General features: G+C 38.1%; 8 protein-coding genes, 1 long non-coding RNA gene and 2 pseudogenes across 24 annotated transcripts; 8 read left to right on the top strand and 3 right to left on the bottom strand.

The window, feature by feature from the left end:
- The first annotated feature begins 2,811 nt into the window (after positions 1-2,811).
- LOC104707074 (uncharacterized) lies at positions 2,812-7,627 on the top strand. Of its 2 annotated transcripts, XM_010423350.3 has the most exons (6): positions 2,812-2,965; positions 3,136-3,167; positions 3,324-5,764; positions 6,018-6,593; positions 6,726-6,886; positions 6,978-7,627. In XM_010423350.3, exons 3-6 carry the CDS (start codon positions 3,358-3,360, stop codon positions 7,410-7,412), a joined length of 3,579 nt encoding a protein of 1,192 aa, XP_010421652.1. In that variant the 5' UTR covers positions 2,812-2,965; positions 3,136-3,167; positions 3,324-3,357; the 3' UTR covers positions 7,413-7,627. The 2 variants fall into 2 exon arrangements, with proteins under 2 accessions (XP_010421652.1, XP_010421651.1); XM_010423349.3 differs by having other exon boundaries at positions 2,907-3,167.
- A 457-nt stretch (positions 7,628-8,084) lies between these two features.
- LOC104707073 (FRIGIDA-like protein 5) lies at positions 8,085-11,963 on the top strand. The gene is made up of 6 exons (XM_010423348.3): positions 8,085-9,250; positions 9,334-9,515; positions 9,639-9,933; positions 10,140-10,730; positions 10,907-11,085; positions 11,173-11,963. Exons 1-6 carry the CDS (start codon positions 8,218-8,220, stop codon positions 11,743-11,745), a joined length of 2,853 nt encoding a protein of 950 aa, XP_010421650.1. The 5' UTR covers positions 8,085-8,217; the 3' UTR covers positions 11,746-11,963.
- A 617-nt stretch (positions 11,964-12,580) lies between these two features.
- On the top strand, positions 12,581-13,504 carry LOC147939950 (uncharacterized). Its single transcript, XR_015564118.1, has 2 exons — positions 12,581-12,752; positions 12,937-13,504. It is a non-coding gene; the product is annotated as an uncharacterized LOC147939950 (long non-coding RNA).
- A 5,966-nt stretch (positions 13,505-19,470) lies between these two features.
- On the top strand, positions 19,471-22,595 carry LOC104709476 (uncharacterized; annotated as a pseudogene).
- A 2,821-nt stretch (positions 22,596-25,416) lies between these two features.
- On the top strand, positions 25,417-29,564 carry LOC104707072 (pentatricopeptide repeat-containing protein At5g27270). Of its 2 annotated transcripts, none has more exons than XM_087462647.1 (8): positions 25,417-26,097; positions 26,191-27,595; positions 27,691-28,002; positions 28,261-28,365; positions 28,447-28,534; positions 28,619-28,740; positions 28,875-28,939; positions 29,033-29,564. In XM_087462647.1, exons 1-8 carry the CDS (start codon positions 25,555-25,557, stop codon positions 29,513-29,515), a joined length of 3,123 nt encoding a protein of 1,040 aa, XP_087318773.1. In that variant the 5' UTR covers positions 25,417-25,554; the 3' UTR covers positions 29,516-29,564. The 2 variants fall into 2 exon arrangements, with proteins under 2 accessions (XP_087318773.1, XP_087318774.1); XM_087462648.1 differs by having other exon boundaries at positions 25,423-26,097; positions 26,174-27,595.
- Positions 29,565-29,901: 337 nt separating this feature from the next.
- Positions 29,902-30,390, top strand: LOC109125925 (uncharacterized protein At1g43920, Chloroplastic pseudogene; annotated as a pseudogene).
- A 68-nt stretch (positions 30,391-30,458) lies between these two features.
- Positions 30,459-33,621, bottom strand: LOC147939949 (uncharacterized). Its single transcript, XM_087463464.1, has 3 exons — positions 32,080-33,621; positions 31,024-32,001; positions 30,459-30,937 (listed from the first exon to the last, which is right to left on the bottom strand). Exon 1 carries the CDS (start codon positions 33,510-33,512, stop codon positions 32,103-32,105), a length of 1,410 nt encoding a protein of 469 aa, XP_087319590.1. The 5' UTR covers positions 33,513-33,621; the 3' UTR covers positions 30,459-30,937; positions 31,024-32,001; positions 32,080-32,102.
- A 293-nt stretch (positions 33,622-33,914) lies between these two features.
- Positions 33,915-35,088, top strand: LOC104707070 (uncharacterized). Of its 2 annotated transcripts, none has more exons than XM_010423343.3 (3): positions 33,915-34,221; positions 34,302-34,393; positions 34,490-35,088. In XM_010423343.3, the coding sequence occupies exons 1-3, from the start codon at positions 34,062-34,064 to the stop codon at positions 34,940-34,942; spliced, it is 705 nt and encodes a 234-aa protein (XP_010421645.1). In that variant the 5' UTR covers positions 33,915-34,061; the 3' UTR covers positions 34,943-35,088. The 2 variants fall into 2 exon arrangements, with proteins under 2 accessions (XP_010421645.1, XP_010421646.1); XM_010423344.3 differs by having other exon boundaries at positions 33,931-34,188.
- An 843-nt stretch (positions 35,089-35,931) lies between these two features.
- LOC104707069 (uncharacterized) lies at positions 35,932-38,369 on the bottom strand. Of its 13 annotated transcripts, none has more exons than XM_087461779.1 (8): positions 38,243-38,369; positions 37,755-37,891; positions 37,114-37,332; positions 36,936-37,022; positions 36,650-36,796; positions 36,516-36,542; positions 36,329-36,424; positions 35,932-36,223 (listed from the first exon to the last, which is right to left on the bottom strand). In XM_087461779.1, the coding sequence occupies exons 3-8, from the start codon at positions 37,135-37,137 to the stop codon at positions 36,023-36,025; spliced, it is 582 nt and encodes a 193-aa protein (XP_087317905.1). In that variant the 5' UTR covers positions 37,138-37,332; positions 37,755-37,891; positions 38,243-38,369; the 3' UTR covers positions 35,932-36,022. The 13 variants fall into 13 exon arrangements, with proteins under 13 accessions (XP_087317905.1, XP_087317898.1, XP_087317907.1 ...); XM_087461772.1 differs by having other exon boundaries at positions 37,759-37,891; positions 38,243-38,330; XM_087461781.1 differs by having other exon boundaries at positions 36,329-36,413; positions 37,759-37,891; positions 38,243-38,330.
- Positions 38,370-39,704: 1,335 nt separating this feature from the next.
- LOC104709475 (gibberellin receptor GID1C-like) lies at positions 39,705-42,302 on the top strand. Its single transcript, XM_010426085.2, has 2 exons — positions 39,705-40,144; positions 40,783-42,302. Exons 1-2 carry the CDS (start codon positions 40,106-40,108, stop codon positions 41,779-41,781), a joined length of 1,038 nt encoding a protein of 345 aa, XP_010424387.2. The 5' UTR covers positions 39,705-40,105; the 3' UTR covers positions 41,782-42,302.
- Positions 42,303-42,827: 525 nt separating this feature from the next.
- LOC104707068 (uncharacterized) lies at positions 42,828-45,260 on the bottom strand. The gene has a single exon (XM_087463364.1). The coding sequence runs from the start codon at positions 44,992-44,994 to the stop codon at positions 43,105-43,107; it is 1,890 nt and encodes a 629-aa protein (XP_087319490.1). The 5' UTR covers positions 44,995-45,260; the 3' UTR covers positions 42,828-43,104.
- Between the last annotated feature and the right edge of the window lie 6,323 nt (positions 45,261-51,583).

The following is a 51,583-nucleotide window of genomic DNA, read 5'->3' as shown; positions in this document are numbered from 1 at the left end:
ACAATCGCGAGTCTGGTTTTCTTGAAGACATACATCGCATGTTTTATTCAAACTAGCTACTGAAACAAAATGATTAACAAAAGGAAGCATTCCCACAAATTGTGCAGACGGATGCCCCATCCGGTTATGCCACATCTCCAATGTGTTATCTTCTCTTGTTGTGACAGACGCGGCGACCTCCGTACCACACAAGAGAAATGTTCCTCCAAACCTTTTACCAGCTCCAATCACCATCCTCGAAGGTCAGTCCTGAAGAATTAGAAAATTGTTAGCCGTTTGAATAACACACTTGTTTTCATCCATTAATTGTCCCAAAGATATCAAATCCGACTGAACCCCTCCACAAAATAGACTGACTTGAACAACAAATTAGAACCAATGTGGATAGATCCTTCTTTACGTGAAACTTTTTCTCTCCCATCAGCCAAGATTATCAAAACAGGAGACATATCTCTTACATCAACTAAGCTATCAAACCTTCCAGTTAAATGGTGAGAAGCACCTATGTCCATTATCCAAGTAGGAAAAAGAGACTTACCCGAAGCTTTCTCCACATGAGTATCCTTTCTATTGTTCCCGGCATTGAGAATGGTCTTGAGAGTGCTCCATTGTTGATCGGTTAATCCAGTCACTCCATCCCGATCCTTGTCAGTGATCACAAGGTTCACTTGCTCACGACCCAGTTGTTCCACATTTGGAACACTCACTCTGTTGGCATAGACTTGGCCTCGACCTCTGCCTCCACCAGAGGTTGCTCCACCACGACCCCTACCTTGCAATGAACGACCCTTAGGCCTGTTTGTCACCCCACCAATCAGGATAGCTAATCACTGCGTAACAATTCTCCGCAGTGTGACCAAACCGATTGCAAAGCTTGCAAGTACCAGATTTTTCCTTCTCATCGATTATGAACTTTGGCTTTGTGTGAACCGCAAATGACACCACCTCGGTTTTTCTTCACCACTCAACCTCAGATCCTCCTCTTGTCTAACAATGTTGTAGACCTCTTCCAGAGGCTGGACAGGAACACGTGCCACAAGGCTTGAATGAACCACTTGAAAGTGATCATCAAGGCCACATAGAAACTGATGCACCTTGTCTTCATCCTGATCAGCCTCTTGTGTCGTACCAAGATCACATGTACACTGGCCACATTTGCAAACGCGTATAGGACGTATAGGACGATAGGCAGCAAAACTGTCCCATATGCGAGTCAGTTTCCCATAGTAAGCCTCGATTGCAAGCCTTCTCTGTTTGCAACAAGCTAACTCCGATTTGATTTGCTGGATTCTAGACCCATTCATCACAACAAAACGTTTCTTCAAATAATCCCAGAGATCTTTTGCAACATCTCTGTGGGATATGGTTGATCTCAGCATTGGATCAATACTCATTTTGATCCAAGACACGATCAAGGCTTGGATTGTCCACCAATCCTCCAAGTCAGTGGATCCTTCTGCAGGACGAGCAATGGATCCATCCAAAAAAACAAACTTCTTGAGAGACGTCAACGCCGTCTTCATGCCGCAAGCCCATTCATCATAATTAGTTCCCTTTAGAAGAGGATGAGAGATCACCGCTCCTGGAGTGTCAGCTGAGGTTAGATCATAAGGTGAGATGGTTCTTCTCACCTCCACAGTTGTCGTAGCAGTCGCAATTGGCATTGGATTCATAGCCATAATATCAATCAAGAACGAAATTCCAAAAAAAATTAGTGTTAGGCTCTGATACCATAAAGAAGATACAGAAGCCAAAGAAGTTCGTATATTGATCAAACTGATGAGCGAGTACATATTTAGTAAGAGTGCTAAACCGAACACTGAAATCTAGGAGAATCTATCTAGGTGCAACAACAAAGATACGTATAAGAAAGATACGAATATACTTTACCAACCATAATCTACACTAAACTCCAATACAAACTGAGGAATTAAACCTCAAAATCAAATATAAAGGATTGAAATTTGAAATTCCAGATAATTAAAACCGAAAACTCTAATCAAAAGCGTCCGATAAACATTCCACAGAACATGTAGATGTCGGAGAGGAGCTACAGATAGGAGCTTCCAGCAGAACCGATCAAAAGAAAGCCTCCAAAACTGAATGTCCGAGAAGGGAGCTATATCGAGCTCACACAACCACAACAACGACGAAAATGAAAACGGCAAAACAACAAGGAAAGAGCACATAACCTAACCCATCACAGCCACTTCAAAGAACCAGAAGAATCGAGAAAGCGAAGGTTCAAAGGAATACCTTGAAATTCGATTGGGGAAAACGCCAAAGAGGATACTACCGCCTTTGCCGGATGCAGATCTGAAAACGCACCACCACACCTAGGACCCTAATCTCAACACCATCGAATCCCAGAAAAAACCTAAAAACAAAAATCAATTAAACTAACTAAGACTCCCCTCACAGTGTCGTGGTGGCCGCCGGAGAGAAAGGAACCACTCCACAATTTTTTTTGAAACCAGAAGAAGAGGAGAGAAGAGAGAGTTAAGGAAAACGAAATCAGATTTTTTATAAAAAAAAAGAAAAAAAAACTTGAAAGCTAAAAGTTAAAATATATATGTGATATTTTCACAACATTGACCTAATTTTGATTTGACAATCAGAAAGACAAGCATGTTATCCCATATGGCCATATGGGCTATATGACATGTTAGACGTAAAGTTACTAGTATTTTTTTTTTGTTTGTTTTTGGTTTTAGCTTTTTAAAATTTTGACGGCAAAAAAACTAGTAATTAATACTATTAAATAATGGTTAGAAACGTTTACAGGCAGTTAGGTTTATTGAAATTCGAACCGAACCAAATATAAGCAAAAATTATCTCTGTTTTTAAAACCACACTTTTGCGAGTAATTAATAAATAAAGAGATGAATTAAGTCTCTTTCACAAAACGGCGAAAATAAGGAAGACACACAGTTGAAGCACTCGTTCGTACACACACACACAAAAGGTCTCTCTTTTTCCCTTCTCTTCTCTTCTCTTCTCTTTCTCTTTAGGGTTTGATTCTTTGATTCTTCCTTCAGTGCCTCTCATTTGCTTCTCCGAATCGCGACTTACACTCCTTCGTTATCTTCTGTTCGTTTTCAAAACCCTAATTCTCTTACATTGTTCTCTGTTCAGTCGCTGGTTCCTGTACGGACACGTCGCCAAAGGTACGGTCTTGTTTTTGTTACTGTTTTTGCTCTGTCTCTGCTTTTAGTTACTCTCTGGCTCGGAATCTGCCCTAAAGGTGAGAGCTTTATCGAGATTGAAGGTGATTTTGTGTTTTTTTTTTTTTTTCTCTTGTGGGTTTTTTTATTTATTATAAGGATTTCTTCCGTGGAGTTGAAGAAATTGAAAGGAATGGAGGAAGTGAAGTTGGAGGACGAGATAAAGCTTTGTGATCTGAAAAAAGAGAATTTTCGTAAAACGATGGAGAAGATTAAGTCTCAAGCCTCGGATGTACTTATCTTGAATCTTCAGTGGTGTGATTTGGAGGATCATTTGAAATCAGCGGGGGATAAGGTAGAGAAGAGGTTTAGGGAGTTGGTGTCCAAGGAGGTTGAGTTTGAGACTCGAAGTTTTGCTCTTGAAGAAAGGGTTAAAGTGGTTGAAGCGGCGGAAGCTGAGATGGGTGACTTGGAGATGAAAGCTAATGGCTTTAGGAGTGAAATTGAAGAGAAAAAAGAGGAATTGGCTTCTCTTAGGAAGTCGCTGGAAGAGTGTAACGTTGAGCACAGGTCAAAGACAGGTCAACTTAATGAGTTGGTGGACTTGTTGAGAAAGACTCAGGTTGATCTTGATTTGCAGGGGGAACAGTTAAGTGGGATGGTGACTGATCTTGAGAGATATCGTGTTGAGGTAAACGCAGAGAAGGAGCATTTGTGTAGGACTGAGAATGACAGGAGAGAATTGGAAGTGGAGTTAGAGAGGAAGAGGAAAGCTCTCACATTGGTTATGGATAAAATTGATGAATGTGATAAGCTGTTTGAGACTCGGTCTTCGGAACTAATAAAGACTCAGGGTGAGGTTGAGTTAAAAGCGGAACAATTACAACAGATGAATGTTGATCTTGAGAGATATCGTGTTGAGGTCAGCGCAGAGAAAGAGTGTTTGGCTAGGACTCAAACTAACAGGAAATCACTAGAAGAGGAAATAGAGGGAAAGAATAAAGATCTCAAATTGGTTGTGGATGAAATTACTAAATGTGAGAAGCTGTTTGAGTTTAGGACCTCAGAGATGATAAAGACTCAGGGGGAGGTTGAATCGAAATGGAAACAATTAGAACAGATGAATATTGATCTTCAGGGGCACCGTGACGAGACCAGCGCAGAGATGGAACATCTTGTTACAAGTCAAACTCGCAATAGAGAGTTGGAGGAGGAAATAGAGAGAAAGAAAAAGGATCTTACAGCGGTTGTCGATAAAATTGGAGAGTATGCGAAGCAGCTTGAGTCGTTGGAAGAGCGACTAGCTTCTCAGCAGAAGCTGTTTGAGACACGGTCTCTGGAACTTGTTTCTAAAAAGAAAGAGTTGGATGGACTGAGTCTAGACCTTGACCTGGCCAACTCACTAAATAACGAGATGAAAGAGATCTGTCAACAGGTTAAATCAAAGGGTAAGGAGTTGGAGAAGATTGAAAGGCTGATTCAGGAACGGACTGGTCACAATGAATCAATCAAAATGCTGCTCGAGGAACACAGTGAAGAACTTGCTTCTAAAGAGAAGAGACACAATGAGGTAACTGAGGAGATTCGTAAAATATCTTTACAGATTGTCTCTAAAGAGAAAACTATCCAGCAACTCTCTCTGAAACAACATTTAAAACAGAAAAAACTGGATTCGACTGAAAAACATCTAGAAAAATCCACTGCAGAATTTGTTTCGAAGGAAAAGGAACTTTGCGCTGTGAAAGATACATACAGGGAGTGTCTCCAAAACTGGGAAATAAAAGAGAAGGAGTTAAAGTCGTTACAAGAAGAGGCTAAAAAGATTCAAGACAGCTTGAAAAGCTTTCAATCTAAAGAGGCAGAGCAAGTCAAATTAAAAGCATCATTGATAGAGCGTGAAAAAAAACTTGGAATGAAGGAGAAGCAAGTTCGTGTTCGCTCAGAAAAGGTTGAATTGAAAGAGAAAAAACTTGATGCTAGGGAGGAAATGATTGATAAAAAAGATGAGAAACTGAAATCCACAGAACAGAAGTTGGCTAAATGCGTTAAGGATTATGAGGTGGAAGCAAAGAAATTGGCCAGCTTTTGTCAGCAAAACAACCCTGATCAACGAGTTGACTTGGTACGTGAGGCTGGTATACGTGACGAGAAAAGTTTGCAGTTAGTCTTACATGGGCATCTGAAGAAATTTCGTCAGCTTCACCTTGATGTTTTGTGTGCTCTAAAAGCCTCTTCTGACCCGGCAAAGCTTGTGTTAGTCACAATACAAGAGCTTCATGAAAGGATGGCAATAACAAAGCTTGAACCAGATAGTGTTAGAAGGAGTAGCATTTGTTTGCTGGAATGCTTAATGGATATGTCACCAGAACCCAAGACTGATGTACAGGGAGAAGCTATCAAATCAGCCACTGAATGGAAGAACACAACACTGGTCAAGGCAGATCCAGTGGCGGTTTTGGGTTTTCTGCACTTTCTAGCTGCATTTAGTTTGGCATACTCTTTTGATGCTGACAAAGTCCAAAATCTGTTTGATGCCGCCTTTCTTCGCCAGTATGCTCCGAGTCTGTGTGAGGCTCTTGGAGTATCATCTCTAGCACCTAGTAAGTTTTCTGAATAAAAAGATTTACTTATTCCCTCGTCTCTTTCTCTTCAAGTAGCATATAGATTTTTTTATGATAATTTTTTGTTCTGCTATTAAATGTATTCTTTAAACCCGGATCCCACATCGTCTAGATATCTACAAGCAAAATACTACTAAAACTTTAGACCGTTAAGAAATAACAGTTAAGTCCTATTATGTAGTCTTGTGATGCTTATTGAAGTTTTTCTTTTTTCTTTTTTCTTTTTGCGCAGTCAACACTCTACTATCTTCATTGGATGATAAACCTGAACAGCACCCTGAAGCACCTGTCCGAAATAGTAGTGATTCTCCCCACCCGGATCTCCAAGAAAACATAGCATCATCTGATTTGGGTAATGAAGATGCTCTTTGGGACCCTGAGGTCTCAGCTTCTTTTTCGCCGAATGAGGTCTTTAATGGACTTCAAGTTATGACAGATCCGGCTGGGTATGTTCTAAATTTGGTGGACGATGAACTCATGGGTGCTCAACAGAGAGGGGAGTTGAGTTTAAAAGAGCCTATAGTTAAGCATTTGGTTTCCCTTTTGGATGAGCTGCCACGTGTTGTAAGATCTAGCAAACATCTACTGTCAGATGCATTACAAGTGGCAAATCGATGGAGCAGGATGATGGGAAATAGTGCTCAGATGTCAACGCTTGAAGCTTGGGGTTTTCTGCAACTCATTGTGGCGTATAACTTGGTGCATAGAACAGATCGAGATAGTACGTTACGATTTGCCATGTGCGTTACTCATTTCAAACAGGCTCCAAAACTCTTTGAATCTCTTGGTCTTCGTTATGCCATCTCAGGTAAGTTTTACTACTGCAACACATTGTTGTCTATGTTTTTTTTTTTTTAACAGTTTCTTCCTTGCATTAGTGATACTCAAAAAGATTGATGAAGTATGTTTGACTCTTTCTTTTTTTTTTTTATCGTTGCAGACTTGGTCAGACAACTCCTTGACGAACGCCAATATTTTCTGGCAACCCGGTATGTATTTTATTTCAACCTGAAGTGCAGCTTTTCTCTCCTAGTGTTCTTGAAAGAAGAGATCACCAATCTTAGACGCTCTCCCAAGGATAAGAGAAGATTTGACTCACAGGTTAAAGCTTGCTTCTGATTTATGTCTTCCCAAACTGTGTATTCTATTGTCATTATTGGTTTTTATATAAATGTTCTATGCTGGCTTCTAGGCTGAAGACAGAGATGGTGCAAAACTGAGAGAGATAATTGAACTCATTGAAGAGTTCCAGCTGGAAATCGATCTTCCTGTGGACCTTATAGTCAAATTCATGGTTCCGCGGGGAATTCAAAGTCAGAATGAATATGCGGTCTCATCATTTGCCCCAATTCAACCTCCGCAGCTTCATATGCAGGCTTCACACACAGTGATTAAAAGCTCATATATCACCACTCATGGCTCGAACCCAACCTATCCTACCAGCCGTAGTGGATCACCAAATCAACAGGTCCTAGACTTGGAAACATATCAAGCGGGTAGTTCAAGTGTGTACCATGGTCAATCTTCACACCAGACTGGTTTTAAACGCCCAAGGATGGATCCTGCGGTTTCTAGACCTGTGATTAGACCTTGCTTCAGTCCCTCAAGCTATGGCAGCAGATTCTAAGTCTAAGTCTGAAGCTAGTGCTTAGAAAAGTAAAATACCAAGGTATAGTTTGGTATTTTGGTCCAGATTGGTTTGTGGTTAATAGCTCTTATTTTGGTCCAGATTGATTGTATTATGGTCTGTAAAGTCTAATGTAGAAAAAAACAAGAATATGCAGAGGGAACATCCTCATGTGTGGGGATGCTTTTATTCGTCAAGACCTCTTTACATATAAATTCTCTGGTGCAAAATCATATTCGTGCGCTATAGTGATAAACCGATAATTATAACTTTGTTAGTTTACTAGTTAAAGACCAGTTAGTTGAATAGAGTAGGTTGCATTAGGTGGTAACTACGTTTGAGGTTGGTTTACCGTTTTCGAATCAGTAACTCTTAGAAACATTTGTGAAACTACATTCTTGCAGTTTGAAGAATATAATTCACTCAAATTTATTAAAATGATGGTTCAAATCTCTAACTGATGCTTACATACAACAATTAAAAAAAAAAAAAAAAACAATTGGTGACAAAATAATAAAATACTACTAGATAAACTTTTCTTTGGTCAAAATACAAAAAAAAAAATTCATTTAAGGCGGTGAGGTGTATTTTTCCAATTATATATTCCCATAATTTTTTCCTATTTTTTTTTAATTAAAAAAGGTATGAAAATAAAGGAAAAAACAAATTACCCTAAAACGAAATATTTGTCATTATCAACAACATTCAGGCGCCGAGAGAGAACAGTTAAAGGAGAAAGTGAAGAATTCAAAGTTCTTGGTGAACTTATTTAGGGTTTTTGTGTGTGGGGGTGTGTGTTTAGTTAATGAGTAGTAGCTTGATGGAGAAGGTAACGAGTGGTTTAGTGCTTGTTGATTTAAGCAAGCGTAACCTCCGCAAAACCCTAGAATCTCTGCAAGATGGTGCTCATTCGGTTCTTCTGCTTACGATTCAATGGAAAGAGATCGAGTCCTATTTCGATTCCACGAGAAGCGTCCTCGAGGAGCGAGCCAAAGAGCTAGACTTGCTTCAGGAATCGATAAAGGTCCGAGCTCTGGAACTGGAGACAAAGGAGAAGGAGCTCTGTTCGAAACAGAGCGATTTCGAGAAGAAGGAGAAGGAGTTAGATTTGGAAAAGAAGGCTGAGGTTGAGAAGAAGAAGGGAGAAGTTGAACAGTTGGAGAAGTTTACGACGAGAATGGAATCGGTGGAGAGGTTTTCTGATGAGAAGTTGATGGAACTCGATCTGAGAGCTAAAGAGCTTGAATTGAAGGTGAAGCAAGTGAAGGAACAGACAGAACAGAGTATGGCCAGAGATAAGTTGAGAGGTGAGTTTGAGCCATTGGTTTCGTTGTTGGCTAAGAACATGGGCTCAAGTGTGACCATGCCCACAAAGTGTTCGGCTTTATACCTCAATGACGATGCGGATGATTTGGTTAAGAAAAACACATCCTTGGCGAGAATGGTTCCGTATTTGGATCCGGCCAAGTTTGTTTTGGATGCTATAGAAGGGACTTTTAAGGAATACTTGAATAAAGATTTAGGAGAAGCTGGTGATAGATTTGATAGTGTAGTTAAGAGTTGCATTGGTCTGTTAGATACGTTGATAAAGATGAATCTGAAAGTGACAACGAAGGTGAAAGAGGAAGCGACTCAACTTGGGGTTGCCTGGATTGCCAAGTCTAAAACCAATCAGAACAATAACTCGCTGATTTTAGGTTGCTTGTTGTTTCTGGCTGCTTATAGTTTGGCCTCTCTGACTACTCATGAGGTGCTCTTAACACTTTTAGAGCGGTTCCTTTCGTATGATCTAGCCCCGAAACTGTTTCGGCTTATGGGGTTAGAAAATAAAGTTTCTGGTAAGGCCTGCTTTTTGTTTTTAGATTTGATTAACAGTAGTTGTTGTCCAAGAATTTGTAACTTCATGTGAATTTCTCTGTAGGTGCGGTTGAAACTCTAAAGAAAAAGGACGATTATCTCGCAACACTGAAATTTATCTGTGAATTCCGGTTACACAAGCTTTGTCCAGAAGGACGACCAGGAGAACTTTTGCTTGACTTCTTGATTTCCTCAGATAAAGCTGCCCGAATGATTGCTGGGAATGGAAATTCAGTGGAGGCGCAGGTAAGCTAACCCCTCTCTTTGTACTCTATTCAATCTGGCTTATGATGTGTGTTCTATTCAATCTAGCTTATGATGTGTTTTCATGTCTGATGTAAGTTGATTAAGCTTGTTGACATGTTTTAGAAAGCAAGGAGGGAGAAGAAAAGAGCTGATGCAGTCATGGCCCTTAAGTACATCAAAGAGGTCAAAGCCGAGTCTATGTTTCCTACTAAAATCCTTAACAAGCTTGTTGTACTGAAGAATGATGAATCAGTTCAGAAAGCAACGGAACCAGTTCACAAAAGTTATGAAAAAAGACAGAATATAACCAAAGCTGTAGGGAATTCTGATGCTCACTCGATTATTCCGTATGAGCATAACAATGAAGCTAAACGTCAAAGATTAACTGAACCAATAGCTCCTTCTCAAAATTCAACAGGTATCTTGATTCATGTCCTTGCTCTTGTATTAGCAGCTAGACCTTACTTATCTGTGCCATTTGTTTTCACTAACTTTCGCTCACGTAGCACTAAGTTCTTTTGTGGGGACTTGAGACATAAATTCGATCAGAACATTGTTCTTTTGTTTGAGATATGTAATCGACACATTAAATTGACATTTTTCTTATTCCTTTAAATCATCCAGTGAAGCAGGTCGAGGTTGTGTCCATTCCTTCTGGGAATCAGATTAAAGAACCCGGAGTAAATCATCAGCCAGACACCATAGCAACTCACCCGTCAAGTACTGAAACCAAGCCCAACATCCTCCCTGCTTTCACTAAAGCAGACATGTTAAGGGAGCTAGTAAAAAAGCAACCTCCAAAGGAGAATGAGGATCTCTCCAATGCTCTCAAATGCACACCAGATCCAGCTAAGCTTTTTCTTGACACATCCATGGCTCTGTGTCCAACAAACGCAGAAGGGGGATACGAGTTCAAGCTGCTGGTTACTTCAGCTAGCTGCTCCTTATTGTTGAATCAGCTGAAGAAGCTCCTGCCTCAAATTGGACATCCTGTGAAAGGCGATGCGAAAAAACTTGCCGTTCACTGGAAAGATAAGATTTTGAAGAGCAAAATGGATGAATTGGAAGTCATTTGTTTCCTACAGTTTCTGGGTATCTTTGGAATTGTGTCAGAGTTCAAGGCTGATGACCTTTTAGGCCTACTAGACAATTCTTATTGGAAAACTGTATCTCCTGATCTTTGCCAGTTTCTCGGGTTGGACAACGCCATTCCAGGTGATTCCCTTTTCTACGCTCTCCCGCTTTTACGAACCGCTAGGCCTATAGATTAAATTACTGAAATATAGATGTCTTCTATTGAAAATGTTTGAACTCTATGAACTTGTTTAATCGGTTTACCCTATGCCAGTTTACTGTGTAGACAGCTTGTTCATATGGTTTTTTTTCGACAGGTTTCATTCAAAATCTCTTAAAAAGCGGGCATCGTATCAAGGCAATCGACTACATATACTCATTTGGTATGGTCCATAGATTCCAACCTGTTTCCGCTATTATAAACGACGCCTTGAGGATAACAAAGGAGTCTGCAGAGAAGTCGTATAAAGACGCCAAGAACGAATCTGCAACGCAGGTAAAATTCAGCCGTTTCTTTTGTTCTTAACTTCTCACAATAAAATCTTAAACGAGATTTTTGTAACACAAAACAAACATATTACAGGTTGCAGCCATAGACAGACAGATCAGAACACTTAGAGCAGCCATTAAATGCATATCGTGTCACAAACTCGAATCAGAGTTCAAACGGGAGAACCTCGAGGAACAAATCAAGTCGCTTCTGAAGCTTAGAAGAAACACATCTAATGGATCTGTATCCGAATCCGCATCCAAACCCAATCCGACAATCCAACAATCCCAGACAGAAAGACCACAAAATGTAGCAGAGGTTGCTTCTGTCACTAGCAACACACCAATGGAACCTTCAAGGGAAGCTGCTTCCTCCTCCGTGAGCAAACCGTCTTCGAAGAGGAAGAATAAGAGAGCAGGCAAAAAACGCAGCCTGTCAGGAAACAATCAGAACTCAGGACACGTTGCTTCGCACAGAAGCAATCACTTTCCCAGACATGACTATTCCTTGAATCAAAGACAAACTTGGCCGGTCGACAACTACGACAGAGGAGGCTTCACCGGAATTCCTAACTCCGACTACAATTATAACGAGTGGAGACATCCAGAGGGACCCCCAGTTTACAAAGTTTATCAACCTTTCAATCCTTTCTACAGGAACTTCTAGCCACTGCTTGCTTTTAAGTTTTAAAGGTTCTTGGAGGATTTAAGTCTCACATAATAATGGTATATATATCTTTTAAACGTTCCATTTTGTCTCTCTTTTTTTTTTTTTTTTTGGGTCGTCTTCTTTGTTTTCTTTATTTGAACAAAAAAGTAAACAAAACCTTACTCTATGCTAGGATCATTTTTTTGTTTTGGCTTCTTAAATGTGTATTTTTGCCATGTTGTGTATATGTCCTATTAGGCCACAATGAAATTTGTTCAATATGTAGAGAGTGAAGACTCACTGAACAAATTACTTTTGTTATTAAGTAAACCTTATTGAATTAAGTTAAGAGGAATTAATTTACTTATGTTCAAAAATAATTAAGCTAGGAAATATCTTTTACGTGTTGAATTATTGAATTAAGCTAGGACATACACAAGGACTATCTTTTATGTGACGATAATAGTATATGTACAGCGCAACATGTGGAAAACATGTACCTTCAGCTTAATAAATCAAAGTAAAAAACAGTTGTAAATTTGATATAGAAGCAAAAACAAAAATTCTGTGAAGAAATCATGATACACCAACTGAAAAGCCAAAACGGAAGTGTACACATAAAATAATTAGAAACTAATTTCTGTAGAGTTTTTCTTTTTCTTTTGTTATTATTATTTTCAAAATATCTCTATTGTGCTACTGTTGTTTGTAATACATGAAAAAAAAAAATGGACAATTCTGAAACTTTAGGTGGATGCCTATGGACCAATAAAAAATATACCAATGATGGGTAAAAGGCCCAATAGATTTCCAAAATGCCCTTTTTCTTTTGCTTTCTTCAATCGTTTCAATCGTTTTCCTTTCCACCCCTAAGATTTGAAACATTGCACTGAGCTGATGAAACCTAATTCCCACACCCTGAAACGAGAGCAATCCGAGTAGCGTTTCGGTTGGGTCTTACCCAATCTCAAAGAACATTGTTGTAATCCGATATTTTTCGTCCTGGTTGAAGAAGATTTATCAAGGTTGTTTGTTGTCAAGCTTCCAATTTCGAATTTTATGTTTTTGTTTCTCAAGCCTCACTTTAATTCTAGGGTTTTAGTTTAGTTTCCCTTGTTTATTGTTGGTGTTCTCTAAATTGTGTAATTTGGAGTATGATAGACTATTTTGCTAATAACAACTATGGCTACTTTTTTTTTTTTGTTTCAGGAATGATATGATCGTGGCCAGCAAGGAGACAGAAGTTGCAGAGAAACCGAAGATCGTGGGAAGGATCACTCGTTCAGGAGCTAAGGAGATGGCCAAGGAAGCTCATGCACTCATAGCTGACGGGTCATTCAATCTACCGAGGATCCAAGTCTTTAACATATCCACCCTGAAGACTTCACCCGGTAATGATAACTAGATAACTTAGGTGCGAAGTTTGTACTCTTTTTCCCATAGCTGAGTTTTGTCCCAATGGGTTTTCTCGGTATGGTTTTTAATGAGGCAAATGGATCACTACGTCGAGTTATCTAGAAGTCATTACCAATGGGGAATAATGTAGAAGTCACCATGACTTCTGTACTAATACAAGTGACTTCTGTACTACTACAGATCACCTAGACGCTTCGTTGTTTTCTTATTTCCTTTACACGCCTTGTTGTTTTATTTTGAACTTCCTGTTGTTTGGAATGTCGAGCCTTAGGGTTGATTATAAAACCCAAAAGCAACGCCTCCTTGTTTGGTAGCGAAGAAGTTTTATGTAACAAGTATTGTTGAATCTTTCTTCTCTCAATCCGAACTCGTGAATGTGTTCATGATTCCGAGTTTCTAAACACTTTGTGATTAAGAAACTCTTTACTTTATTTTCGAATCCATATAACCATCTAACACTTCTCACCATCGAATCATTGCTTTTCTCTCTCGAACATCACCTGCCGTCACTCGCAATCCACTTGTGCATCATCACCATCAATTCACGTCGCCCCTTACCTGTCATCAGCCTCCATCAGAGTTTCATCCTAGGGAGTTCGTATTATGTGGTATCAGAGCCAACTCTGTGCCAAAGGCTGAGCGATTCTAAACCCTAATCTCGTTTTGTGTGTTTTGATTTTGTTCATTTGTTTAATTCTTTGTTGTGTTAGTCTCTGCTGTTTTAGCTTTCGTTGAGAGTCTTGTTTAGTTTTAGGATTTTTTTTTTTTTTTGTTCGTTTGTGTCTAGATTACGAGTCTTAGAGTTTATTTTGTTCTTTCACTCAAGGAACGTTTTACTTCGAGTTTTCTTCTTTATTTTGCAGGTACAATGGAGCTTTCTCCAGAAGCTATGGAAGCTTTGAACCAAGCCATGGCTAAGCAAATAACAGAAGCAAACAAGACAATGTCTACTCAGTTCCAGCAACAGATGGAGCAACTCAGTAACAAGTTTGAGAAGCAGATCAAAGATATAGCTCAAGCAACTAGCGCTTCAGATCAGAGTTCTTTAGAACCGCCTAGTCCTAATGAGGCTCTCCGCTTAGCTAAAGGAAAGGCACACGTGGGAGCTTCTTCCAAACATACACGGATCAGAACAGCCAAGTCACCTACTGGGGGAAGAGAGACTTGTTTCAATCAGAGAAGAAACACTCAAAGAACAGAAAGAGAGCATCGAAGAACTGGTAGAGATCCTACACTCCCACGACGAGCTGAACAAGTAGCTGGGCATCGAATATACTTTGATACAGATAGAGAGTATTCAGAAGAAGAGGAAGCCTCAGATCATAGCCAAGAGACAATGAGGAGAAACAGAAACAAAGATCACGGCAGGGATTATGATCCTTTGAGGCAGCAGCTGAATCATCTCAAGATTCAGTATCCTTCGTTCCATGGTACCAATGATCCAGAGACTTATCTAGACTGGGAAAGGAAGATGGAGTCGAACTTTCAAGTTCAAGGTACCTATGAGTTGAACAAGGTGAAGATAGCCATATCTGAATTCAATGGCTATGCTTTGTTGTGGTGGGAGCAGTTGGGACTCACTAGACATTGACAGAGAGACCCTGCTATCACTACATGGGAACAGTTAGTCACGCAGATGAGAAAGAAGTTTATGCCTACACACTACCAGAGAGAGATTCTTAACAAGCTGAGGCGTCTCACTCAAGGCACTAAGTCTGTAAGAGACTACTATCAGGAGCTGGAAACGCTTATGATCAGGGCTGATCTGAGAGAAAGTGAAGACATGGTTATGTCTAGGTTTCTTGGAGGTTTGAACAGAGAGATTCAAGACAAGATAGAGCTGCAGAACTATGAAGATGTGCAAGAAATGGTACATAAGGCAGAGCTAATTGAATCACAGATCAAGAGAAAGGGAGTGAGGTCAACGTTTACGCCTAACATTCCCAAGCCAAGAGAGTTCAGTAAACCCGCCTTCACCAAGGACAGCAAACCCGCGACAGCCACAGTCAAAGAGGAAGTTAAGATCGATTTCAAGCCCAAGAGTAGCAGCTCTACAAGTCATATCAGGTGTTTCAAATGCCAAGGGATGAGGCATTATTCCAGAGACTGTCCCAACAAGAAGATGTTTCTTCTTCAAGAAGGAGGAGAGATTGTGCCTGTAGACAGTTCAGAGAGTGAACCAGAGCCTGATTTAGGTGAAGAAGGTGAATCCGCAGTCATGGGAGAGACGTTAGTAGCACGCAGAGCTTTAAGTGTTCAGACTCATCCAGATGATCGAGAGCAGCGTGAGAATCTCTTCCACACCCGGTGTATGGTTCAAGACAAGGTCTGCACCTTGATCGTTGATGGTGGTAGCTGTACTAATGCTGCTAGTGAAGAGATGGTACATAAGCTTAATCTCAAGACCACTTCACATCCAAGACCTTATCAGCTACAGTGGTTGAATAACAAAGGAGCTTTAACAGTTTCGCAGCAAGTGGTAGTGAAACTCACAATTGGGAAGTATGAAGATGAGCTGCTTTGTGATGTGATTCCGAAGAAGTCCAGTCATATTCTTTTGGGAAGACCATGGCAGTTTGACAGAAGAGTGCTTCATGATGGCTACACCAACAGGCAGTCATTTGAGTTCAAAGGACGCAAGGTCACTCTTCTACCACTTACACCCAGCGAGATCTACAAGGATCAGCTTCACATGAACCGCAAGGATACAGAGAAAGTGTCTCACAGCCTGTACATCAATCACAACGAGTTCAATAAGCTATTTGACCCAGAGATGACCACATTCATGTTTGTCTACAAAGAGACACTCGCTAGTACCAAGCCAGCAGAAGAGCTTCCACGCGAGATGATAGAGATTATAGAGGAGTACAAGGATGTATTTCCAGAAGAGATACCTCCAGGCTTGCCTCCAATACGTGGGATAGAGCATCAGATCGATTTGGTACCAGGCTCAGCTCTACCGAACAGACCAGCTTACAGAACCAATCCTGTAGAGACTAAAGAGCTGCAGAAACAAGTAGAAGAGTTGATGAACAAGGGACACATCAGAGAGAGCCTCAGTCCATGCGCAGTACCAGTCTTGCTCGTACCAAAGAAAGATGGTTCATGGAAGATGTGTGTTGATTGCAGAGTTATTAACAATATCACAGTGAAGTACAGACATCCGATCCCGAGATTAGATGACATGCTGGACGAGCTATGTGGGTCAACAGTCTTCTCAAAGATCGATTTGAAGAGTGGGTATCATCAGATCAGAATAAAGGAAGGAGATGAATGGAAAACAGCTTTCAAGACCAAGCAAGGGCTCTACGAATGGCTAGTCATGCCGTTTGGTCTCACTAATGCTCCTAGCACCTTCATGCGTTTAATGAATCATGCTCTCAGACCTTTCATTGGCTTCTTCGTGGTTGTGTACTTCGACGACATCCTCATCTACAGCAAAGGTCTAGAAGAACACTTAGAACACATCCGCCAAGTTCTAAATGTTCTTCGTTCTCAATCCCTCTTTGCTAATCTTTCTAAATGTTCGTTCTGTACTACTGAGGTTGTCTTTCTAGGCTTTGTTGTCAATGCAGAAGGAGTTAGAGTGGACGATGAGAAGGTCAAGGCTATTAAGGAGTGGCCAACACCCAAAAACGTGGCAGAAGTCAGGAGCTTTCATGGACTAGCAGGATTCTACAAGCGATTTGTCCAAGACTTCAGTACTATTGCAGCACCACTTACAGAAGTTATCAAGAAGGGTGTAGGATTCAGATGGGAGGAAGCACAAGAGAAGGCGTTTTCAGCCTTAAAAGAGAAGCTTATCACTGCCCCTATTCTCTTACTTCCTGATTTTATGAAATTTTTTGAGACTGAATGTGATGCCTCCGATAGGTGCTGTTTTGATGCAGGATAGGAAGCCAGTAGCTTACTTCAGTGAGAAGCTAGGAGGATCGACGCTAAACTATCCTACATATGACAAGGAGTTGTACGCCTTGGTTCGGGCTCTTCAAACGTGGCAGCATTACCTGTGGCCAAAGGAGTTCGTTATTCATACTGATCATGAGTCCTTGAAGCATCTCAAAGGACAACAGAAGCTCAACAAGAGACATGCCAGATGGATGGAGTTCATAGAGACTTTTCCCTACACGGTTAAATACAAGAAATGTAAGGATAATATAGTCGCAGATGCATTATCCAGAAGGTACACTCTCGTTTCTACCTTGTCTTCTAAGCTTGAAGGTTTTGATAAAATAGTAGAACTTTATGAGACTGACATCGATTTTGCTGAGAGCTATGGCAAATGCCATAAGTTTGCTTTTGAAACTACTATAGGCAGGATGGATATCTATTTTATAAGGATCGATTGTGCATACCAAGAGGATCCATAAGGGAACTGTTGATTAGAGAAGCTCACGGAGGTGGACTAGCTGGACATTTCGGAGTGTCAAAGACTGTACTTGGACTGCAAGAACACTTCTATTGGCCTCAAATGAAGAAAGACGTTTAGAAAGTCTGTTCTAGGTGCCATATCTGCAAAATGGCCAAGGGTAAAGTACAGCCCAACGACTTGTACACTCCTCTCCCTATCCCTTCTCAACCTTGGACTCATATTTCTATGGATTTTGTTCTTGGCTTACCTCGAACCAGAAATGGTAGAGATTCAATTTTCGTTGTGGTTGACAAGTTTAGCAAAATGGCTCACTTCATTGCCAGTCACAAGACGGATGATGCTATTATTGTAGCTAACTTGTTTTTCAGGGAAGTAGTCTGTCTGCATGGAATACCTCAAGTAATCGTTTCAGACCGAGATACTAAGTTTCTAGGACACTTCTAGAGAACGCTATGGGCTAAACTCGGAACCAAGCTATCATTCTCAACCACATGTCATCCGCAAACAGATGGGCAAACCGAAGTGGTGAACAGGACGCTATCTACACTCCTCAGGACCTTAGTGAAAAGCAATCTCAAGTCATGGGAAGAATGTTTACCACACGTAGAGTTCGCATATAATCACGCTAAGCATTCTGCTACTATATTCTCTCCTTTTGAAATTGTTTATGGTTTTAATCCACAATCACCTCTAGACTTGATTCCTTTACCTTTAAGTGTGAAGTGTAGCTTTGATGGAAAAGAAAAGGCTGAACAGGTCAGGAGGATACATGCTAAAGCTAATGAGAACATAGAGAAAAGAACCAAGCAGTACGAGAAACATGCGAACAAGGGCAGAAAGGAGATCGTTTTCGAAGAAGGAGACTTGGTGTGGATTCATCTACGCAAGGATAGGTTCCCAGAAGAGAGGAAAAGCAAGCTTCTACCACGAGCTGATGGTCCATTTGAAGTCATCAAGAAGATCAACGACAACGCCTACCAGCTTGATCTTCAAGGTAAGTATAATATATCTTCAACATTCAATGTTTCTGACTTGCTTCCTTATTATGCAGATCCCGATTTGAGGAAAAATCCTTTTGAAGAGGGGGAGGATGATATGATCGTGGCCAGCAAGGAGACAGAAGCTGCAGAGAAACCGGAGATCGTGGGAAGGATCACTCGTTCAAGAGCTAAGGAGATGGCCAAGGAAGCTCATGCACTCATAGCTGACGGGTCATTCAATCTACCGAGGATCCAAGTCTTCAACATATCCACCCTAAAGACTTCACCCGGTAATGATAACTAGATAACTTAGGTGTGAAGTTTGTACTCTTTTTCCCATAGATGAGTTTTGTCCCAATGGGTTTTCTCGGTATGGTTTTTAATGAGGCAAATAGATCACTACGTCGAGTTATCTAGAAGTCATTACCAATGGGGAATAATGTACAAGTCACCATGACTTATGTACTAATACAAGTGACTTCTGTACTACTACAGATCACCTAGACGCTTCGTTGTTTTCTTATTTCCTTTACACGCCTTGTTGTTTTATTTTGAACTTCCTGTTGTTTGGAGTGTCGAGCCTTAGGGTTGATTATAAAACCCAAAAGCAACGCCTCCTTGTTTGGTAGCGAAGAAGTTTTATGTAACAAGTATTGTTGAATCTTTCTTCTCTCAATTCGAACTCGTGAATGCGTTCATGATTCCGAGTTTCTAAACACTTTGTGATTAAGAAACTCTTTACTTTATTTTCGAATCCATATAACCATCTAACACTTCTCACCATCGAATCATTGCTTTTCTCTCTCGAACATCACCTGCCGTCACTCGCAATCCACTTGTGCATCATCACCATCAATTCACGTCGCCCCTTACCTGTCATCAGCCTCCATCAGAGTTTCATCCTAGGGAGTTCGTATTAAGGAATTAGATATTGGGTTCATTTGATGCCTTTGTTGTTGTTCTGAACTCTGAGAAATGGACTGCAATAAGGAAGAGGCCTTTAGGGCAAAAGCATTAGTTGAGGATAAGATGAAGAATGGTGATTTTGTTGGGGCTCAGAAGCTTTTGTTGAAGGCTCAGGGTCTCTTCTCAGGTCTCGAGAGTTTACAGCAAATGCTAGCTGTATGTGAGGTCCATACTTCTGCCGAGATGAAAATCAAAGGTCTTGATAACTGGTACGGTATTCTTCAGGTTATGCATTTTGCTGACCATGCTACAATCAAGAAGCAGGTCAGGAAGCTCTCCTTGCTTCTCCATCCTGACAAGAACCAGTTTCCCGGTGCAGAGGCTGCTTTCAAGTTGGTTTGGGATGCTAATGGATTTCTCGCTGACAAGGATAAACGGTCTCAGTATGATATCAGGCGCAGGATTTATTTACGGTTTGCTAGTAACCAGTCGACTGCAAACTCTGGTGTACAACAATGTGCAGCTACAAACAATGCCAGTGATAGTAAGATCGACAGTGTTACATTTTGGACATTTTGTGCGCATTGTGGCTATAGGTATAAGTACTTGAGAATATATGTGAACACTCTGATGCGCTGTACCATTTGTCAAAAAACCTACATGGCCTACGACACTGGATTTATTAGAGCACCACCTAAATCAAGCACTGGTCAAAAAGAAGTTCGAAATAAGGGGCCGGGTAACACATCTGTGAATACAAATGTGGAGTCTACTGCTGCTCAACCACGAACTGTAGCAGCTGATGTCGATAAGAAAGAAACTTTCAGCGAGAACAAGAATGGAGGAGGCGAGAGCAGAAAAACTGAAGCGAAAAAGTCCAAAGTAGAGGCTGAATCCATGAAGAATTATGCTGGATCAAGTAATGAGGGAAAGAGGAAGAGTGCAGCTAAATTACACAAGCAACAACCTGAGGTTACAGAACCTCAAAGGGGTGCATCGAATTCTGTACCTCATGAGTCAGTTTCAAGGAGTGATAAAGCACCTTCTGTGAGAGAGGACAAGAACAAGAGAAAAAAATGTGTTGAGGATTCCATGGAGAGTAATAATGTTGATGCCTCTGATATTATCAGGGATAAAGCGGATTCAAAAGATAATAATAATAGGAAATCTCCAAGTAGAAGCCAACAGAGTTCTTACGCGGAGGAGGTAGGCAGTGATGATTTCCTAAGCAAACTACAAAAAAAGGATTCGGAGGTGTTGGATCATCTAAACGTCTTGATTCTGGTGGTTCATTTGCCCCTTCATGTGTGTCTAAAGGAAAAGATAAGAAAAATTTGTATTCTGGATATCAAGAAATCTCATCAACCAAGGACAAAGATGGTGACAAATGTGAAGCAAATGGAGAAGGAGTGGTTGTGGCAAGAAAGATGGACAGTAAACACAACGCTAATGTAAAGATTTTGCCTGATCCAGAGTTCAATAATTTTGAACTGACAACAAACTGTTTTGCTGTCAACCAGGTGTGGTCTATGTATGATCCGACTGACAGTATGCCTCGGCTGTATGCTCGGATAAAGAAAGTGTTGGATTCTGAGTTCAAGATGTGGATTACGTGGATTGACCCACTACATGAGGATAAAGATAACTCAATTCCCATTGCTTGTGGGACTTTTCGGGATGGTGATTCAGAAGAAGAAAACGACCACTTGAAATTTTCTTGTCAGATGTTTCACTTAAGTGGCAACAATAGCATCGCCATATATCCAAGAAAGGGAGAAGTTTGGGCAGTTTTCAGAGGCTGGGATATCAGTTGGAGTGCTAACTCAAAAAATCATAAACAGCCTTATGAATATGACTTTGTTGAAGTTTTGTCTAATTTTAAAGATGACGTTGGGGTTGGAGTGGCCTATCTGGGAAAAGTGGAAGGGTTTGTCTCCCTCTTTCGCCAAGAGGCACAGTATGGAGTTCTCCAACTTCAAATTCTGCCAAGCGAGATGCTGAGGTTTTCGCATAAAGTCCCGTCATTCAAAATGACTGGAAAGGAGAGAGAAGGTGTTCCTCCTGGGTGCTTTGAATTAGACACTGCTGCTTTACCAGAAGAATTGTTCGAGGTTGATAATTCTAAGGCTGATGTTGGGTTGGATAGAGAAAGGCCGGATGGTAAAACTATTGGTCCTTTTCCTGAAGCTTTCAAGGTTGACATGCAGGTAGATAAGAGGAGTTCATTTGAAAAGAAACGTCCAAAAGTCAATGACAATCATGGTTCATTCTCCAGTGAATCTGATGGTAGACGCACTAATCATGACATGAGCTCAGTGAAGAAGTCAAGAAAGAGTGTGAAAGCAGTAGATGGCTTGAAACTGCGAAAATCTCCTCGTCTGTTGAGTCAAACAAATGGACTGTCAGGTATCCTAAAGAAACATGGGAGAAATGATGAATAATTGTCTCAGTCCAGCTGTAACAGTTTACTGACTCGGTTAAATGGTAATGCTGCGAAAAGCCCAGAACCAGAGACTCTTGTGCCATCCAATTGCCAAACCGAGAAAGAAAACAGTTTCAACTTTGAGAACCAGAGATCTTGGGACAAATTTCAGGTTGATCAAATATGGGCCATTTATAGCAATGACAAAGAGATTCCCAGAAAGTACGTTCAGATCAAGGTAATCGACACTATCCCTGAATTCAAGTTGCATGTAGCACCTCTAGAGCTTTATCGCCTTCCAATACACATGGCACGACCCGTGTGCTGTGGCCGCTTCAAATTGAAAACCGGTAAAGCAGAAGTCCTTTCACCTAGCAGCTTCTCACATCACGTTAAAGCCGTGAAGAGTAAAAAGAACAGATTCGAAGTATACCCAGGGAAGGGTGAGATCTGGGCTCTGTACAAGAACTGGAATACCACAAACTTTGCTGAGGCTGAAGAACTTGAGATTGTAGAAGTAGTGGAAACCGACAAGCAGAGGATACAAGTGGTGTCTTTGATTGCGAAAGAGTTCAATAGCAAGCCTTTCTACGAAAGAAGTCAACAGTCAAATGCTGGTTGTGTAGTAGACATTCCAAAGACTGAAGCGTGTCGGTTCTCGCATCAGATTCCTGCGTTCCGACACGAGAGAAGCGTGACACCGTGTGGTGATGGTGAATACTGGGAGCTTGACCTGAAAGCAGTTTGGGGTCTCAACTCAAAGATCACATAGGTCTCTCTACCTTTTGTCAATCGCACATATCTTTTGCGACATAATTTGGAGAATGCGTAGGTGTCACTAAGTTGGAATTTAACTTAGTGTATATAGGATAATCACACTATGCCGAAGCAACAATGTTAATAAAATTTAACGTGTTGGGTAATAATATTGCGGTAAGAAAATAGGCCAAAAAATTAAAAATATAAAATCAAGAGAAAAATTTATACTATTAAAAGAGAAGTATTTTTAATAAATAGACATAGAGAAACTATGAAACCAAACAAAGATTATATGTGATACGTTTAGCCAAAAAAAACGGAACCAAACAGATTGATATTTAATTGTAGTAGCCAAACAAATATTAAATGATTATTAACACATAAAAATCAAAAATAAAAAATATGGTAACACAATATTCGTGGGTAAATGCCATTAAATCTAAACAAATATATCCACGTAAATTAGGTACTATGCTTAAAGAAATAAAATCAACCCACATAATTAGCACATCATACTTTATTTCTTTCTTTATAACATTACAATTATTTTGCTAATACTAGGAAAATTCAATCTCTTCTACAAAAATATATTTGCGGTTAATAAGAAAAACATATTTGACAATTTACACCAAAATTTTGGAAAGTTAACATAATCTACACGATTTTTCAAATATTATAATTTACAAAATCTTAGCAACTTACATTTTAAACGACTTCTTTTGTTGTATAAATATTGCAGTCATCTAAATCATTTTCAACTTAATAAAAACTCTCAAATCTATTTAACGCTAAAACCAAAACCTTTTTTTTTTTTATTTTTTTTGTCAAACAACCAAAACCTATTAGCTTCTTGTGTTCTTTGTTAAACCCAAACCTATTAGGTTTTTGTGTCCTATTAATCTTTTTGACAGTTTTTTATCCAGTTTCATAGCTCACGAGTTTAATACAAAGCTAACCAGTCACCAATCCATTTCACATTCTATTCGGATCTATCGTCGTGTGAAATCTAATTTTATGTGAAACTTTTATTAATTCAAACATTGATATATTGGATGAAACTAAACCACTATAAGTTTAAACTATAAATACTATAACCAATAATTATATCAATAAATATAACATTACACATACATAATATATTACAAAGTTCAAAGAAAGATTAGTTTTGAAATCAACCCCGCACGTATGTGCGGGTCTGAATCTAGTAAAGATTAAAAATAAAGATCAAATTTGTACTAAATAAAAGTAGAAGGTATAAGTTCCTAAGGTTGTCCATATAGAATTTTAAACATCCGTTCGACATCTTACTAATTAACATTTTTTAAAATTTTCAGAATTGCTTATATTAAGATTTTTTAATTGACCAATCGGGATCAGCAATCTCAATAATTAACATTTTTGAAATTATGTAAAATTTCTATATTATAATACTTATAAATTAGTGTATGTACAACATCACATATCAACTAGAAAAGTTTAGACGATGGCTGAAAACTATTATAAATAAGACAAATATCCTTCCAACTATAAATGAACAGGAAACTTGATTTATCAGGCGTCCAAAATTAAAAGTTTTATTTGGTTTATTATAGCAAATTAAAACTTCTAAAAAGTTTCAAAATGTTATAATATTTTAAAAAGTTTAAAGTATTAACAATATTGAAACTTTAGATGTAGTTGAAAAGTTTAAAATATTATAATTATTGAAACTTTTAAAAGATTCAGTTATTATAAATATTTAAACTTAATAAAATGTTTAAAAATACTGTAAATACTTATATAGAAAGTTTAAAATATTATCTAAAGTTTAAGTATCATTAATATTTAACTCTAAAAAAAAGTTAAAATATTTAAACTACATCTAAAGTTTACAATATTATTAATATTCAATCTCTATTAAAATTTAAAAGTTTAACTATTATTAAATATTATATATTCAATTTTCAAATATCTTGAAAATATCTTATTTATCTCTGGTTGTGCTTTCTATATCTTATGTGCGTTAATATATATATTTTTGTGTATGATTTTATAGATGGATTGATATTCTTTTATTATTTCTCGGTCTAAGAAAGAAGAATTGATGTCGCAAGACCTAGATTTAATGTTGTTTGAGTCAAGTTTTGAGGTTTAAAGAAGAATGATCGACGACAAGCACACATGTTTTATTAGCTATACATTTGTTCATATTACTTTCTTTCCAAGTAATTTATAATTTTATAGTATTAAAGATTTTGGTTTGAAATTTTTACAATTTTGTAGTATTAAGGATTTTGATTTGAGAATTTTCAATACGTGTGAATCTAAAACCGAGTAAGTATACAGTGAAAGTATCAATAATAGAGTGCATGTGGTGACTATGTTGATTTTCATGAATTGCAAAAATTTAACGAGAATAAAAGCAATGATTTTGGTCGTAGAATTTGATTGGTTAACAAGTTGCGTGGTAATTCAAAAAAAAGATTTTGAATGATTATTAAGTGGAAGAATGTGAAGAAGCTAACGAAGAGGAGAAAGAAAAATAGTATAACATTTGAGTATAAATTCATGATTTTATTTCAGATTTGAATTTTTTAAAAAGTATAACGTTACATATTTTATATTTTTTGAAATTGTGTGTTTATAATAAAAAAAATTTATCTTAATAATACTTTAAAGGTTTTTATAAAATAATATTGTGTAATTATCATCAATTATATATAATATTTATGCTAAATATATTAAATAAAACCTTGCGTGGAATTCAAAAAAATCAAACGGCAAAGACTAAAAAAGAATGAAGATTAAATTAAGTAATCAAACGTTATAAACCGGAAATTAAGTTGATTTTGTTTGGAGACAAACCAAAACAGATTAAACCGAATAAAACCGGATAATCACAGGTCTAAATTATGAGACTGTCTTTGAGTTGTAGTGGATACGGCGACGGCGAGGTTGTGGCCGGAGAAATTTAAGAAGAAGAAGAAGAAGCAATGAAGAGTGACTTCCTCACTTCCACAACGCACTTCAATCCTTCAATCTTTCTTCCCAAAATTTCCTCAAGAAAGTCAAAAATATCAATAACCTCATCTTCTTCCCCCGGAGTACGACCCGACCCGTGGTCACTTAGCGACGGTAACCCGGAAAAACCGAAACCGAGATACGAGAGGCCGAAACATCCGTTATCAGACGACGACGCTCGACGAATCATAAAGAAGAAAGCACAGTATCTAAGCACGTTGAGAAGGAACCAAGGCTCACACGCTATGACTCCCAAATGGATTAAGCGAACTCCTGAGCAAATGGTTCAGTATTTGGAAGATGATCGGAATGGTCAGATGTACGGGAAACATGTGGTGGCTGCGATTAAAACGGTGAGAGGCTTGTCACAGAGGAGACAAGGTAGTGATGATGATATGAGATTCGTGATGAGTAGCTTTGTAACGAAGCTTAGCTTTAGAGATATGTGTGTCGTTTTAAAAGAACAAAGAGGTTGGAGACAAGTTCGAGATTTCTTCTCTTGGATGAAATTGCAGGTTCGATTCTCTTCTAAAACCTTTTGATTTTTTGAGGATTCTGTAGATTTTGGTTTAATGAAAGTTTTGGTGATAGATTTTTGTGTTAAACAGTTAAGTTACCGTCCGAGTGTAGTTGTCTATACGATTGTTCTTCGGTTGTATGGACAAGTCGGGAAGATTAAGATGGCTGAGGAAACTTTTTTGGAAATGCTTGAAGTGGGGTGTGAACCAGATGCAGTAGCTTGTGGTACAATGCTGTGTACATACGCTAGATGGGGACGTCACAACGCTATGTTGACGTTTTACAAAGCTGTTCAAGAAAGGCGGGTTGTTTTAGCGTCTTCCGTGTATAATTTCATGATGTCGTCTCTTCAGAAGAAATCACTTCATGAGAAAGTGATTGATTTATGGTTAGAAATGGTCGAGGAAGGTGTGCCACCGACTGAATTCACGTATACGTTGGTTGTGAGCTCATATGCTAAACAAGGTTTTAACGAGGATGCGTTGGAAACTTTTGGTGAGATGAAGAGCTTGGGGTTTGTTCCAGAGGAAGTAACTTACAGCTCGGTTATTGGTTTAAGTGTGAAGGCTGGTGATTGGGATCAGGCTGTTAGGCTGTATGAGGATATGAGATCTCAAGGAATCGTTCCGAGTAACTATACTTGTGCTTCTATGTTGAGTTTATATTACAAAACTGAGAATTACCCGAAAGCGCTTTCTCTCTTTGCAGACATGGAAAGAAATAAAATTCCAGCTGATGAGGTCATTCGTGGGTTGATCATCAGAATATATGGGAAGCTTGGACTTTTCCATGATGCGCAAAGTATGTTTGAGGAGACTGAACGCCTGAATCTACTGGCTGATGAGAAAACGTATTTGGCAATGTCTCAAGTTCATTTGAACTCGGGAAATGTTGTCAAAGCATTAGATGTGATTGAAATGATGAAGACCAGAGAGGTTCCTTTTTCCAGATTTGCCTTTATTGTGATGTTACAGTGTTATGCTAAGATACAGAATGTTGACTGTGCTGAGGAAGCATTTCGAGCTTTATCAAAGACTGGACTTCCTGATGCTAGTTCTTGTAGCGACATGCTCAATTTGTATACCAGACTCAATTTAGGAGAGAAAGCTAAGGTTTTTATCAAGCAGATAATGGCTGATCAAGTGCACTTTGATATAGAGCTTTACAAGATGGCTATGAGAGTGTATTGCAAGGAGGGAATGGTAGCAGAAGCTATAGAGATGGTAGAGAAAATGAGTAGAGAAGCTGGGGTTAAGGATAACAGATTTGTAAAAACACTTGCAGAGGCTATGTATATCGAAAGAAACAAGCAGGATAAACACGAAGCAGTTATAAACGTGAGTCGACTTGATGTCTCGGCTCTAGGATTGCTGCTCAATTTGCGACTAAAAGAGGGAAATTTGAATGAGACTGAAGCAATACTGAAACTAATGTTCACGACTGATCATGGTTCATTGGCAGTAAATCGAGTCATAATTAGCTTTGTGAGAGAAGGTAGGAAGTTCAATCTGGTTCGTTGTTGTTCGTTCTGGATGCTTGTTAATAAGCTCTGGATATGTTGTTGAAGATTAAGTTCCATTTTTATGCAGGTGATGTATCTAAAGCAGAACTTCTTGCGGATTTGATTATCGGACTAGGACTCACGATAGAGGAGGAAACAGTCGCGACTTTGATTGCTGTTTATGGGAGGCTACATAAGCTTAAAGAGGCGAAACGGCTTTACCGTACAGCAGAAGAATCTAAAAATCTGGGAATATCTGTTATCAGCTCAATGATTGATGCTTACGTGAGATGTGGCTGGCTTGAAGATGCATATGGACTCTTCATGGAATCAGCAAAAAAGGGCATTGACCCAGGAGCTGTTACCGTCAGCATACTTGTTAATGCTCTAACAAATCGAGGTATGTCAAATGGAAAGTTCCCAAAAAAACTTCAAAGAAAATCAGATCCCCAAATAATCTTTATTATAGCAAATGATGATTGGAAATTTTGAGCTGAAGGTTTTAAAATGGCATTGGAAATTATGAATTGATATATGACTGTTACATTTCAATCAACTACTTTCAGACTTTAGTTATAAATTATAATACATGTTCTATATTCCTGTTAGTTGCAGTGTTGAGATGTTATGTAAGAAAATTGTATTATCCTAATTACAGGGAAACACCGGGAAGCAGAACATATATCACAGACCTGCCTTGAAAACAGTATGGAGCTTGACACCGTGGGGTATAATACTCTTATCAAGGCAATGCTAGAAGCAGGTAGAAGAGAATAAATCGTTTATCAATTGCAGCTTAATTTTATGGTGTATTGAACCAACACTCAAACCTCTGTTGTCACAGGTAAACTACGATATGCATCCGAAATTTATGAGCGGATGCATAACTCAGGTGTTCCTTGTTCGATTCAGACCTATAACACAATGATCAGGTAACTGCATTAGATCTGGTTCCTTATGTTAAGACTGAAGTTGGTCAATATCTAATATTCCAGCCATCTTGGTCGGTGATACAGCGTATACGGGCGGGGTCTGCAGCTGGACAAAGCAATTGAGATTTTTAGTAGCGCTCGTAGATCGGGATTATATCTGGACGAGAAAATATACACAAATATGATCATGCATTATGGAAAGGCTGGTAAGTATTTAATCGAGAAATTTTTATTTATGTGTCGTGTATGATATATAGATCACAGTTTCTCGCAGACGTGAACCTTTGTGTAACAAATGAATCTGGTTCTTACATTGACAAATGAATCTTGCACTTTCCAGGAAAAATGCGTGAAGCATTGGCATTGTTTACTGAAATGCAGAAGAAAGGGATTAAACCTGGAACGGTAAGTTCTACATTTTCAAGCCAAAATGTTCTCAAGGTCTATTTAGTGGCTTAACATTATGATAATTGTTAACGATGGGGAGAATAATTGCAGCCTAGTTACAACATGATGGTCAAGATATGTGCAAGCAGTAGACTCCATAGCGAGGTCGATGAACTTCTGCAAGCAATGGAAAGAAGTGGTCGCTGTACCGACTCATCATCCACATACCTCTCTTTAGTTCAAGCCTATTCCGATAGTTCACAGTACGCAGAAGCGGAGAAGACGATAACTCTCATGCAAGAGAAAGGCATCCCACTATCTCACAGCCATTTCAGTTCATTGCTCTCTGCTTTTGCCAAAGCTGGGATGATGGATGATGCCGAAAGAATATACTCAAAGATGTCTGAAGCCGGTATAACTCCAGACAGTGCTTGCAAGCGCACGATCCTAAAGGGATACATGAGCTGTGGTAAGGCGGAGAAAGGGATCTTGTTCTATGAGAAAACGATAAGTAGCTCTGTAGAAGATGACAAATTTGTTAGCAGTGTAGTCCAAGATCTGTATAAAGCTGTTGGTAAAGAACAAGATGTATAAAAGAAACAATTTAAACAAATTTTTATGGAGAAAAATGTCGTTAAAATCACGAACTTTCAAATTGTGGCCATTTTAATCACGAACTCTAGGTAAGGCCATTAAAAACATGAACTTCTGTTGACTTACCGTTTTAATCACCATATTTTTGTTGACCAGGACGAAAACCACATGTCGTTAACTCCCTAAACGGAGCAATCAGCCGACGTTAACAGGTCGTTAATACTTCCCCGTTAATGTCAAAACGACACCATTTGAACCCGAGAGAAAACATATCAAAATTCCCAAATCGATCCCATTTGAAATCACAATCCCTAATTCTCTTCTCCCCAATCTGATTTTTCGATTCTTATCTCAATCCAAAACTTTTATCTCATTCCCCAACAGATATGAGTTGCAATTCTGGGCAATCAAGTGGTGAGAAGAAAGTCGCCGGATGCCATGGTGTTCCCTCGAAGTGTCATTGCGGCAAAGATGTTGTTTTCTACACATCGAACACGCAAGCAAACCCAGGAAGACCTTTCTTTCGCTGTCCAAACAGAGGAGATGTATGTAATAGAATTGTTTTGCTTTTGTGTGTTATCGAGTTTTGATTCATGTTTTTGTTTTTTCAGGACCATTTGTTTAAATGGGTTGAAGAAGGTGTATACGAAGAGGTTGTAGATGCTTTACCAAAATTTTCTATCATTGGCAGAGAGATTGAAGATTTGAAGGAAAGGATTGAAGAACTGAAGGAAGATGGAATGTTGATCAAAAGAGACACTAAGAAATGGAAGTTGATGAGCTCATTGTGCTTGGTGTGTCTTACTTTTAGTGTCATTGCCATTGTGATCCTTCTTCTTAAAACCAAAAACCCAAAATTTGTTCTTGGTTACTAGAGTCTTTTGTATTCTGTTTTGAGTTTGTTGTAATGTGACTTTGTAATGGTAGTTTGACAATGGAAGACTTTGTTGCAAGTACCAATTCATAAATAGAACTTGTTTTGACAACAAACCAAAAAACTTGACAACAAAACAAAACAAATCCTTGACAACATAGATAGGTTCTACTTTGGTTCTTGCCCTTGTGAGAAAACAAAACAAAAAACTAGTTGGAACATTCAAACCATGATCCAAATCTACCAAGTCCTTGCCCTTGTGATCCTTCTCCTTGTGATCCTTGCGGTTGTGGTCCTTGCGGGTGTGGTCCTTGACTTTGTGATCCTTCTCCTTGTGGTCCTTGCGGTTGTGATCCTTCTCCTTGTGGTCCTTGCGGTTGTGATCCTTCTCCTTGTGGTCTTTGCGGTTGTGCTCTTAAGACGTGTGCTTTTGATCCTTGTGAAACATGTGATCTTGATCCTTGTGGTACTTGAGAAGATTGAGATCCAACCGGTATTTGATGAGGTTGAGATCCTTGTTGTCCTTCATGAGCTCCTCCTTGTGGTACCTAATTTAAATGTATGTAAAAAAAAAACTTGTAAGCTATGCTAACTTACTTGTAAGCTATGCTAAAACTTGTAAGCTAGGCTAAACCTGATATTTTCGTGGTCTTCCTCTTGGTCTCTTTGGTACATTAACGGTAGTTGGATTTTTGCAACTGCCCTTGTTGTGGCCTTCTTGATGACAGTTAGAGCATGTCATTATTCTTTTTTCTCTTGACATCTTCTTGGTATTTGAGGAAGACGAAGATTCATTTCTTCCTTTCCTCCTATCATGGTTAGAAGGCCTTCCGGGATTTCCTCTTCTCCATGGTGGTGGCAATACAGGCAACCGGTTCAATCTAGGCCACAATGGCATCCCTTGCACAGGCCTAATACCATCAAGGTATGTCTCTCGCCACATTTTCTTTGTGTAGTAGTCGTTGACATAATCCTCAACCTTCTCTTTTTTCCCTATTATCACACATGCCGCATGAGAACATGGGATTCCAACCATTTGCCACTTCCTGCATCCACAAGTTCTTGCATCCATATCAACACTATAACCTACACCATTGTTCCATATCTCATGTATGTTGTTTCTGGCCATATATCTCTGGCCATATTGGGCTCCAGCAATTGCTTTTTCAATCTCAGCATGAGCTCTTTTTGTGAATCGTGTCTTCAACCTATCAGCTATGATGAACCTCTTTGCATTTTTGACCATGCACTGTCGTCTTATGTCCTCAAGCAAATCGAGCAAAGGCTTTCTCCTGGCTTGTCTAATAGTCCTATTGAATGACTCACTAAGATTGTTAAGATTATCATTGCAGCAAGTACCAATATTGAAAAAAGCTCTTGACCAGGTTATTGGATTTGTAGCTTGCAGAGTGGTGTACGCTTGAGGATTGTACTGCTTGAGTTCTGCCATATTGTCATTAAACTCCCCTGTGGTGTAGCTGCGTGCTATCCTCCAAAAAATGTGTTGTAGTTCTTGGTCGTGGCTGTCTCGCTTCCAATTATCCATTATGTGTCTTGCACATTGTCGATGCTCAGCCTGTGGAAGGATGTTACTTATTGCTTTAACTAAACCCTGCAAAAAATAATTATGAAGTGTAATTAGTAAATAAGTTCTAAAATGAAATATGAGACAACAAAACTTATTGCTTACCGATTGTTTATCCGAAATGAGAGCTAGAGGTGTCTTGCAGATAGATGTCTCAAAAACCAGTCCCAGTTATCATCATTTTCTATTTCTACAACTGCCCAAGCCAAAGGAACAATCCTATTGTCCCCATCCCTTCCAACTGCAGCTAGAACATGCCCTTTTATATCCCATTTTATAAAAGCTCCATCTATTCCTATGATAGGTCTACAAGTTTTTTTCCATGTATCCTTTTGAGCTTTAAAACAGATATACAACCGAAAAAACCTCTGTTTGCTTCCAACCACTGGCCCTGGAACAGTCTCAATCTCAAATTCCGAGCCAGGGTTCTGATTCAATACCTCTGCTTGATAATCCCATATTCTTGCAAAGTGTGATTCATGACTAGCCTTTCTTGCACTCATCACCTTGGTCTTTGCCTTTGCACACTGATCTGGAGTTACTTCTAAGTTATACTCTCTCTTAATCTCAGCAGCCATCTCGTATTTTGTAAGCTTCAGATTTAATCTAAGCCTTTCGTCAAACAAGAAAGCTATAGAAGACCTCTTCAACATCTTTGAATACCCTGACCTAACACATACATGCTCATTCACATAAACTCTAATTTGCATCTTATGCTTCCTCTTCTCATATGAGCAATACACTCTCCAAAGACACGGAACACCATCCTCATCAATGTAGCAACACTTTGCACCAACCAAGAAAGAATTGGACCGATAGAGTTTAATATCATACCTTGTCTTCAACGAGTACATCAACACGGCAAGCTTGAAGTCATCAGGAGAGTTGTATGTTTTCTCCAGCCCTAGCAAAGACTCAGGATCAGACCAATCTTTAGGAGCTGCCTCATCTTTGTCTTTTTCTTCGATCTCGTCTTCGTCGTCCGACGACAAAGGATTCGGTAGCTTGTCATCGTCCCATATATCATCCCCACTGTCGGAATCCGAACCACCTTCCTCTGTTCTAACCAACTCTGGGAAATCATCTTCGATGTTTAAGTTGGCAACTTCTTCGAGAGCCGGTTCTTCGACATTAGCTTCATCGACATTAGCTTCGTCATTTCCACCACCAATTGCATCATCAACATGATTGCAATCCTCATCTCCATACACCGCGCAGTCATCTTCACTATCGTGCTCAACTGGAGCCTCCAGTTCGTCATCTTCATCACTTCTTTTTTTACGTTTTCCACGCCGACGTGAAGCTCCACCTCTATCTCTCTTTCCTTTATCTCCAACAACAGATTCAGATACAGCCGGTTCACCATCTCCATCTCGGACATTAGAAACTGTTGGGTCTTCCGGTGGAGCTCGAACTCCATCTTCAACTCGAAGAGCTACTCCATCTTCAACTCGAGGAGCTTCAATTAAACTCAGTGATTCGTCTTCTGGTGGATCTCTAACAAACGATATCACTCCTTTGTTTCTAACTTTCGGCATTTGGGATTGAGAATCGATTGGGGAAAAATCGATTAGGAATTGAGAATTAGAGAATTAGGGATTGAATTATCAATTTGGGGATTTTGATCTGTTTTCTCTCGGGTTCAAAGGGTGTCGTTTTTGCACCTCCGTTAACCCATTAACGACCTGTTAACGCCGGCTAATTGCTCCGTTTAGGGAGTTAACGACATGTCGTTTTCGTCCTGGTCAACAAAAATATGGTGATTAAAACGGTAAGTCAACAGAAGTTCATGTTTTTAATGGCCTTACCTAAAGTTCGTGATTAAAATGGCCACAATTTGAAAGTTCGTGATTTTAACGACATTTTTCTCAATTTTTATGTAGATTTAATAAATAATATTTTAGTTTTAATTTAAAGTCTTTAATATTTAAGTCTTTTTTGGGTTTTTATTTATTTATTATTTATTTTAATAAAATATACAAAAAATATCTCCCAGAGAACAAACCAAAGATAAACTCAAAACCAAAAGGGGAAAGAAACAAAAGTTTCATTTCTGTGTAAGCTTCTTCTTCTAGATCGATCGAACCATGGAAGCTTCAGCTTTAAGCTCTGCAGCAACAATCATCTCGTCCTCATCTTCACCAATCTCAATCTTCTCTCCAAAGAAGAGAACAGACTCATCATCTTCTCCCAGAATCGTCCGTCTCTCCAAGAGTATACAAAACTTAATCTCCATTTCTTCTTCCGGTCAATCTCTCTCGAGATCGTGATTTTTTTTTTTGTTTTCGAATCGTTCTCTTAATCTTATTATTGTTTTGAATTCTCAGAGAAAGAAGACAAAGATTATGATCCTCCGCAACAATCCGAATCGAACTCATCAAGCCTCGTTCCTCTTTTCCAAAATCGAACACTCTCGAATGTAAAAAAAAAAACCTCGATCTCTCTTGTGGAATTCGAAATTGATTAGGTTTTTTTTTTTTTTTGTTTGATTCGTGATTTTGATTTGTTTATATAGGATGAAGCAATGGGATTGGTGTTGAGTGCAGCCTCGGTTAAAGGCTGGACAACCGGTTCAGGTATGGAAGGACCGTCTCTACCGGCTAAACCCGATACAGAGACGGTTTCGACGTTTCCATGGTCACTGTTCACGAAATCGCCTCGTAGGCGAATGCGTGTTGCCTTCACTTGCAACGTCTGTGGTCAGAGAACTACAAGAGCTATTAATCCACATGCTTACACTGACGGCACTGTCTTCGTGCAGTGCTGTGGTTGCAATGTGTTCCATAAGCTTGTGGATAATCTCAACTTGTTTCATGAGGTTAAGTATTATGTTAGCAGCTCCAGCTTCAACTATAGAGATGCTAACTGGGATGTTACCGGGTTGAATCTTTTCGATGATGATGGTAATGATCATGATGATGATGATGATGATGATGCTGGTGATAGCAAAGACCACTTCCCTCTGTAAAACAGGTTAGGGACTAAGTTATGATTTAATAATAACCCCTCTGTACAATCATGTGATTATCTGGTGTTTATATATCTGTATATAGCTACTTTCTCGTACCTTCTTAGCATCAATAACATTTGGAAATAATAAAAATTGGTCATGTATATAGCTCATGTTCTGAATTTCTCGGGGAGGGTAGATATGGATCTGAGACTGCTTCCTTTTTATATGGATTTGAAGCCTACCTCTTTAATGTTACGTGTCAAACACTGTATTGAGGTGATTGGATACTGTTTTCAGCTAGAGGATGTAGTTGGGATCTCTAGTAAAGCTTACAGAGAAACATTTTTTTGTGAAATTATGGTGGCTTTTTGTTCTCAGGCTTAGAGAGAGCCGAGAGGTTAAGTTTGCATTTTGACTGTATGCCAAATGGAATGTGTAAATCTGTTTCGGAATAAGTTGATGTTTTACAGTATGGTCTAGACTAGACATATGTGTCTTGGGTTTAAGATAACGGCTCTTGGAAATTGGTGACGAAAAGTTTTCGTGCAACGGGGGTTTAAGTTATTGTTTTGTGGCCTCTTTCTGGAGTTTAGGTTAGAGATTTATTCATGTAGCTGAAATCTCTGTCCACTTCTACGAGAATAGTGGGTGGATAGATATTGGTACAAGTTACAACCCAAGCGTCATTAGGTTTATGTTCCGGGTACAGCAAGATACCATTAGGGGACAAGGGCATATGCTATGATACTTACTTAGGGGTTGAAATCGTGTAATAATGCAAAGTTTTTTCTTACTCGCCTAGCACAATTAAACCCAGTGGTCATGGTTTCGTGTGCAAACAAAGACGGAAATGACTACAAAACACTAGAAACCCATTCAAACTCAAGACAAGGAACGATGACTTGTGTCCATAGTTCCTCAGAAGTCAGACTATGAATTTAGTTAAGCACCCAAAATCTCAAGTCCAACTCATTTAAATTTGAAATGAAAATAAGCACATAGTGTTTGTTAAAAGATGTTGCCCTCTATTAATGTATTAAAAATGCTTCTTTACATGATGAATCTATCCGAAACAGAAGATAAGACATTGGATTTCTATATATCAGAAGGATCAATGGAATCTTCTATGATTTGGATACAAGATCCAACAGATTCTCCCTTGGACATAGCCTGAGCGAGCTTGGATCGAGCTATCTCATGGCGACGTAGAAGCAGGATGGTATTGAGGACTGACCACCTCACCTGCGAATCCGCTTTCTTCTGTGTGAACCCCAAACTCTTCACCAAACCATCTAACTGTTCCATCAAAACCATCAAGCATATTTAAATGCTTCATTGGCTGTGCAGTACTGAGTTTATATACAGAACTATAAGAGGTTTTTAGGGGCAAAGATAAGGGACCTTGCTGATATCATCAAGGCCACCTTCAGCATAACCATACAGGAGATATTCTGTTGCTACACCAGCAAGAGCAATGCATGAGAATCTGTTCAGCATCTAGTTTTGGAATAGCAAACACTTTTTTCGGTTAGGTTAAGGAGATTGAAACTGTGTACAACTTTTCTATGAGAAGCAAAAGAAAACATACGGTAGCGGAGACTTTTCCAGAATTAACCTGCGTTTTCAGTCATGTTGGCAAAAAGTATTAAAAGACTGGATTTGAATGAGTTTCTGCATCTTTAGGGGATGTGAAAAAGAAAAAAAAAGAAAGGTTATATATACTTCTTCAAGGAATTCATAGTCCACAAAGGCTGAGCCAGCTTGAACGTTGAGAGATCCTTCTTTTTGTAAAGCTTCAAGGCTTGAGAGCGTGTATCCCCGTGGTAGAATCCCAATCAAGTAGGCCACCAAGAAATGACCTGCTTCGTGCTGAATTTATAGAGGATCTCAGTTCAATGAAGATGATAAGTTTAAAATGTTCACATTTAGTTCTGAAATATACACATATTCTAGAACATTATACTGTAGAAGAATCATATCAGAGTGAGTGCGAGGAAGGTCTTATTACCTGAACAACTCTATTGTGGTATCGTTGGCTGAATGTATGACCGACTGTATCAAGAACCAAACTCCCAATTCCGCCATTAAATGAGACCTATAACAAGAGAATTGCATCACTAAGGACATATGATTGAAGAGACTCTATTTGTGTGTGTGTGTTTTATCTGAAGTCATCTTTGAGTTACCAAGTCCAAAGTCCACAAGAACATAAACCCAAGAGAAAGGTAAAAGAGCTGTTGAGAACTCAAGTCAAATGCTTTCCAAGCAACTATTCCCCCGGAGACACCAGCGATCTGAAGGTTTCTTTCGATGGAGCCAAGCGTTGTATCTGTTGGCGAGAGAAGTGAAGCTGCGTTAATACCATTCAGTTTCAGTTCTTCCAACGTGTAGAGTCTCTGAGGCACCTAGATAAACACACAGAAAAAGAAGGACAAAGACAAGAAATGAGATCACTGATCACAAGGATTACAGTTTTAAAAAGAAGCTTCAGGAATTTATATGTTACATTTCAAGGACACCAAGATCTAAGCTAAACCTATCAAAGCATCAAATCTTGATGATTACGACACAAAAGCTAAAACATAGACCAATCAATCCCATCAAAGATCCAGAGAAAGAGATTCACATTGACATTATGATGCATTCCAATGGACCAAACTTTAAACTAAAACTTATCAAAGCATCAAACTTTGATGATTATGTCACACAACACAAGCTTATACATAGATTAATCAGTTCCATCAAAATGCAGGGAAGGAGATTCACAATTAGATTATGAAGATTACATACTCGAAACAAGGATATGAACAAACACAAAACATGTTACCTGCCTGGCAGCACCAAAACATCGAAGCCCATCAGGTTTGCCTTGGAGATCTTTGACAAGGGAAAGTGCAGCTCTTTCGTCTCCACTAGACAACTTAGAATCAAGTAGCTCCAAGGCTTGTCTTCTTGTGGGCAGCCCTGTTTCAGATGAACAAAGTATGCATCTGTAACTGTAATAACTATGGAAGACAAAAGACTTTTGTGGGTTTGAACATGGAGATAGTCTCACACTACTATGTAACAACATAACCATTCAGCAATAACGATTTTTTTTGTGAAACTAAATCTGACCCAGTAAAGGATTTGCAACATCAATACTGAGTTAGATGAAACGGTTCATCAAATGAGAACAAAAATTGGAGATTTTTGCAGTGGAGTTTTATCAACCACTTGTTCTAGATAAGCAATTTTGGTTATAAAAAATTATTAAGAAGGGAAAATTACATACCCAACAAGCAAAAGAAAATGAAAATTTCAGAGTAAGTTTACCTCATTTAAATAAACATATATAATTCTGAGCCGTTCCTTTAGAAAGATTTCACTCATAAATCGGTAAATGGAGGAAAAAACCAAAGCTATGAAGATGTTCATATATAGTTTTGTTGTACGTTAAGCTGCTAAGTGTTAAACGACATCGTATGAATATATTTCAATTTATTTGGGTCATAATGAATATAGAAGCCCAGTAGGAAGGGCTACATGTATGAATACTGTATGCCTTAATCATAAATACTGTACTGTATGAGTCAAAAATATTCTATACTCGACTAAAGATAAAATTACAGAAATGAGTTTTAAATAATGAATCAAATAAACAAAAATAATAATTTCTTTATCACCAAAAAAAATATCATACATAATACATTTGATATGATATATTTACCCCTCAATTAATATTAACAATTTTATTATTAATTTTAAACGTTGCATATATAAAACTTAATTTTGAATGGAGTTACAGACATTTTAGAGATCAAACTTCAATTTTCTTTAATCTATTTATAGTTTTCGAGCCTCTGTCACATGATTTACCAATTGAGCAATTTATAACCTCATGTAATTCCAAACCACTTTTATGGTCAATTTTTTCAAGAATCACGGTGAAAAAAAAAACTAATAATCAGTACTAACTTGTGTTAGACATTCTATATACTAATAATCAGTACTAACTTGTGTTAGACATTCTATATACCACTGTTAAAAACATTTGAAAAATAAAGCACATTATCTTTCAAGTATTTGTCGATGTTGCAATACTATTTAGGTCTAATATTTCTTCACTCGCTAAATTTTAAAAAGAAGTTAATACTTAAAAAAAAAAAAACCCTAATATATGTTTTACATGAAAAAAGAAAATTTTCACAAAAAAAAAGAACAAAGAAATAAAATCAATTTAGAGAATTATTATCTTTCATCTTCGACCACATATAGTCACATATCTAAATTATTATTTGGTGAACTTAAAATATTTCTCAAGAACAAAAATTTACAATTATCTGCCAACAATGCACCGTATATTCCATGTGACCATGTATCATTTTTTTTTTTATAGGTTCATCGCAATATCAATAAATTATAGAAAATTTATATTTATATTTAATAATAGTTACCTCCTTTAACTTTTTATCTTTAAGATATAATAAATCATTTTGAGAAAATTTCACGTAATTAAGCTTCGTACAATTACCATAACTTTTACGTTTTGGAACCTTTCATATTCATGGTAAGTTTCAAGATTTTGTAGTTTATCCAAATATTACAACAAAGTAAAGTATCACCAGAATATGTTTAATTACTAATTAGTAGTAATCTCTCCTAAGTTCATTTATTATTATTACAGGTAAAATAACTATTTACAAATTAAAAAAAAGAAAAATCTCTCTTTGAGGTCCACCCACCCACCAATGACCCCAACAGTCGTCACACTTTCTGCTCCTTCCCGGACGCGTTGGACTTGAATGCGCAGTTTAGACTCTATAGCTACACTCATGCTAAACTACGCAGATATTCTTATCCATCACACTACTACCGCTTAGAATATATTTTTCACTTAACCCCTTCCTTATTTTTAGTTTTGCTTCCATATTAAAAAATAAAAAATGTTAAACCATATGATCTGACGTTTAAAAGCAGGTTTTTTTTTTTTTTTTTCTATTTCCAGATATAAAACTTTACTCATCCACTCTCCGTTTAGTCATTTACCAAAATATTTTCCCTTCTCGGCTCAAATCTTTTTCATTAATCGAAAAATCTTCGATCTGGGTGGGATTGTGTCTCTTTTGTTCTGTTTGATTGTTACTTAAAAAAATAGGATTTTTTTGTGTTTTTTTTTTTTTTTTTTTTTTGGTATCAATGGCTGGGAGTGGAGAAGTTAATCTTATTGAGAGCAAGGTGAGACCTTTTTTTTTCTTTTTCTTTCTTTTATCAATTCTCGATTGAAATTGTTTGATGGGTCTTTTGGTATTTAACTGTCTGTGTTCATAGATTGTTCTTTAGTTTCTTTGTGGTGTTTGGTTGGATTAGGATTCATGTCTCTCTGTGTTTGTGTTCTTTTTTTTTTTTTTTTAAAAAAAATCAAAGCTTAGGGCTTTTTATCGTTTTTGTTTTTAGGGTGATGAAACGTGTCGGTTCCGTCATGCGTCTTTTCTAAATTAGGAGATTTTCTTGGCTTTATTTGTGGCTTTCTCTGACCCTTAGAGTGACTCATTTTTTGATTCCGGTGAAATCTGATTTTGTTTTTTTGGTAGTTGTTGTTTAACGAATTCTTTAGATGCAATCAACTGACTGATTCTCAATTTTTGGTTTTGTTATTTCCATTTCTTGACTGTTTCTCTATGCCAAGTGTTGAAATCATATCAGATCAATTTGCTTAAATACGTTGGCTCTCTTATAAGGACTTTTTTTTTTTGTTGTGTTTGCATATTGTTACTGTTCGAGTCGTTTGTGAGATTCATTAAATTCAGAACAAATCTCTTATTATTGTCCCTTCTTTGATTGAAACTTCTCTGATGTATTGGTGGTTGATGCAGACAGTGGTTCCTCTCAATACATGGGTTCTGATATCCAACTTTAAGCTAGCCTACAATCTCCTGCGCCGTCCTGATGGAACCTTTAACCGTCACCTCGCTGAGTTTCTAGACAGGAAAGTCCCTGCAAACGCCAATCCTGTTAATGGGGTCTTCTCCTTTGATGTTATCATCGATCGCCAAACCAATCTCCTTAGCCGAGTATACAGACCGGCTGATGCTGCTGCAGGGCCACGAAGTATTACTGATCTTCAGAATCCAGTTGATGGTGAGATAGTGCCTGTTATTGTCTTCTTCCATGGTGGAAGCTTTGCGCATTCTTCTGCAAACAGTGCTATTTATGATACTCTCTGCCGTAGGCTTGTTGGTTTGTGCGGTGCTATTGTTGTCTCTGTGAACTATCGCCGTGCACCAGAGAATCGTTACCCTTGTGCTTATGATGATGGCTGGGCTGTTTTGAATTGGGTCAACTCGAGTTCTTGGCTTAAAAGCAAGAAAGACTCAAAAATTCATATTTTTTTGGCCGGTGATAGCTCTGGGGGTAACATCGTGCATAATGTCGCACTAAGAGCGCTGGAGTCAGGGATCGATGTTTTGGGGAACATTTTGCTTAACCCTATGTTTGGAGGGACTGAAAGGACGGAGTCTGAGACACGTTTGGATGGGAAATACTTTGTGACGGTCAGAGACAGAGATTGGTATTGGAGAGCGTTTCTTCCCGAGGGTGAAGACAGAGAGCATCCAGCGTGTAGCCCGTTTGGACCGAGAAGCAAGAGTTTAGAAGGGTTGAGTTTGCCCAAGAGTCTGGTCGTTGTAGCGGGTTTAGATTTGATTCAAGATTGGCAGTTGAAGTACGCGGAAGGGCTCAAGAAAGCGGGTCAAGAGGTGAAGCTTCTTTACTTGGAACAAGCCACTATTGGCTTCTACTTATTGCCTAACAACAATCACTTCCACACCGTTATGGACGAGATAGCTGCGTTTGTAAACGCAGAATGCCAATGAAATATCTCTTTTATCTCTCACTAACAAACGGGGTGAAATCCACCACGGAAGGTGTGTGTATGCCCGAGATTCTCGTTTTAGTTGCTCTTTTGTAGTGAGTCAAAAGAATGGCGTTTAACTACTTACCACGGTGGAAGTGGCTGCGTCTGCGTTTGTCAACCGTGTGAAGCTGGATTCTGAAAGCAAAGCAGGAAGAAGAACAGTGAAGCCGGTAATGTTTGGCTTTTTAGTGTTAGCGTTTTGACTTTTTTAACTACAGAGCTGAGTTTTTATCAGCTTGCTGTTGAATAGTAACTTTGGGCTATGTTGCTATTATGATATTTTCCCGTAAATATCTATATAGTATATATACATACATCAACAATATGTTTTATTATAAGTTTTTTCTTTTTGTTTATGGTTTTAGTATAATTATTAAGTTATTGCAATGTAAAACTAATGTCTCTCATATTCACTCACTGATAGGGCTTTATTGCAGTATGTAATCATTGGCAAAAGATTTAATGTATAAGTCTTTGTAATCTCTACTTTAAATGTAAAAACCAAAATGTCTCATGGAGGAAGGTGCATTGCATCTGGACCACACAGCAAGGAAACCAAAAAGAAAAAATTGACTCTTCGAAGAATATGCAATAATGTTATTTTCTTTTTTTATGTAAAAAGGCTCGAAAGGGTTTTGTTTTTATATGAGATGTATCTTTGCACAAATGATGAGAATATAGTTAATAAGCATGTGGAACCCAAAAAATAAAATAAAAAGAGATAAAAAGATACGAATAAGCTAGTTTTATGGAGTCCACTAGAACAAAGACGTAGATATTGAATTGTAACCAAAAGAATGAAAAGACAAGTTTGGTTTGGTAAGAGGCTTCAATCTTCCCATTAAAATAACAAACTATTATGAGAAGTGTGGTTAGAGTTAGCTTTGATACATGAGTTCACCTACTTTTAATTTGTATATGCTTTACTCCAAAATTTATCAGATTCACATCAATGGAATTACGTATTATGGTGGAGACACAAACTTGATACCAAAAGATGTAATATATAAAAATGAAACGAAGATGTTTATTAGAGTTTCTGAGAATCAACTACATGTTCAGAGAGAAAAGTAGCAGAACCACAGACATAGATAGAGCTAGACATGAAAAAAAAAAGGATTACATCATAGTTATTCATGAACCAACTAAACATCATAGAGGAGTTATGAGTAAAAAGCTCATACGATGCTCAAAATGGTTTAGAAGTTAAACAGCAAATATTGAGAACTGGATTGCGGTAATGTTGTCTGAAAGTTATAGGGGTAGTACCATCTTCAGGTGTTCACTTGATCGAAGCAGCATACGCAACAGATGCAGCCATAAGGAGAGAAGTAACAGATGACACAAGGGTCCAAATGCTCTTCTTCTTGTGTGCATCTTCAACTGAATGCTTCATTTTCTCTACTTCCTTCTTCATTTCCTCAACCAACCTTTCTTTGTTTTTGAACGACTTCTTGATCGCTTCTAGCTCCACAGTGTAAGAATCCATTCCTTTCTCACGCTTCTTCTCGCCTTTTTTGTTTTCTAAACCACACACTATTGTTGCCACACTCTTCAGCATTGTTAGACTGTTTTTTGCATTGGTTCTAGCAGACTCGAGTTCTGTTTTCAGAACACCAATAGCTTTTTTGTTTTCTACAATATCCTTCTGAAGGATACCCTTCTCGTTTCTCAATGACTCAGATCGATTCTCCACTTCCTTCTTCTCTTTGACCAATCTCGCTCGCTCAGCCTTAGTCTTCTCAAGCTCTTTACCAGTAGATTCAATCATTTTCTCTAATTCTGCAACTTTATCCTTAAGAGCCAACCGATTTCTCTTCTCTTCAACAAGAGCCTTCCCAGCATTGTCTCTCTCAACCTCAACCATCGCCAGAGACTCCTTAAGCTGGCTAACATTGCAGCTAAGATTCTCAGTAGTCTTGGTTAGATCATTATAATCCTTTTGCAGCTGAACTGCAACATGCTTTTGCTCATCCGCCAGCTTACTCAGCTCAACAAACTCAGCCTCCTGGTTAACAACACGCTTAACAAGCTCATTCTTCTCGCGCAACAATTGGTCAACCAGTTTCCCATTATCAGAGGATTGCACGAGAGCCATTTCCATCTGCTTCTTAACTGAAATGTTCTCCATCCACACACACTCAAGCTCAGATTTCGTAACAGACTTCTCTTTCACCAATGCATTGATCTGCTCCGCCCTGGCTTTCGCTTCCTCCATAACCTCATCAAGATTCCTCTCTAACCTAATAACCTGATCACGTAACCCCACCTCTTCCTTTGTCAAGCTCTTCACAGTCTCATTCAAATTTCCCAACTTTTTCTCCAACTCAACGATCGTCTCCTTCTGATCACGTTTAACCATCTCTATCTCCATCTTCTCTCCAATAACCCCTTTGATCTCACTCTTCAACCCATCAGTCTCCCTAATCTTATCCTCAAGGTTCTTCTCCATTTCACTCCTCTCCTTACTAACCCTCTCAATCAACTCATCTCTCTTCTTCCTCTCCTTCACCAATCTACCATTCTCAGACTTCAATCTCCCAACTTCTTCACCTAAACTCACTTCTTTCATCTCCAACCTCACCACACTCTCCTTCAACCGATTCATCTCCTCACTCTGCAATTCAAACCCACTCTTAATCAAATCCCTCTCATCACAAACCCTACTAAACTCATCCCTCTCACTCTCTAACTTCCCCATCAAAACACTAGCTTCTCTTTTCAAATCCCTAATCTCACAGTCCCTATCACTCTTCTCCTTAACCAACACATCTACCTCAACACCCATTTCCTTAACACGACTCTCAACAAAACCCATAAACAGATCCAACTCAATCTTCAACATGAACTTCTCATCGCTCGAACCACACAACTCCTCCTTCAGCAAAGTCTTCTCCTTTCCGGAACGGGTCAGCTCAGCCTCCAACGCATCTTTCGCCTGGAAGAGAGATTCAATCTGCTGCCTCTTCTCCATGGTTTGCTGGAGAAGAATCCCATTGAGTGACTTCAAGTTCTGAAACTTTTCCTCCGAGGAGTCATGGTCCTCCATTGAAGACTCACGACTCAGCTCCGCCGCCGGTTTCTTGTAAGTGACCGGAGATTTCTGGCTCTGCATTTGTTGTTGCTCAACGGATGCTCCATTGGTGTTACGAGACACTTTCTTCTTCGCCATTAGAACAAAAGTGGCGGCTGAGATTTTTAGGGTTTGGGGAGTTTCAGGGTTTTGCTTTAAACGGCTAAGCGAGAAAGAGAAGAAGACTAAGAGACCAAGTTTGGGGGTAACTTTGATAATTTCAAATTTTGGGGACCAATTTTGTATTTTTCTTTTGAAGTTTTTTGATTTTGTGAAGGTGTGGTTAGATTTTACACTCTCTTATATAACAGCTGCAGACCACAGTATCCTGATTTCTTCTTATTAATGCAATAGACTAAAAATTTGATACGTTTCATTTTTAATAACATAACATAATTACAATTACTCAAATTTTGACATGTATCAAATATTAGCTAATATTTGACAGATGTTAACAAACAAAACTCATTCGCTCCTACTGATAACCATTAGAAGAATAAAAAGAAAATGAATAAAAAGAACAATGCGGAATGAAATAAACAGTTTTTGAAGATTGAAAGGAAAATCTGCAGAGAATGAACAAAATAGTAAATGGTAACCAAACAATAAAAATGTTTTTAAAATATATTAAATATTAAATAAATTTAATTTCAATTGTAATACTAATATTATTCTAATGTATATATAATAAAATTTTCAAATAGAGCCTTAAGATTAGTTTAGCATAAAATTCCTATCAAAAATATTTTTTTTGTCAGTACATTGTGAAAATATGAAAGTTTTTATATTACAAAATTGAAATTTTATTAATAAACATATTTTTATTTATTTTAAAATAAAAAACGAATTTGAATATTTGCTCTTTTTTTTGTTCCATTTGTTCCTCGTCAATTTTGGGGAGGAACATTTTTGTTCTATTGTTCCTTATTTTTTGAAGAATGTAGATGAATGTAGGGGAAAAAATATTACTTTCAAATGGTAAAAAAATTGTGGAATAGAGAGGAATGTGATATTTCTCCTCATTCTTTTCCTAAATTTTGGTCACCAATTGAAGCCATTATTTTACACTAAAATTAGTTATTATTACCAAAAGAAAACACTAAAATTAGATATGTTTTAACTATAAATCATATCTATCCAGGGAACCACACAATTAGTTATTATTATCAAAAGAAAAACACTAAAGTTAGATATATATCCAGGGAAAATCCAACATATGATATACTTACAAATCATCAAATTTGGAAACATATCAAGAATTGATTAAATATTGGCATATATAGATAACAGACTCATTTTTGATACGTGTCAATATATTCTACTATATAAATATATTTTTATAAATTAAATGTAATTAAAGAGAATGACTAAAAATAGATTTTCCTAAAAGAAAAATGGGAAAAATGTCAAAAAAATCTTCAACTTTTAAATTTGGGATGAAAAAAGTATAAACTTTCGAGATGTCATTTTAATCATAAAATTTTTTTTTTTTTTTTTTCAAAAATCACAAAGTTTAGTTTGACTATTTGATAAAATAGCAAATTTTGGTTGATTTTGCCGCTGTTAAGTTTCCGTTAGCAGAGTTAATTTTTCGTTTACAATCTCCGTTATATTTCCGATACTATATATAGTTTATTTACTATCGTCTGTTGAAAGCATGACGTCGTCCATTGGTTAATGTGGGGGTTTCGTTTTCACCTCCCGCGGGTTCGACTCGGTCTGGACGAAAGTTTTTATGTTTTTTAAAATAAATTATATTACATGGATTCGAACTCTAGACCCCAAAGCCGCAAACATCAAAACGTAACCAACTACGCTAGGTAGATTTATTAACAATTAATGAAACACAGATTATTATATCGTATGTTATATGTGTTTATTAACTTCTTCCCCGTCCAACCATATCCTTCATAACCGTGACCGTTAGATCTCGACATCCGCCGCATCAATAACGACCCACAACTTACTCCTCGAGAGAACGGAAGGCGTTGCCTCCTCCGTTGGATAAAGCTCCAGTGGGAATTAGATTTCTCGGTGAAACCATTCGCTGCCACAGCTTGATCCGCCGGTTGCGTTTTGGGTACATGACTTTCTTCCAAGTTCCAACCATGGTCATTGTTCTTTCAAAGACATTATTGTACTCTATGGTTCAGTCAAATCCATAGCTTTATTTTCGTGGCGTATTTATTTATATATGTTTCTCTTAATGTTGTCAAACTAGTTTTTCTTTGTTGATTACTAATTATTCTTTATGTCTTTGGAGTCTCAAGTTCGAATCTCATCTAATGCGTTTTTCAATAAAATCAAAATATATGCGTCTATTCATTGTCGAACTCGCGTGCAGCGAATTACTTGACTCGCAATTTCACCGACGGACGACGCTAACATATTCGTTTAAATTTGTAAACAACTTATATAAAGTATCGTTTATCGACTAAACAGAGGTTGTTAACGGAAACTTAACGGCGTACTTGAAATGGTCAAGTCAACGAAACTTTACTATTTTATCAAAAAGTCAAACTAAACTTTGGGATAAAAATGACATTTTGAAAATTCATGTTTTTTTCGTCTCAAATTTGAAAGTTGGGATTTTTTTTGACATTTTTCCCAAAGAAAAATTGACACTTGCTTGTTTTTGTTAAAGTGCAGTTTCATTTCTTAGTAACGTGCAATTCTTTCGCCGAAGAAGCCCAAAATAACAGTTTAGACCCATTAGGTCTTTATTTGAAACGAAAACATGAAACGTAAAGTCTAAGAAAGAAAGAAAAAAAGTTTGAACCAGTAAAAAGTTTAGTTTTATGGTGTATATAAATATAAATAAAAGCAAAAAAAATTATACCTCCACAAGAATCGGGATGCTGAATAAAAAAGAGTTTTTTTATTTTTTTATTTTTTTTTGTTGTGATTATATTAAAATTTGACTATCGGGATAGCCTAAGTGATTACATCATTTATCTGTTATAACAAAATCACAAAAAACCGCTTTCCCACGACCTGTTAGCCTACTCCAAAGAACCAATTTACAACTTGTTGAAAACCAGCTTTAGCAAACATTACTGCAAACTTTTTCTTCCTCGAAGACACTCTTCATCCAAGTTGGGTAACCCCTTTCCACATATGATTGAAAATGCAAGTCCCCTGTTACACTTTGAGATATCATGTTTGCACCTCCATTTGTTGCCTCATTTTCATTTACCAGTCTCCACTCCGAGATAGGACTAAAAAAACTCTTATGATTGAGCTTTAGAGGAAGGCCACATTTGGTCTCTCCACGCCTCCCACCAAATCTTTGTCCTGAATACCAAAATAACTTGCTTGAATCTGTGGCTATTCATGCTTTCTACTGTCTAGAACACTACTTTGAGCATTGCATAATCCGGACTCAAAATACCTCCAAAAGCTTTGCAGGTATTAAGCAAAAATTCTCATTGCTCATCTCTTAGAACCTGTGCTTCACCTGCTAACTTATTTCTTTTTGACCAGGATGAGCTCACATTACACTTGACCCAGTTTGGTAAAGGTTTTTCCCATCCCTTCGCTAAAGGTTGCATCCTTCTCTCTCTTTGATGTTGGTCTTATTGGTTCAGTAGGGATATACCTTCCCCTTCTTGGCAATGAGCTTCAAACCACTCTGCTACCTCCTCTCTGATCTTGTCCACTGATTATTTTGCGGAGAAGTTTACTCCTTCAAAAATTGAAGAGCCTCTATTTTTCCAAATCCTCCAAATTATCCATGGGAAGCTTTTCCTCAACTCAATAGGCCACTCTTTATTATTTCGACAGAAAATGGAACATGCTTGAAAAAACTGAGCCAATATGAAAACCATCAACCAGAAATGGGTAATCTGACAGCACCCAAATCTGTCTAGCAGCAGAGCAAGTAAAAAGTAAATGGTTGATAGACTCACCTTCTTCTCCACAAATTTGGCATACAGAGTCGATACTCATGCCCTAACCATTGAGGGTTTCAGCGATGGGAATGGCTCCAGACAGCACTTTCCAAAGAAATTTTTTTAATTTTGGATCTGTCTACAAACTCCAAATCAGTTTTTTCAATTCGAGTGTCGAGGGGTTAATAGAGGCTTCTCTGATAAGTTAAGCATTCTTTTCTCTGTCTTCAAGCCAATAACCTGATTTAACTGAGAACTCCCCGCTCTTATTGAATTGCCAAGCATAGAAATTGTCATGCACTAGTAAAGGCTTTATAGCTTTAATTCTTGCGATATCCAAGGCAGGAAAAGATCATCAAGCTTTTATTGATCCCAAAAACTTATATTCTCATCAATAAGTTCATTAACCTTTAGACCAACTTCAAAAATTTGGTTTTCTCCAGGGGCTCTATACCCATCATTATAATCCACTCGTCAATCCAAACATTCAGAGTCTCCCCATTTCCAACTTTTTCACTAAACCTTTGTACAATAGTTCACATCCAAAGAGGATGCTTCTCCAAGCAAAAGATGGTCTTCTACTCATTGTAGCATCAATGAAGTTTGACTCTTCATAATATATGCTTTTCGTTAGCCTGGAAAGGAGACATTTGGGGTTTTGGAGCAGTCACTATGCTTGCTTTGCTAGAATGGCTTGATTGAAATATTGAATACCTCTAAACCCCATACCTCCAAGGTCTTTTGATAAGCATAACCTTTCCCAGTTTTGCCAATGGATTTTTCATGAATGTTCCTCTGAACTCCACCAAAAAGAGGCCATGGAACTCTGCAAATTATAACAAGTCGTAATTGGTAGCTTGAAGCAGAACATCGCGAAAACATGTATTGCCAAGGCTACTGATTTCAACAACACTTCCTTTCCTCCCTGAAATACACATCTTGTGAACCACCCTTTTAATTTATCTTTCTGATAACTGAGCATTTCAACCTTTGAACCACTAAAACATTCTGGCAGTCCAAGATAAGTACCAGTTCCACCTTCAGACTGATTTCCCAAGATGTATCGAATGCTTCCTTTCAGATTGTCATCCACTCGAATGCTTCCTTTCAGATTGTCATCCACCTTTGCTCCAAAAGTTATAGAAGACTTACTAGGATTGATAAATTGACATGTAGCTTCACCATATATTCTCAGAACATTCTGCAAAACCTGGTTATGATCCTTTGTAGCCTTACATAGGAATAGTGAGTCATTCGCAAACAGTAGGTGATGAACACTCGGCCACTCCTGATGAAACTGAATGCCATCAATTTTTTTTTTCGTTTGAGCTTTATTCAAAAGGTGAGTAAGACCTTCAGTAAAGAGGACAAAAAGGAAGGGAGATAATGGATCGCCTTGTCTCAATCCTCTCTCTGGGATAATCATGCCAAAAAGATTATCATTGATAATAACTGAATATGTAACATAAGTAACACATACCATGATCCACGACACCCATTTCTTATGAAAGCCCAAGGCGATGAGTAGTGATCTGAGGTAATTCCATTCAATTCTATCATACTCTTTTGACATAAATTCAGAGGAGATTTGAGCCACTAGGATGTTGTCACTGATAAGCCTCTCTGGTATGAACGCAGACTGAGTATCAGATACTATGAGGTTTAAAAAAGGCTGGATTCTTTTAACCAAAATTTTGAATATGAATTTGTAAAGCACCGAAGAAAGACTGATCGGTCTTAGATTTGCCATTTCAGATGGATGATGTGTGTTTGGAATAAGATAGAGATGCGTATAATTCTAGTCAGCCGGAAGCACTCCATCCTTAAAGAGAATTTTCACTTCATAAGTAACTTGTTCTCCCACTATAGTCCAGTATTGCTGAAAGAATAAGGCTGACATGCCGTCTGGACCCAGTGCTTTAGCTGAAATGATTAAGAACGTTGCTTCTTTTACTTCTTCATTTCTTATTTCCTCTAATAAGCTTTCATTCATCCGATCTGTAACTCTAGGGATAAGACCATCAAATCAAACAAAGAAGCTAGTCGGATTTGAAGAGGTGAACAAATTCTGGAAATAGGCAACAACAACTTCTCCTTTTGCAGCTTCAGATACTTGCAAATTCCCATTTATATCTTTTAACTTTTCAATCCTTTTCCTCTGACGATTCTCCTTAACTGATGTGTGAAAAAACTTTGAATTACGATTTCCACTCCTTAACCATTTCTGTTTGCTCTTTTTTCCATTATGCATCCTCCTTTCTGTAGGCTTTGGCTAGCTCCCTTTTTAAAATGAAGACTTTATGTTGGACTGGCCAAACTACAGATTGTTCTTTCTTTAAAGCCATTTTAAGGAGCTGAATCTGTTCATGTGAGTTGATCGTATTTCTTTTCTCCAACCACTTAGAGATTCCCTGCAAGCTCTGAGCTGACCTGTTACGGACAAGCTAATACTATCAGATTTGGGTTCCCAAGCCTGCACAATAGCCTCTTTCACTTCTTCCTTGTGGAGGAATCTTTTATCAAACCTAAACTGGCCCCTATAGGAATCTTGGGATGACATAAGTTTCACTAAAACCAGTCTATGGTTTGATCCTCTCATATCCAAATTTTTTTTAATTTGAAGCAGGGAAATGTTTGAACAAATCCTCATTTCCAAAGGCTTTATCCAATCTACACTAAACCCAATGGTCTCCTCTTCGTCTTGCCCATATGAATCTATTTCCAATGCTTGGCAATTTAGACATTCCAAACTCACAGCATATCAACAAAATCCTTTGAAGCATTATCAGATCTTCTAG

Source organism: Camelina sativa, chromosome 8 (assembly GCF_030686135.1).
Source record: "Camelina sativa cultivar CO46 ecotype springtype chromosome 8, ASM3068613v1".
Classification (NCBI taxonomy): domain Eukaryota; kingdom Viridiplantae; phylum Streptophyta; class Magnoliopsida; order Brassicales; family Brassicaceae; genus Camelina; species Camelina sativa.
The sequence above is the reverse complement of the archived record's forward strand: the minus strand, read 5'-3'. Positions and strand labels throughout refer to the sequence as shown.

Coding starts and splice junctions, on each gene's coding strand:
- LOC104707072 (XM_087462647.1), top strand. CDS start 25,555: ATGAAGAGTGACTTCCTCACTTCCACAACGCACTTCAATCCTTCAATC. Junction 27,596..27,690: donor AATTAGCTTTGTGAGAGAAG/GTAGGAAGTTCA, acceptor ATTTTTATGCAG/GTGATGTATCTAAAGCAGAA. Junction 28,741..28,874: donor CATGCATTATGGAAAGGCTG/GTAAGTATTTAA, acceptor TGCACTTTCCAG/GAAAAATGCGTGAAGCATTG.
- LOC104707068 (XM_087463364.1), bottom strand. CDS start 44,994: ATGGCGAAGAAGAAAGTGTCTCGTAACACCAATGGAGCATCCGTTGAG.
- LOC104707073 (XM_010423348.3), top strand. CDS start 8,218: ATGAGTAGTAGCTTGATGGAGAAGGTAACGAGTGGTTTAGTGCTTGTT. Junction 9,934..10,139: donor TCCTTCTCAAAATTCAACAG/GTATCTTGATTC, acceptor TAAATCATCCAG/TGAAGCAGGTCGAGGTTGTG. Junction 10,731..10,906: donor GTTGGACAACGCCATTCCAG/GTGATTCCCTTT, acceptor TTTTTTCGACAG/GTTTCATTCAAAATCTCTTA.
- LOC104707069 (XM_010423342.3), bottom strand. CDS start 38,006: ATGGTTATGTTGTTACATAGTAGTGTGAGACTATCTCCATGTTCAAAC. Junction 37,333..37,754: donor GTTTTGGTGCTGCCAGGCAG/GTAACATGTTTT, acceptor GTGTTTATCTAG/GTGCCTCAGAGACTCTACAC. Junction 37,023..37,113: donor TCTTGTGGACTTTGGACTTG/GTAACTCAAAGA, acceptor CTCTTGTTATAG/GTCTCATTTAATGGCGGAAT.
- LOC104709475 (XM_010426085.2), top strand. CDS start 40,106: ATGGCTGGGAGTGGAGAAGTTAATCTTATTGAGAGCAAG. Junction 40,145..40,782: donor TTAATCTTATTGAGAGCAAG/GTGAGACCTTTT, acceptor TGGTTGATGCAG/ACAGTGGTTCCTCTCAATAC.
- LOC104707074 (XM_010423350.3), top strand. CDS start 3,358: ATGGAGGAAGTGAAGTTGGAGGACGAGATAAAGCTTTGTGATCTGAAA. Junction 6,594..6,725: donor TCTTCGTTATGCCATCTCAG/GTAAGTTTTACT, acceptor TTATCGTTGCAG/ACTTGGTCAGACAACTCCTT. Junction 6,887..6,977: donor AGAGAAGATTTGACTCACAG/GTTAAAGCTTGC, acceptor GCTGGCTTCTAG/GCTGAAGACAGAGATGGTGC.
- LOC147939949 (XM_087463464.1), bottom strand. CDS start 33,512: ATGCCGAAAGTTAGAAACAAAGGAGTGATATCGTTTGTTAGAGATCCA.
- LOC104707070 (XM_010423343.3), top strand. CDS start 34,062: ATGGAAGCTTCAGCTTTAAGCTCTGCAGCAACAATCATCTCGTCCTCA. Junction 34,222..34,301: donor AATCTCCATTTCTTCTTCCG/GTCAATCTCTCT, acceptor TTGAATTCTCAG/AGAAAGAAGACAAAGATTAT. Junction 34,394..34,489: donor AAAATCGAACACTCTCGAAT/GTAAAAAAAAAA, acceptor TTGTTTATATAG/GATGAAGCAATGGGATTGGT.